The sequence below is a fragment of the Eubalaena glacialis genome, chromosome 12 (genome assembly GCF_028564815.1).
Source record: "Eubalaena glacialis isolate mEubGla1 chromosome 12, mEubGla1.1.hap2.+ XY, whole genome shotgun sequence".
Taxonomy (NCBI): domain Eukaryota; kingdom Metazoa; phylum Chordata; class Mammalia; order Artiodactyla; family Balaenidae; genus Eubalaena; species Eubalaena glacialis.
The window spans coordinates 30,825,190-30,896,114 of NC_083727.1; the positions used below are offsets into that span (position 1 = coordinate 30,825,190).

The window sequence follows — 70,925 nt, forward strand, 5'->3', positions numbered from 1 at the left end:
ACTTGACCACTGCCCTGGTCCAAACCACCATCTTCTTTCACCAGGTTATTTTAGCGGCTTCCTAATCATCTCACTTTGTCCTTGCCCTCTGTCCCTGTTCTCAACACAGCAGCCAGAGTGAATCTGTTAGAATCTGTCAGAGCATGTTGCTGGATTCAAAACCCTCCAATGTTTTCCTTTCTCACTCAAAGGCAAAGCTGAAATTCTTACTGTGGGCCCTATTCAGTGTAGCCCTGTGCAGCTTCTCGGGCCTCTCCATCGATTTTTCTCTGCTTTGCTCGCTCTGTTCCAACCACATTGACATCTGCTATTTTGCAAACATACTAGGCATGCTCCCACCTCAGGGCCTTTGCACTTGCTGACCCCTCTACCTGGATTGGTCTTCTCCCAGATAAACAGTTGTTTATTCTTAGTTTCCTTTAAGGTATCAAGTGGCCTCTGCCTTGAACTCCCCAGGAAATTAACTGCTCCACATTATCTGCTTGGGGACTACTTTTATATATCTGTTTAGCTTGTGCATTCAGGTAAGGACATACAAGTACCTATACCTGGTGGAAGGTTCTACACTATTGCAACTCCAGGCCATTCTGCTGTCATTTCCTTGAAGGGCTTCCCGTTACCTTATGGTAAGGGGCAGGAGATCTTGACCTCTCCCTAAAACCGCTTTGGAACTCAGGTGACATTCTCCTGTTAAGGGTTGGGCATGCTGCGGAATTCCTCATCTAAGCCTGTACAGCTTCTGCCTCTCCCAGGCTCTATTCCCCTGGACACCAGTGATTGCAGCTTGGTTTTTAAAAGGCTATGACTTTCCTGTCCCAACTCCATGATTGCCTTTTTCAAAGGATACTGTGGACCTCCTTTCCTTTTGCTTTATAATGAATTCTCACACCTGGTTGTAAACAGAACAATCTTCTCCTCTGTCAACATCTTCTATTGAACATACTCTCCACACCTTCCACAGAATTCATTCACGTTCTTTACGTTTTATGAAAGAGTAGTGAGGAGGGAAACAATTCACCCCTTCTTGGCTTAGAAGCTATGTGTTAAGTCAAGACACTAAAAGTAAATCAAAAAGGAAGGGGAAAAAAGGAGGAGAAGCCAGGAAACCTGTTGGGAGGCTACTAATTTGACAGTGGTTAGTGATAAGTTTATGGCTATGGTACAAGTGATGAGAAATGGTCTGATTCTGGACATACTTTCAGTGAAGAGTCAAGGTATTTACTGATGGATTGGCTATATTGTTGAGTGTGAGAGAAAGAAGTAAAGAATTACTTCAGTGTTTGGGACTGAAGATTTTCAAGAATGGAGTTGCCATTTCTAGACGTTAGGGAGGAAGAGGAGTTGAATACATATTATGGGGGAGATTAGAGACTTGGCTTTAGACATGATAAGTGGTGATATTCTCCAGGCAGCAGGAAATTTTAGTTCAGAGTTCAAGGGGGGAAGTCAAGGCTGGAGGTATTCATTTGAGACTTTTTTTTAAAGTCATGAGATTATAAGAAATAACCTAGGGAGAAGCTGTAAATAGAGAAGAGAACCAAGGACTAGCCTTAGGGCTGGTGAGTTGAGGAAGAACCAGTAATGAGACTATAAAGAGGAGCTAGTGAGTTAACAGAGCTCCAAGAAGGAGGTGAGTTGGAGCCAAGGAAGAAATTGTTTCAAGAAGTAACTGAGGGGTCATCAAGATGAAGACTGAGAGTTTACCAGTGGGTTTAGTAATATAGAACAATATGGTTAAGATTGTTTTGGTGAAGTGTTAATGACAAAAGTCTCATTAGAGTGGATTCAAAAGGTTAGGAAGAGAATAACTGAAGACAAGGAGTCTACGTGACTCTTTCAAAGAGGTTTTCTTTTTTCATAAAGGGGAGAAATAAGGCGACAATTGAAAGATGTGAGTTTAAAATAATTCTTTTTAAGATGGAATATTACTACATTTTTTGAATACTAGAGGTAATTATTTAGAAGAGAACTCCTGAAGATTCGGGGATAGAGGAGAATAGGAGGGTATATTCTTGAACAGGCATGAAAGGGTGCCTATAGGACACATATGAAGGGGCGGCTCTGATGGGAGATGGTCAGTTCATTTGTAGTAATAAGAGGGAAGGTTGAGTATATGAACAGATGTAAGCTGGTATAGGGGTAGAGGTGGGAATATGGACATTCTCTTCTGATTGCATCTATTTTCTCAGTGAAACAAGATACAATGTCATTAACTGAGAATAAGGATGAGGAAAGTATTTGAGATTGAAGGAGGGAGGTGGTATGAAATAGTCATCTCAAAGAGTGGGAGAATGAAAGTAATAGGGAACTGGGTAGGATTCTTGAGCAGTTCAAATGGTTCATACCTGTCATGAATTTAATCTGAGGCCGATTGTGTGTTTTTCTCCATCATATTCAGTTGCACGTGTGTAGGAGTACAGTAAAAGGCAAACTCGATTTAACAAGGGGTCAAGTTTAGCCAGAAAAGTGTATTAATGGGAGAGAGTTTAAAATAATGCTAAAAAATTTTAGAATCTACACTAGGTAAAGAGGTGAGTGTAAGTAAATGAGGAACAGTGAAAAGGTGATAAAATAAATGAATTATGGGCTTCAAGCAGGTTGAACAAGTGTTGGAAGTAGAGCACTAGTGGCATGGGCTGGGAAGACAGAGGGTGGAACTTGAAATTAATCATTTGGAATGGCTTCATTATCGATAATGGCAGATTCTGGGGATGGCTATGAAAGTGTGAGATGAAATGGAGTGGAGGACATGCTTGTTGGAAGACAGAGGGTTAAAGAGTTGAAAGTCCATTATTGGATCATTTATGTGGACAAGAAAATTATCAAGAATTTTGGCAGGAGTAGCCTTGGAGAAAGTGACGGTAGACTAGCAGTTAACATCTTCAAGACAGAGAGAAATGACTTGGAAGTCTGAGGTCTGCAGCAAGAAGAGGTATAGTTTGAACACAGAACTTCAGAGTTTGCAAGGGGTGGAGGTTAGGAAGGAAAGAGGGAAAATTATCCTCAATGTCAATGAGTACAAGAGGATGCTTAGTTTTCCTCCAAGTCCTGTAATATAAAGGGTAGCTAGGGATACAGGTGAGAAAACAGCTGCCTTTGACAAGTCTGTAGGGGATGAGATCTCCTCAGAGGAAAGACACTTTTAGTTAGAACAAAGAGAGGGAAGCATTTAATAAAGAGCTTGAGGAAGTAGGGTGATGACCATGAGTTCCAGAGGCACACTTGGAAGGGTTTTGGGGAGGGGCGGGTAATGGGTAGGTAGATTGGGAGATGGGTTCACATTAGGAATTGTATAGAAAAGTTTGGGATTGAGAGTCTGAACCATTAGAGATGGGTGGTTGAAGGAGCCAGAGACAAAGGGCATGGTGAAATTAGCGCTGATGGCCCCTTATTGGGAAGTTGGGGCCACTCAACCAGTGAGTTCCTGTCCTGCTAGACAGATCTACTTTAAACTATAATGCTTACCAATATATTTTTAAATCATATGTCATTTTCAAACATTAGGTGATTAGATCATTTGCACAGAACTGTTTGCTTAGCTAGGTAATTAAAGAAAGATTTATTAACTTTCCTTATTACTATTGTATGTTCAACTTGGTAATTTTTATATACAGAGAGTAATCATTTCTAGCTAGCTAAATTTTTAGAGCTGGAAGAAAAGAAACAAAAACACTATTATGTCATGTTTTTAGATAAGCACTCAACTCAATATCATCATAGGGCATTTATTTAAGCAAGTCAATCTATTTAAAAATAAATTATAACAAAAAATACTTGCACAAAAATTATGTGTAATGTTCTTAAAGCTGGTCAGACAACTTACTCTTCTGAAATGTCATTGGTATTATCAATAATTTCCCAGATACCATGCTTCAGGCTCTATTTCTCTAAAACCAGGATGTACCATTATGAGGAGGAAGCCATTTGGTTTTTATCTGGGAATGAAGAACACGGCATACAAAGTTGTCAGATGACTTTTTCATCATCTATGAAGGTAGTCTTCTAAAACTGAACAACCAGTTTTTTCCCCCCCATCTTCCCTTACTTATTTTTGGACCCTAGTTCCCGCTGAGTAAAGCTACTCAATGTGATATCAGGTAGGAATGTTTTCTTGACTGGTACTAATTATGAGCAAACACTTCTAAACACTGATTACAGGTGTGTTGTTTGGTTCTTTTAATGTCAACAGCAAAAGTAAGAGAAAGAAGAAAAGGGGGGAAATAGTGAGGAAAAAAAGTCCAAGTAGAAGATTTATAACTCTAAATGATAGTTTAGTTGAGTGAACACAAATTTCATAGTAAAAACTCCATCATTATTTTAGCAAAATTTTAATTATAATTCAAATATTACAGAGTTAAGATAATATAAATAGATTTAGTCTGCAATTTGTTTTGTCTGGGTGTGAGCCTGGGTGTTTATTGAAATAAATTTTACAGATGTACTTGATATGAATATGCTTCCTCCGGAGAAGAGAAGGCAGAAAGGGATTAGGGGGAGAGATATTTCAAATTTACTAAAATATGCATTTTAGTTCCTAAATATCTTATTCCTCCAATTCTAGTTTTGGATAAGTTTCGATTTCTATGTGGTCTTGATCTAAACTGTCAGCCCAGAGGGAATAAGAGCCAAAGAGGAGGGGAGACTCCTGGAATTCTAAGACTTGTTATTTTCCAGCATTTTCACAATATAGTGACAGGTTGTTCATTGATAGCCAGAATTTACATTCTTCCTCCAAACTCTCTCTCTCCCCCTCTTTTTATATTTATAATACATAATTATATAACATATTATATATTACACATAATATGTATTATACATGTATTGAAAAATGTATTGCAAATTCGAGAATTTAGCTGAGTATTACAGAATTACAGAATCATACATTTCAAACGAATAATTCAGCTTTGCATTTCCAGCACAGTGACCAGCATCAAGTAGATGTTAAAAATAATTGTAGAACTGAACTACTGAACTAAACTTGGAAATAAAAGCTCTTTCCAAAATAATCATTTTTCAGCAGGAAGCAATAGGTAAATGTGTTAAAAGTGAGAAGAATCAAATTGCTGATGATTTCCTTTCTTTTTTCCTCCCAGGTTTCTGGGATACATATATGGAAATAAAAGAAGGAACTCTAGCCTGATCATGAATTTCGAAGAAAGACTCCTCAACACACAAAGGAAAAGATAATAACTAGTGCATAGCCCTCAGGAATGATGTCCTTTTGCCATAATATAATTAATATCTCCTGTGTGAAAACCAGCTGGTCGAATGACACCCGTGCTTCCCTGTACAGTTTAATGGTGCTCATAATTCTGACCACAGTGGTTGGCAATCTAATAGTTATTATTTCTATATCACACTTCAAGCAACTTCATACCCCAACTAATTGGCTCATTCATTCCATGGCCACTGTGGACTTTCTGCTGGGGTGCCTGGTCATGCCTTATAGTATGGTGAGATCCGTTGAGCACTGCTGGTATTTTGGAGAAGTCTTCTGTAAAATTCACACCAGCACTGATATTATGCTGAGCTCAGCATCAATTTTTCATTTGTCCTTCATTTCCATTGACCGCTACTATGCTGTGTGTGACCCATTGAGATACAAAACTAAGATCAACATCTTGGTTATTTTTGTGATGATCTTCATTAGTTGGAGTATTCCTGCTCTTTTTGCATTTGGAATGATCTTTCTGGAGTTAAACTTCAAAGGAGCTGAAGAAATGTATTACAAACACATTCGCTGCATAGGGAGTTGCTCTGTCTTCTTCAGCAAAACATCTGGGGTTCTGGCCTTTATGACTTCTTTCTATATACCTGGCTCTATTATGATATGCATCTATTGTAGAATATATTTCATAGCGAAAGGGCAGGCAAGATCAATTAATGATGCAAATCAGAAGTTTCGAATTGGGTTGGAAGAGAAAAATGGAATTTCACGAAGCAAAGAAAGGAAAGCTACGAAGACTTTAGGGATTGTGATGGGAGTTTTCTTAACATGCTGGTGTCCTTTCTTTGTCTGCACGGTCATGGATCCTTTCCTGGACTATACTATTCCACCCATCCTGAACGATGCATTGATTTGGTTTGGCTACTTGAATTCCACTTTAAATCCAATGGTTTATGCATTTTTCTATCCCTGGTTCAGAAGAGCACTGAAGATGATTCTATTCGGTAAAATTTTCCAAAAAGATTCATCTAGATGTAAATTATTTTTAGAATTAAATCCATAGAATTATTAGACTTTACTGTTTTGCCAAACAGTTGGTGATCATATTTATGAACACAACATAATATCAACCACATGCACCAGCTACAGGGGCTTTTATCAAGTATTAGGGTCAAAGATTGTGTAGTTAGATATGATGCTTATATCTTGCTTCCTATTTGTCATTCTTATTATATATATTGAAGATTTACAAGCCCAGAATTTAGGGACTTATATTTTAAAGAACTTCTCCTGCCCTTACATGAACTGCCATGAAATTGACAGTGGTACCTTACTCGGTTGTTCAGTGGTGGAAACTAAGAGGCTACATTTGGGGATGCAAATTAGAAGAGATTTGTCATTCATTTGCTTGAATATATATGCTTTTTTGTAAAATCAACTAAAAGTATACATTAAATGTTAGTATTAAGTAATTGTTTACACATAATTTGCTATTTATCACTAATTCTTATTTATATATTCTAATTCTTAAATCTCTTGATTTTTATATTTTTAAAATATTTTTTTCTGATTTTCATACTTGTAGGAAATTTAGAAAATAAAGTAAAAAATAAAAATAATATATCACACAGAAACAAAATGAAATTAAAATATTACTCAGAGCTCACTTCCTGAAAGAACCATATCATTCAAAATCTTTAAAAACTTCATTTTTGGGTGACTGTATAATGTTACATTGTATGGATGCACAAAATTTTTTTTAACCGTTTTCCCATTGTTCACCACTCAGTTCATTTTGATTCCTTTTTTTCAAACAATAGAAATTAATTCCTGTTACCTGTTACTGAAGCTCATGAAAATGTCTGGAAGGATTTCACCATATTTCAAGGTCGTGGCTGGTGTGGTAGGACTCAAAACACAAGCCGTATGAAGTAAAACAAATTCACTTGTTGGGCTCCAGGCTACACTGAAAGAGAAGCAGCTATCCATCAAAGCAGCTAAACATGAGGGATAAGAAGAGGTATAATCGGACACAGTGTATGCCATATCTATTAAGGTGTCATATACAAAAGAAAAAAGAGGAAAAATAGTGGTTTCAAGTAAGATCTCCTTATAGAAGTGGGCCAACATTCTTAATCATAAATACCCATTTGCAGTTCAGCTGTTTCTCATCCAGACTTCATGTTGTTTTTATTACGTTGAGTAGCACCAGGGATTTGAATTTATCTATTTAATAACTGTGACTTATGCTCATGGGTAAGTTAGGGTAAGGCAGCTAATTTTAAATGAAACTAAAATGCATGTTCCTGTATATACATTTCTGTTCACAAACCCTTCCACCTTTTATAGTCTGTTTCAGGACTGTATATTTAGTTCCATTGATCTGACTAGATTTTTGTTCTAGTAGATTTTAAAAACATTTTTAAAACCTTTTCATTTAGTAAATGGTAAGACAAGTTGCCCCTAATCACTCCTAGTTTCAAAAACTACCTTGACTTTTTCTACTTGTGAAACCATTTTGTTAAATTTTTAAAAAGAACAAAAGCATTTAGACAGTTTTCTGTACCTTAGAGCAAGTTTCTGTGGTTTTCTTCATTTGCTCCCACACATTCTTAAATGTTTTGTACTTTTGTGTGTGTGTGTGTATGTGTGTGTGTGCTTTGCCTATTATGAATATATCTTTTTTAGGTCATTATATTTTCTATGTAATTATTATTGCTGGTGTACAGTAAAATTTATTTTAGTTTTTCAGTTGACCTGTTTGGGTTTTCATTATATAGTCATATTATCCTCAAATAATGCTAAATTTTATCTCCTTTCCAATAGTTATTCTTATTTACATTCTTTGCATACTTCATTAGTCAGAATTTCTAGAGCAATATTGATATTGATAGTGTTGATAAGAGTCATCCTTGTCATATCTATTTTAAATTACTATTCAGGTTTTAATATTGAGCCCACATTTTTCTCGGGACAAGTTCATGACTCAGATAATTCTACCTTTTTTACTTAGTACTAAATCCCTTATAGCCTATTTCTCTTTGTAACCTCTGTTTTTAATACTCATAATAAAAGACAACCCATAACCCATCCTCTCAGCAAAACAAGAAGAAACAACTTTGTCTTTCCCTATTCCCAGCTTTATTCTAGCTACCATTCCCTCATGCAGAAGGTATTTTGGTCTTTTGGTTGCCCAGAATCCATTTCCCAACTAGAATCCAATTAGCTTTTGAGAACTTTCCCATCCCAACTAGGGATAAATTGTTGGAACTGTAATGAAGAGACTGGTTTTCTGCCTTTCCCCTTAACTAAACAGATGGGTGGATAACCTACACTAAAACTTTCAGAAGGTCTTTCTTTGCAAATTGAATCTTAAGTGAAGGGAAAAAGACAGTGATTTTTAGCAGAAAACAAACAAATGAAAAATGTGGGTTTTCATCCTATCCATGTGGTAAGATTGTGACCTGACTGCTCTTGGTGTTGTTGGAATTCTTGCTTCCCAGACTCCAGAGATACCCAAGCATTCGTTTCCAAACTGACTTATCCATTCTCTTATAGATTCCATGAGTCCCAGATAGTCTTCTAATGAATTCTCTGTAGGAGTAGTTTTTGGTTGCATGCACGAAAAGAACTTTAACTTGACATACAATATTACGGTAAACACCAAGAAAGCAATTGCAACAACACGACATGACTGTCCTTTCCTAGTCCAGACAATGTTCATTCGAAACAGTCTCATATTCCACTGTCCTCTCAAAGAGAAGTATTCATATAAGTTTCCACTCAAGAAGAGATAAAAATAAATGTATTAGCAAGGAGTTTGTTGGAACTTATTTTTTTATAATAATAATATTGCCATCTTAAGAGATCAGTGAAATGGAAGTTCCATCCTGATTTTCAGCTTGGTTATTGAAGTCAAAAATCCAATCTTTGGAGAGTCATAAATAATTTTGGCCAAAAAAGTAAAGCAAACCGTATAAACTCCTGTAAATTGGTGGATTCTGGTGAATCAGTTTGGTTAATTGTACATTGTCAACCAGAGTGTGAACATTAACTTAAGTGTTTAAAGAATGATTTATATTTTTAAATTTAGCAGACTATAAAGTGCACCAAAGAAAGAATTATTCAGAGAGATACTTTGAATGTTGCACTCAAATAAGCTAGGTGATGTAAGAATCAGACTGAAGATTTTTTTTTAAGATAAAGTATATATGCATTTCCCAAAGTGTTTCAGCACAGGTCATTGAGCACATGGTCAACTGTAAACAGGTATTAAGAGAAAGTAAATTTGTCTTTGCCTGGTCCTGACCTTCTGTCCCACATTCCTCCTCCTCCTAAAACCTCTTTCCCAAGTCTCTAAGCTCCCAGTCAATTTATGTTGCGCCAACATTCTGATTTGGTTGGAGTGTTCCATTGAGGCTAGTTCTACTGTAAAGTTATATCAACCTCAGCATCTAATTTGTTTTTGCCTTTGATTTTTTTCAGGAGGAAGAAATCACACAAATTAAAAGTTCTCAGCATATTTATCAAATAAATGATTTAGAAGCTTAAATTCAGCCACTCACAATGGCTTATCAATGGCAAACTTTCCTCTTCATAAATATACCAGTCAGATAAGCCTTAACTGCGACGATAAGCTCTAAAATTTGTTTATTGGTCAATATTTTCACAATGCAGTGTGTTAAAGTAGTGTTTCTCAACCTTGACTGCTGAGGGGGAGCTGTAATAGAAATAGAAATAACATGGACACGAAGGCCTTATGTCAAGAAAATAAATTCTAATAAATTCTACAATTAAAATTATACAGAAGAATAGTAGAAGATTTATTCCAAGGTCTATGCAGAAAGAAGTTAATCTGGTGATACATTACCACATTAGTCTGTGATGTGCAATGTTTGGCATTTAGTATATTTGAAAGAGTGTGGGAATTTTTATTTCTTTAAAAATAATTTCTATAAAAATACATATACATTAACTACATATTCTATTCTATAATTCTACATATATACTATTGATATGTATCTGCAAAGTAACTATTTATTGTCTACCTAGCTAATGAACTTGGACGAGCACCTTGTGTAAGCCCTGAGGCATGCTGGTGTAGAGCCAAAGTTCTGAAGCTCCCTGCACAGAGGGACATCCTCAGGCTTTGGAACCAGACAAGCCTGGGTTCAAGTCCCAGCTTTCCTCGTGGTTCCTGTGCTTTCCCTCCTTGTGTCTTTGCTCCTGCAGCCGCCATGCCTGAAAAGCCCCCTTCCCCGCAACCCCACCTCCCTTAACTGGCTGACATTTACTCATTTTAAAAGACTTATCTTGAGGGTTACCTCTCCACGAAGCTATCTAAATCCTCTAAGACCAGATAGGGGTCTTCTCTGAACTCTCCAAATATGTCTTGCCCTTCCCATCAGTACACTCCCTGGCTGTGTTCACACTGGAGTGTAGATTGCGGAAGTTGAGACTGTGTCTTATTCATCATTGTACCCTGTACTCAGGGTACACCTGGCACAGAGAAGTCATTCAATGCATGTTTTTTTAGGGGAATAGATGAATCAGGGATAATAAGGTACCCAAGGGGATAGAGCTAATGACAGTTAGAGACAGATTTTAGTCCAAGTCTGTTCTGGCTACAAACTCCACTCTCTTTCTTATTTCAGGAAGTGGGGGGGGGGGAATATGGAGCAACTATGGGGACTCACAATTTTATCCCCAGCCAAGTTGAAGCAGATGTGCCTGTACAGGTTTAATTCTGGCAATAAATATGTATTCTTTATGAATAGAAAAATATTTTAACAGTTAAGTTATTTAAAAATTTGTTCTGAAACTGCTAACTAGACTTAGCTTATGGGCTACTACCCAGGCTGATGTAACTGCCTTCGAATTATTTGGGATTGATTGGACTGAGACTCAGAAATCTGCAATTTCAAACTGCAACCCAGGTTCTTTGGAGTACATTTCTTCTAAGAACCATTGCCTTAGATCTTTAAGAAAAAGGAATTTAAAAATTTAAAGTTCATATAGTACAGTGAAAATTTAGGAGAATAATGTATCTGAAATTGAGAAATGAGCTCAGAAGCCCTGGCTGTGAGCTTCTGTGGGCAGGGGCTCACTTATCTCCAGCACCTGCCATAGGACCTGGGCCAGAATAGTTGCTCTAGGAACATTTGTTCAAGGAAGGGAGAGAGGAAAGATAACTAACTGATTTGAATGCAACATTTTTAAACCAGCAAGGGAAAAACTATATCTAAAGTTATATCTTAAAATTTAAGCATTTTAATGTTATTTTCTCAAACTAATGGTGCCTTGACCATCTAACTCAGGGATTCCCAAATCCTCCCAGTCTGAGGATTAGTGTTGGCTGTGACAAACTTTTTACAGATCATTATAAAGTGAGAAAATAAACACAATGTAGTGAGTTTTTCATTATGGAATACTTATTCAATTTAATAGACTGTCTTTTGTCTAAGATCATGTCCTTACTAAATTTCCAGAATTAAGATGTTCTTTTCTTTTATGAAAATATGGTAATAATAGACAGAAGATTTTAACAAGGATCTTATTTGACAAACCTATGTTTGCCCCCATGGTTAAAAAATTTTCTTTTTATGAAATCCCCAAATCCACTATTGTACGCTTTTAGTAACACCTATAGCAAGAAAGGTGTTTTTGGCAGTAAGGTTTTATGGTGAGCCTGCAACATACCAGGGAGGCATCAGGTCAGCTCCAATCATTGAAGAAATTAAAGTCATAAGGACTGTTTATAACGTATGCTCACAATTCAGTGAAAATAGATGACAAAGGCGACAAACAAACACAAGCAAAAACTTCTTGCTGCTAAGAAAAAAGTTGGCTTCGTCCAGTATTATACCCTCTGTTGACACAGAATCTTAATTTATTCTATGTATGTAATTTACTCATAAGTCTAAAATTTGAAATTAATCATTAAGGGACAAACAAAATGACAAACAAAATTAAATAAAAATTTAATTAAGAGTTTTCTTGTATCAGCCAAACAGAGTTGAGGTGTGATGTTAGTTGAATGGTTTTTCTGAGATTTCTGAAACCTTCCAGATAAGTGATTCTTTGGTTTTTACTCATGATGCCAGCTCTGTAAACATATTTACATCAAATAAGAAGATAGACTAAGAGGTCACTCTTTTGCCTCTCTTGCATCAGCTAAAGTTTTCTTTCTCAGATTTACACTTTGCTTAATAGTCTGAGAAGTTCCCAAACATTTGCTTCCTCAAATAAAGTTCTGTGATAAATGTTTTCCTATCTCCACTAAGTACAACTACTTCCCCAGTGACTTATAGTGTGATATTATTTCCCATCACAATCAAGGCAGAACAACCGATGTGTTAATGATGCCCTCTGGTCTCTATTTACTCAAAAGTTTAGCAAATGAGAGCAAAGAGAGAAATGCTGCTTATACTGGTCTCTTTGGACTATGGGCTCGAATTGCAGCTTCGAAGTGTCAAACTATAAATGAAGTGCCAGGGACATTGGTAAATATCCAATCAACACATTTAATTACTGTTATTAGCAATTCCCACAAGACTTTACTTTTGACAAACAGAAGAGTTTGCAAACAGTGATATCATAGGCTTGAAATGTGTTGATATCTTTATTTTTAAATCATCTAACGTTTTCATTTTGTCTGTATATTCTCCCAAGCGCAGAAAATTATTAAAAGTTGGGAGAATAAGCAGAAACACACAGGTAATCCACCGATTTTTCCTCCATGGTTCACATTACAAGGAACAATAAAATAAAACATAACACAACAAAATACCATACTGACACCTGCTTTACATGTAGTAGACTAGAGGTGGGATTACCACAATACTAAATTTGAGTATGTACAGCTAGATTAATGTTAGTTCTAGTAAAGAAGCGAAGTAAAAAATGGTGGTCAATACCTGGGTAATCGAGTCATCTAAATTCTCTTCTTCATCATTTCCGTAACCCCCATCAAATAAGACTACAAATAAAAGAAAGCAGAATCATTGCTGGTGACGTACCCTGGAAGCATATTGGCTTGAGTTTATATTCAAACACAGGTTATTATTAGCTGTTTAGCCATGTTCAACAGCAAAAAGCAACTAATTAAACCTTTTTAAATTTCAGTTTTCTCATTTGTAAATGGGTAATATGTAACTTCCAGAGCTGTTGTCAAGACTTATTCATTAAATAATTTATTCATTCACATAACAGGTATTTATTGAGCACCTGTTATATGCCCATCATTGTGTTAGCTAAATGCTAAGGATACAGACCTGAGTAATACCAACGTGTTCTCAGTCTCTCCAAAATGTTCATGGAAATGAAATGAGGTTTTTGGAAATAAAATGAGATTATATTTGTCAACTATTCATATAATGTACAATACTTAGTTTATAGTACATTGTCAATAAGTTCAAATTATTATTATGTTATTATTATCATTTACAATTAACTTTGCCATCGTCGACCTGCTTCATAATTAGAGAGATAAAATTTTAAAATATATCCCTGACTGTCAACTTTGAGCTCAGATCACAGCATTTCATGTCACTGTTTCTGTTTAGCTGATACAGCAAATCAACATGCTTCTGTTTCTCCCTCCACACCTCCTCCATTTCTTTTCTTTCTCCCTCCTTCCCTCCTTTCTTTCTTTTCTTAATTCCGCTCTATTTCTGTAGTATAAAAATTATTCATTTAAAATCTACTTTATTCATGTGTGTTTGGGGTAGGGGAGGATATGAGTAAAAATAAAGTGGAAACAGGGTGTAGCATGCAGTGTAAACTGAAAATGTCAATGTGAAGCATTTGACTGACAATGACAGCTGCCAAAGTGAGCACTTTAGTGATTCAGAGGAGTAATCAGACTTATGGAAAACCAACTCTATTTTTTTTTTTTCTTACGGATTAAAATGGCTGATACACATTTAAAAGAAAAATCCTTAATGTGAATTGCATTTTCAAAAACAGTAAGAAACATTTCAAGCAAAGTCTCAGCTATTTGGTTGGGTGATAAACTGCAGTCTTTATTTGCTAGAAATGGACATAAGCTACAATAAAAAAAGATTAATTTTTGTGTCTGAATTAAAAACTGGCAGAAAGGAGCTCCAAAATGTTTTGATCTGTATCATCTTTTTTTTTTTTTTTTTTTCCCCACACACACTGTATTTTATTTTTACAAGAGATAAATAGACTGACACCAAGCATTGTACATGGATGACCACAACAAAAGCAACAATGATTGCAATTACCAAACATGAAACACACTCATACTATGTCATAATATTGACATTCAGTCCAGTAATCCTCCACTGTAACAGCTCCTTTATTTTGCAGTGAAAATTGATTTGTATATTCTTTGCCTCTGAGTTCTTGTGGGATTTTTTCTTTTTTTAAATTCAACCAGAAAGTCACAAAAATTATACTCATCCTCATCAGTTCACTCAGTCCCATGTAATTAATTTTTTTTTTTTCATCTTGATCTTTTGTTAGCACTTTTATGAGCTCATCAGTTTTTCATTAGAGTTCTGAAAATGCTTATTCATTCAGTTCAGCAGTACAGTCAGGTACCAGAAACCTGTACTTGTCAGAGTCTTTTCCATGAATTTCCTGAAGATGAAACCCTTTTATAGGAACATATTTACAAAAGCATCAGAGTACACCCAGAACTGTCTGTAAATGACAAAAGACTTAAAAATGACCACGGTTAAAGATTTGATGAAAGTTCATAATAATGCAGTTGACAAGAAAATTAGTTATTTCTGAGATATACATTTTAAAGTAATAACTAGGATTATGACTTATAACATTATACCAGAACATATAAGATTTTTAGAAATTTCATGTAATGTCTGAAACATTTATATTAACATATTTCCATACAAATAACCCAATGAAAGTTTAGTATTAGTTGTTTTGTTTGTTTGTTTATACTGCAGGTTCTTATTAGTCATCAATTTTATACACATCAGTGTATACATGTCAATCCCAATCGCCCAATTCAGCACATCACTATCCCCACCCCACCGCAGATGATCTGTATCATCTTTAAAAGACTTTTTTTGGTTGTTTTTCTTTTGGCTGCATGACATGTGGGACCTTAGTTCCACGACCAGGGATCAAACCCACACCCCCGGCAGTGGAAGCACGGAGTCTTAACCACTGGACCCCCAGGCAAGTCCCTAAAAGACTTTTTAAGTGTCAGAAGAGGCAAATGTTTTGTTTTAAAAGCGGCTTCATTATTTTATAATAATACCTCAACATTGTTCTAGAGGTCTTAGTACAGTATATTAAGAACAAGAAATTGAAGGCCTCAGGATTGGAAAGGAGGAAATAAAACCATAATTATTAACCACATAGAAAACCCAAAAGAGCCTACAGAGAGCTTTTTTAAATAATAAGAGAATTGAGCAAGTTGCCTGAATACAAAATTCAGTTGAATGTTTGCACCAGTAATAAGCAACAAAGAAAATGTAATTTAAAAAAGACACAAATGTAAAATTGAGTTACTCAGGAATAAAACTATCAAAAGGTGTGCAAGACCATTTGTAGAGTATTAAGAAAGTTTACTGAAGAGCATTAAAGAAGACCAAATAAATGTGGAACTAGCCCATGCTCATGAATGAGATTTACTATTGAAGAGATATTAATGCTATCCACTCAAAACCCTACAAATTTTTATGGAACTTGGAAAGATAATTAACATCTCTGAAGAAAAGAAGGAGAAGGAAGAGGAAGGGGAGAAGGAGGAGGAGAAAGGGGAAGAGGAGAGGGAAAGGACTTATTCTATTAAATATCAAGAGTCACTATGAGCTATGGTAACTAAGCCAATGTGGTATTTGTGCAGCGTTAAATGAGTTAGTGGATGGAATTTTATGCAGAGCTCAAAGATACATATGGACTTTGATATATGACATCTGCATTGGGGAAAGGACGGTCTACTCAATAAATGGAGCTGAAAAAAGATGGTTTATGTGCAAAAATTAAATTATGTTCTTACTTCACACCATACACAATTACAGATGAATTAAAAACTTAAATATTAAAAGCAAAATTTAAAAATTTTCAGTAGAAAATATAGGTGGCGATTTTTCTGACTTTGAAGTAAGGAAGGATTTTTTTTTAATAAACTTACAAAACTTAAATGATTGATAAATTTAGCTATATGAAAGAACTTTTGTTTATCAAAAAATTACCTGAAAGGAAAAGAAAAGGCAAGCTATCCATGGGGAGAATATATTTCCCACATATGTAATAACTGATAAAAGGTTATTATTAAGGATGTAAAAATAACTTGTATAAATCAAGAAGAAAAGGAAAATGTTAATCAAAAAGAAAAGAAATGACAGGATTTCACAGAAGGGAAAAAATTAAGAATAATAAACACACAAACAAGTGTTCTCCCTAACTGGAAATCAGGAAAATGCAAATCAAGACTACAGTAAAATACCACTTTTCATTCATTAAATTGTCAAACATTTAACCGTGTTAAAATCATGTGTTGTATGTAAGTCAATGGAATTTCTACATATTGATTGTGAGAATGTAGATCAGTACAGCCATTTTGAAATAAAATTTGTTTAGTGTTGTGAAGTTGAATATTCATGTTCTTTTACTCCTTAATTACTTTTTCATGTATATTTACAAGAAAGTCTCTTGAATATAGGTATCAGGAAACTTGCACAAGAATATTCAAACTAGCACCATTCATAATAGCAAAAGAACTAGAAATAATTCAAATATCCATTGATAGGAGAAAAGATTATTATATAGCAGTGAAAATGAAGGAACTACAGTTACATATAGTATAAAATCGAGTGGAAAAATAAGAGCAAAACAAATTCTAAAAGACAACAAATTGCATGCTACTCATTTTATAAATAATTCAAAAAACAAACCCAACAATATTTTGATTTAATCATACAAACATACACAATAAAGCTATTAAGAGAATACAAAAACTGATAAACACAAAATTCAGTACAGTAGTTACCTGAGGTGATAGGCAGAAAGCAGAATATAGGGGTATGTACACTATTGTCAGGCTATTCACAGTCATGGGTATTCATTATGTTACAAACGAATAAAGCAAGTAAGACGTATGGCATGATTAACTGTGATTAATTCAAATTCTGCATACCTGAGTTTCATTAAAAAATGTGAACAGTTATATTAGTGATATATCCATTTTCTCCAGCTTGAGGTAAAAAATAAGATCATATCTTGGGCTTCCCTGGTGGCGCAGTGGTTGAGAATCCGCCTGCCAATGCAGGGCACACGGGTTCGAGCCCTGGTCTGGGAGGATCCCACATGCCGCGGAGCAACTAGGCCCGTGAGCCACAATTACTGAGCCTGCGCGTCTGGAGCCTGTGCTCCGCAACAAGAGAGGCCGCGATAATGAGAGGCCCGCGCACCGCGATGAAGAGTGGCCCCCGCTTGCGGCAACTAGAGAAAGACCTCGCATGAAACGAAGACCCAACACAAACAAAAATAAATAAATAAATAAATAAACCTAAAGTTTAAAAAAAAAAAGGGGGGGGGTGAGAGACTTTCTACAACTTAAAAAAAAAAAAACATATCTCTTTGTTTTAATTAAGTTAATTAGCCATCTTTCCCATTTCCCTTCTGATCTCTTGATATATTCTCTAAGGACTGAATCTGAAGATTCAGTTCTCCCAAACTGCCACAAGGTGTCACTGTTGAAAGTAGGTGGCCACCCAGTCCGAAGATGCCGTTCCGTTTGCAATGATGTAGAGATATGGGGCTGTCAGGCGGCCATACGGTTTCCAAGGGCTTAGAAAGAAGAGGACTGAGCTGGCACTCACGACACTTACATTCACCAAAGAGCCCTCACTTTCACATCTTTCCATTGGGATTAAAGAGGCTGGTTCAGAAGAGTTTTCAAGGGTTAGTCGTCCATCTGCCCTCTCTCATGGTCAGTCCTGCTCAGGAAAGCCCTAGTGTTCTCTCTTGCCAGCTGGTATATTAGGCTAGTTCATTAATCTGGTATATATTAAGATGGTATATTTCAGCTTATTCGATATATTCTGATCGCAGTGAACCTCAGAAGGGAAGAGGACAAGACTCATTCCTTTTGCTCCTTAGCTCTTTAAAAACAACAATTTATGTTCTAACTGTCCTCTGCTACGTGTCTCCCATCTACATAATTAAAAGCGAATGCTTATGTAATTCTTTGCAGAACCAAGAAGGTTTATCCAAAATGACTTACTGTCTTCCTCAGAAGACAGAGATGTTGCTGGCAACCTTGGAGTAGCCATGCCTTCTGCTATTAAAATAAGTTCTACCTTCCTGGCAAGCAACTGTGCTGATATTTGTAAAGTTTTCTTTAAAAATAATTTCATACACATTTTCTCATCATATCATAATATAAATATGAATATGCTCTGAAATGAAAAGAGATCTTTTGGTTCTTCTTTCTCTTCTTCAAGAAGAGCTCCTGAGAGAGATTGAGCAGGACCAGCTATGTAATTTGGGGGACCCATAACAAAATGAAAATGCATTTTCACTTCTTAAAAAGTATTAAGCATTTCAATAGGGCAACAGCAGAGTCATTGAACCAAGCATGGGCCCTTTGAAACTCAGGACCCTGTGTGATCCCATGTGACTGCACAAGTGGCATGCCCGAGCAGCAGCCCTAAGCCAAGGTGACTGAAATCACAGGGTAGCTATAATTTTAATTCAAACAGACACTGATGGTTTTTAGTGACCAGTATTATATTCCGTCTACATCTGTGGTATGTTGCCTTCCAAGGCTGTCCCATCAGTGCAAAATGAACGTTCACATTTTAAAAGAACACAAACAAAAAGGTAGGTCCTTCATCATGTGAGTAGATTTAAGTCGGTAACATCTGAGATTTTGGCATCATTACGTGAGTTCCTTAAAGAGATAATAATTATGCCCCATTCCCCCGAGAGGGTTGATGCGACTTGTTCTTTTAGTCACATTTAAACAAAGGAAAAAAGACAAAAACGATAGGTGATAAGACCTCTTCTTAGTGACCGGAATGTGAGACAATGTGTGGGCTGTGACAATCAGATTTTCCTAGAGATGGAAGGCATATAACCATTCTTCTACTTGAACTACTGATCTCATCCATGTGTAACTGAATCAGGTTCCTTAGGGTCACCTGTAACTCAACAGTTTAGATTGACTTTTATAGCTGTTCCAGTAAATAGCGGATTTAGAGCCTTCAGCGCTGTAGGTGATGAAAACTTCAGAAAGCAGAGATTCCTGAGAGGATGGAGGAGTGGTTTAGGTGCATTTAGCTGTTAAACTTTAGAAAGGCAAGGTTTTGCTTTGGCTTTTTTTTTTTTCCAAACCCAATTCCCTTGAGACTGATTGTTAAGTTGTAAAACAACACAATGCACATAGTTCAGTTTGTCTAGTTCCATAAAAGCATTCACGCTAGTTAGAAAAGAAACAAAGAAATACAGTTCCTTGAGCAAGGAGTTTAATTAACAATGTCATCTTCTGCAGTGCAACAGGTATGTGGAGAAGGGATTAAGAAGGACAGATCTGCACTTTCTCTTCCTTGGGTTTTCTTAAGAAGCAAATTGTCACCCTAATAATGCAGTAGCATTGCTGGTGGATTGATTCTTCTTTTTTTCATCTTGGTCATGTACAAAGAATAGTGTAGGAATGCAGAAGATTATAGGTGCAGTACTTAATATAAATTTGTAACAAAAGGCAGAGCTTTTTAAAAATGCAAACAGGAAATGTGTGCCTTTGGGCGGTGCAACATGTTTCCTGGGAAGAAGATTTGAATCGTGGAAAGGGTTATTTCTTCATAAGCAGCTGAGTAAATCATTTACCACAAGTGTTCACCTATGTGAAGCAGAGGGTTAAGGCAGTTACCTGGGTTTTTACATACAATCCCATTCCTTTACTTACTTTGGGGAAATCTTTTCTGGTCAAATGTATTCTTGATGTTGAATGTGGTGTTCATCCCAACCAGGAAAGAACGAAGGAAGGAAGGAAGGGAGGGAGGGAGGGAGGAAGGACAAGAGGAAAGTCACCTTTGATGGTGTTCGTTACATATCAGGCATTGTGCTACAGTTGTTCACATGTATTATTTAATATGTTAAGATTCATTAGCATTGAATTTTTTATAGAAATTGAGCAACTGAAAGAAATCAATTGCTTGGGTAAGGGCAAAATAATTCAATGAAAGCAGAAAGAATGATTATCAGGAAGAAGACTTTTTAAAGTCCCTTAAAAGCCTTAAATAGTGGGTACTAAAGCAGTGGAATATTTAATATGGTAGCACTAAACAAGTTTAATGACAAGGTAAAAAGGAATGAGATCATATTAGAACAATCAGAAAATTCTTTATTATTATGGTCTGCTCCTGCAATTTAGTCACTTTCTTAGGGAATGTAGAAATCACTTTTAATTTGACAATTTAGTAGAAGACAGTTCAGACATAAGCTGAATGGGCGAGAAATTCATTATGTCCCAAATCTTTCATTTTTGTGCTTGAGCTTCTTGTGGAAACAAAAGACATCCTCCTTGATTCTGTTGCAATCCTTGTATCTATATGTGCTTACATTAATAGTTTTTAAAAATACAAAAAATGACACTTGAAGAATATAACCTTGAAAATATTGGGTTTTGCATTTAGCTTTCTACAAATAATTAATCTGAAAAATATGAAAGATATGACCATTGAAAAGTTTAAGCTGATGATGGATGTCACATGCCAGAAACATGCCAAATACACCATGGAGAATGATGATTCTTAAGTGGAATTTATTTAAAAGTTGTTGGTTGTTTGATGAGCTCACCAAATAGTGCCCCTTCCTGCTCTGTGGTTGGTGTATGAGGAATAAAATACAAATACAAACTCAGGCATCCTATTATGTGTTTCAAAGAACTTTATTACAGTTCTTAGAGTTGATTGGCTGATGAAAGTTCCTGAATGCTTAAAGGGAAGGGAGTCAGACTCCATACCCCATGACTTGAAGCTTAGAAGGATTGAGCATGGCTTTTCCAAAAGTGGGACAGTAGAATGATTAATAATATCAAAGCCCCTAAACCACGAACACAAAAAAGTTTGCAATTAAATCTTAAAATGTGTTGTCATGGAGTTGCCTTTAGCATAAGAATATTGTGGGTGTACGTATGCGCTGGCTTCATTTTCATTACAACGAAGTTATTTCTCTTAGCTTTACTTTTTACGAAGTAAAATGATGTAGAGTTAAATCAACAAGATTGTCTTCAGCTCTCCTGTGCTTTTTCATGTGCATAGTGAAGGTGATTAATCCTTCCTTTCTATTTCCTAGCACTACATTTTCTCCAGGACTTTCTTAACTGTGCTGATGCTTAACTGGCCAGCAGGAAGCTAACAAGGAATGGTAATTAGCTGAAAAACTTGGTACCAACGGCGGGGGGGGGGGAATTCCTTGCCTCTCGTTTTTTCCTCCGAACTTTTTCCGGTGAGGAGGTTAGGAGGAAAAGAAAGTGAATGCTATATACGTATTAGAAGCCGCATGGTAGCTGCTGAAAATGAATATAGTTTGAGAATCAGCTGTACACATTTTAGAAATTTGTGCATAAAAATGTTTTGGCGAAACTTTCAGGAATACTTCTGTCCTTTCTGTAAACAGTGTGTAGGACATTAGTGAGCAGAGACCCCAAAATATACTTTGGTAGCACACCTATCATGTGCTGTAATCACCCACGCCCCCCTCTCCATTTTCAGTTCCTTTGCTACAATGTGTCCCATCACACAGTTAGGCCATTAGTTCTCCACACGTGGGGACCCGGCCCCAGAGCAGGAAGCATAAGGAGGATAAAATTGCCCTGGACTCGACACTTAGAATCAGTTGGAGAAAGCTTTTAATTTCAAATCTGTACTCATTTTCCTGTAGCTCACTTAATTGCTTTAATTTTTTTCTTTTTAAAAATCACTGCTTAAATTTGAGGACAAAGTGGGAAATCTCCTTTGACTGTATACCGGCTGAGAACAGCAGCTTGGGGGAACAGCGAAACTAGAAACCTGCCCTTCTCCCACTCCATCCTCTCCTCCACCCCCAATTTTCTCTGCTGTGTTTCAGAGACCTTGAGAATGACTTTCAAAGGTCTCCAGACAACCTCATGTCTTTTCTTTACCCTTCCTGCTTGGAATAGAGTTTTTTCTTTTCTGTTCAAATCCTACTCACCTATTGAGAGGCAGGTCAAAAGTCCCAGCCTCACTGGGGCATTCTTGTCTACCCCAGCCTGAATGCCTCTTGTCTACTTTTGATCTTTGAATGCACATTTCGCCTAGACCTCTCTTTGTTCAGTTCACCGTCACAGCTGCTTTTTTGATCTGTGGTGCAGAATCATTTGGGTTTTAAGTGTTGATGTGTTTTGTCTCTTCAGCTGTTTTGTAGACCCTCCGCAGCCAGGGGCTAGTTCATGCTTTCTTGTTCCTTTCATTGTGTCTCAAGGTTTGAGACACAATAAATAGTTATGGCTCAGTGTGTGATGGCGCTCACAGAGGCTGAGGAGTTATTGGTTTATCTGTTAGTAACTGGTCAGGTCTGGTATGTGTGAAGTCACTGATGAATAAAGACTTTCTGCAATACCAGTAGTTCTGCTCTGTATTTAGGTAGTGCTTTTTCCCCTAATGTACATTTAAGAAAGAAAGTTATCCTAATTCATGAACATGTTCCATTCCAAGTATACATGTAAATGGTAGCATGAAGATTTTATATGTAAAATGAAGAAACTGGGCCAACACATGGAGGGTATGTGCTGCTTAGAGCTGGCTTGCTTTCCTAAAGTTCACTAACCCCTCCGCTCCCAGCTCTTCCATGTGACCCACACACTGAAACTTGTCAGGCTGTCATTATTGCCTGTCGTGATTGCTCCGGGCTTGAGGAGAGGCATCGGTGAGGTGCCCTTGCTCTTCACAAAGAAGCGAGGGTGGTCCAGCTTTGGCCTCTGATTTAGCTGCTCTGGCTGGTGAGATGCTTATCAAGGTTCCATGACTGGCTAAAGAGGACGATTTACCAGATCATTAGACATCCTTAAATGATTCTTCCTCTTTCAAACAACCTTAGCATGGAAAAAATAGAAGCACAGTGAGAATAATAGAACATATGAATGAGACTTCTTTCAAATAGTAACCTCCTGGTCCCATAAGGCAATAGACCCCAATCAAACAAAGTCTGATTATATGTTCTGGACTCATCTGGAGAAGAAGTGAATGCATTGTCTAATAAGTATCTATTCTTCCTATGTACACAGGGAGGAACAATTATATTAAGTTCAATGATAAACTTGTTTCTTCTTCCTCTTCTTTTCCTTCTCCCCCTTCCTCTTTTCTTCCTCTTTCCCTTCTTCTCCCCACCTCCCTCCTCCTCTTCCTCCCCTTCTAATGTCAGACCCTGGCATAAATTAAGCGCTTACTGAATGTTGGTGGTATAATTTGAATCAAGGCAAGAATAAAGTAAATAATGATCACTTAAACTCATTCGGTTAGAATTCTAGAAGCTGCAAATACAGGTTAAGATAAATAAGAAAGATCATAAGTAATAATTCAGCATAAATTATCTTCCTTAAGTCTTCTATGTTTTTTTTGAATTTTTCTATGAAAGTATATATAAAACACAATATTTTGTCTATTAACTGACAAAATTTCATGTGTTCTTGCTTTTTCTAAAGAAAATATTGAATTGCTCTGAAATGGAAGTGGATCTTGTCCAGAAAATGAAAGGCTGCTGGGTGTCCGAGCTGCCCTCTATTCACTTATGGCCGGAGCCATATTCATCACGGTGTTTGGCAATCTTGCCATGATCCTTTCCATTTCCTACTTCAAGCAGCTTCACACACCAACTAACTTCCTCATCCTCTCCATGGCAGCCGCTGACTTCCTCCTGGGATTCACCATCATGCCATATAGTATGATCAGATCAGTGGAGAATTGTTGGTATTTTGGGCTTATGTTTTTCAAGATTCATTATAGTTTTGACCTGATGCTTAGCATAACGTCCATTTTCCATCTTTGTTTGGTGGCCGTTGATAGATTTTACGCTATCTGTTACCCTTTACGGTATTCCACCAAAATGACAATTCCAGTCATTAACCAGTTGCTAGTTCTCTGCTGGTCAGTCCCCGGGGCATTTGCCTTCGGGGTGGTCTTCTTGGAGGCCTTTGCTGATGGAATAGAAGGCTATGATATCTTGGTCACTTGCTCTAGTTCCTGCCCAGTCATGTTCAACAAGCTATGGGCACCACCTTGTTTATGGCAGGTTTCTTTGCTCCTGGGTCTGTGATGGTTGGGATTTATGGGAAAATTTTTGCAGTATCCAGAAAACATGCTTGAGCAATCAATAACTTGCCAGAAAATCAAAATAATCAAATGAGGAAAGAGAAGAAAGCAGCCCAAACTTCAGGGATAGTGATGGGTTTTTTTTTTATTATGTTGGTTTCCCTCTTTCTTCACAATTTTATTGGATCCCGTTCTGAACTTCTCTACTCCTGTAGTTTTGTTTGATGCTTTGACGTGGTTTGGCTATTTTAACTCCACATGTAATCCCTTAATATATGGTTTCTTCTATCCCTGGTTTCGCAGAGCACTGAAGTACATTTTGCTAGGTAAAATTTTCAGCTCACATTTCCATGATACTAATTTGTTTATTGAAAAAGAAATTGAATAGACTTATTCTGTATGTGTGGAGAGAAGCAAAAGACTGGAATTTAGAAGAATGAAGTCACTTAAAGTGTGTGTGTGTGTGTGTGTGTGTGTGTGTGTGTGTTTGGCTACAATGCAAAGCGTTTAGTTTTTAAGACTTGAGGGAAAAAATAGTTTTTTCTTTCCACCCCAAATCCCTTTTTTTCAGAATACTTCCTACACCCAATACTTCTAGGTAGAGAAAAAAAAAGAAAGTGATAAAAGTAAAGAGAAGGTGAGGAAAAGCCAGGAATGGGATGAAGGGGACACACAAAAAGTTTTATACTATTTGGAAGGGAACAAAACACAAGCTGAGCTTGAGGATTGCTCCCCCTCTCACCACCACACGCACTTTGTGTGATATTTCCATTTACTTTTTCTTCCTCAGAGTCTGATCAGATGTATTCTGAAACATCGACCACTAAAAATTATAGGTGAGTAAATATGGAAATAACAATTTCAAAAAGCTATATTCTGTCAGGGATTAGTCATTGGTAGCTGAAAGTTAAGCCTTTACTAGATTTTATAGTTGTGAGATAAAATGTTTTTTAAATAAAAGAAGAAATGGAAACTGTGTAACTAAGGCCCCAGATTCCACCCATGTTTTCATCCATGTATCATCTTAATCATCCCAGTTGGCAATTTTCTATATTTTTAGCAGGAGAATTCCAGTCAGAGCCTTCCTTTCTTTCTCAGGCTCATTCACACCTTGTATTGTTAATTGGTGTTCTGATTTTTTAATAAATGTGAAGTATATACCAAAAAAAGGTTGTGTTTTGAATGTATCACTCCATTTTGCTTAATGTGTATACATATACTTTGAATACTAGACTAGTAAGAGGAGGAAGGAAAGAAGAAAACTTATATTTATGGGGGTGCCTCTGGGCACAAGGAACTTTATATTTGTTATTCAATGACTTTTTAACTGTAAGTTGAGACCCATTAGTAACTTGTGAAATCCACTTAGAGGTCTGCAACCAGTGGTGTGCTAGAAAATGTTCAACATCTGGCTCTGAAAAGAAAGGAAAAAGAGCCCTGATTTGTAGAATTTGATGTTTTTTTTTTCATTGAGCTGATTTCAAGCTATGAATGTAATGTCAACTGGCTGTGAAAATTCTTTAAAAGTTATCCTATTCTTGCAAGAGGACACGAGTGGTTCTATTTTACCGTAAACTGGCTGCAAATAACATTTTTAATGAAAGGAAAACTAGAAGAGAAGAAAATAGATAATCTCAGAATACATGACTTACATTGAGGGTAAATATTGCCTTATGAAGTTTTAATTTTAGTTCTATACATGGATATGTTTGTATATGTGTTTTTGTACATGTAAGTACACTGTGTTTCATTGAAGTGTTTTTTGTTTAATTTATCCATTACTTTATATGAATGAACAAATTTTTTTTCCTAAGGATTCTGTCAAACTGGAACAAATCACTGAAGCAGAAATTAATACTTTTCTCCCATCCCAATATCTTCTCATTTCATCCAGGAATCAAAGTGTAAACAGAAACCTTTTATGATTCAGACAATTATTCTTCCTTTGGATATCAGCCAACATTTAATTTAACCACGTATGTCTATATATTTTTAAGATACAGAAGTTTTAATACCTTATCTTACCAGAATGAAGCCCCAATGACCATGAAATTGATATGAAATTGTCATCCTTTATTTGAAAAAAAAAGAACCGAAAACTATCTGGGACATTAAAAATAGACAGAATCGTTCAATATCCTCCAGGAAAGAGAGTTAAAAGAGCAATTACACTGGGGCTGTGTACTTAGTGTCTCTCTTGGAGCTCCTGGATCTGAGTTCTTCACTCCAGTTCTCTTGAGAGCAGAGGTAAGCTCATATGAGTCAGATATCTCAGTCCTTGACACTACACTTTCTACAGTCCTGACCTCATGCCTGCAAAGCCACCAGAAGAGACGCAATGATTTACAACTAACTTTTCAAGAGAGGGAAAGTACTGAGTCAATAAAAAGGACTAGAAATGTACTATCCTCTTTTAAATAAAATCTGATTTATTCTCTTCTCCAAAGTAATGGAATAGTGGTAATTAAATTTTATAAAGAACCAGAAATTGTTACAAATAGGATGCAAGAGAGAAGGTAGCGTTTTTTTCTAACTGGAACATGATTGCTATGGAAAAAAGGTTTTAAATTTTCCATCAAAATTTGTTTGGCAAGGTTTGTAAATCTGTATGTATTGGCATATTAAAAATGTTTTTGCAGAGTACAGGAACTATGCAAGACATGATTTAGTAAGCGTAAGTTACATATGTATGTCAATAATGCTAAAGCGTACTCTCCTCTTTGATAGTATATCTAAATAAAAAACTCTTGGTTTATACTACTTAATTCATTGCCAGACACCACATATTTCACTTTTGATATTTTTTGCTCTTGCAAGCAGCATTTACTGAAGATGCTCTGTTGCTCTTTGCACCTCAAAATTATTCACTTATTTCAGGTGCAAAGAGTGCCCAAGTTAAAAACGCAGTTTCTTTATTGTCTAGAACTGTTCTCCTGGAATTCAATGGTCATGCAAATAACACAGGTATCTTTCCAAGATGTGCATTTGGGGATGAGTCTGAGATTTTTCACTTCCAAAAATGTTTCCAGGAGATGATGATGTAGCTGGTCTACGGACCATACTTTAATTAGCAAGGACTGTATGGGAGAAACTATGAACAGAGGAAGCCATAGACTTTCTTACTGTTATTATTATTTTTATTTCCCATTATTAGATGGTAAGTGATGGTGGGAGGTTTATTGCAACAGGAACCCAAAGGCCTGGATTGTAATGTTAGTTACAATATTTAGTAGCAATGGCTCCCTCAAGACCTTAGTTATTTTCTATATATGGAAGAGTTGGGAGAATGCAGTAGAAATATGCCTTTCAAGTAATTTAGAAACTTTAAAACATTCAGAATTTTTGTTGAGTGGGTTTCATTTGGAATACTGTATGTTTAGGGAGTGGGTATTAGCTACTTTCCAAACAGGATTTACTGTTTCCCTAATATTTTAATCTTTCCCAAACTAAATGTCTCTAATACCATGAGACAAGATGGCTATTAAGTAGGTTCCTTACTGTGTTGGAATTAATTTCTTTCTACTTAATTCAGCAAGCCTTTACTACTTGCCTGCTATGTACACAGCTCTGCATTAAGTGTTGCCAGACTTAGACGGTTAATGGCATTTTATCTGATTAACTGTAAATTTCTCAAGGGATTGAACTGTAAATTAACATTAAGTATTTTTTTAAAGTGGTGTGCTAGAAGGAAGCAAAGGCATTGGAAATGAAAGTCAGCTGTAAAATGAGGAAGTGGACAACTTATCTCTAAGATCTTCGGCACCTCAATAGTCTATAATTTTATGAGATTAACTCCAAGGAGAGTGAAAAAAGGTTTCTGGAGGGAAATGATATTTGAGCTGAGCCTTCAGGTTGTCAGAGATAAAGGGTCAGGTGGAGGAAAGGGGGTTGGCCGAGCCAGGATGTTTGTGGGGAGACTGTGTGGCCAAAGGTTGCTGGAGCATTATAGACTGAAGGGAGGAAAGATTACAACCATGCCAACAGATGCTGAAAAGATACATTTATCAGGGGCAAGCCGGTGCTCCAATGTTCAAGCCAAGGCATGTTTTCTCAGACCCTTTCCCTGTATCCACCAAAAAAAGCATATGTGGTCTTGATAAAAGATTTATTTAGATCAGTTCCCCTTGGGCCTGCTACTTCTCTGATAGCTTTAGTAAAGATTTTTCTCTTCTGTTTGTTTTCAAATAATGCTATAGTTTATAGATTATTATAACAAAGATGCTTTGCTGTGGTTATAATTTTCACTCTCCTTTCTGCCCCTGCTCTCTGACATGGAGGTCACTCTGCCTGTTCTGTGTGTGTATTTATTGTTACTTAAATTGTTTTTCCTGCTCCCAGCTGTTTTCAAAAAGACAATGTTTTCAAGATGTTATTTCTGCCCAATGCCAACTGCCATGTGGTTTAATGAAGCTTACTTATGCACTGTGATTCCATTTATTTGGAACAAATAAGTCATTTGTCATAGAAACCAGTCATAGAAAAAAATCTTTTTCTTCAATTTATCTTAGTTTTCAGTGCAGCATTTGAATGCAATCTATTTATTGTCATCCCTGGCATGGTTTCCAAGTAGTTTCTGTTATTTTAGTCTTTAAATATTCATTATGGTCTATGATGGACATTAGAGAATTAACCAGAAAAGATCCAACATCATGGGTTTTCATAAATCTCAACCTTTGCTTATCTTTCCTATTATACTACGTACACCATTTACACTTTGGCAATATGATACTAGTTCAAATTTTGAAATTACTCATAAAATTGTACTGTAATCTTTATTTAACAAGTTTAATTGAAAATTAACACAAATCTGCTCTTTGAATGGCATCTGCTTTTAGGCTAAGAATGATTTTGGAGCTTTAAAAATAGAATTTATATTTGAGACTTGGAAGTTTAAGGTCATTTTTTTAACAGGTTATGTAAAAATTGACATTACTTTCTGACCTGTGGCAAGAGAAATGATGAAACAGTTATTGTTGGTGTTGGTTCCAGGTCTTTATGTTGGTGCTGGTTTCAGTGAAAGTCTCTTTCTCCTAACTGAAACACCTTGAGCAGAGACATTCAGAAGAGCCTATGTTCTGACAGGCTGGTTGGAAAATTTATGAGGTTCTCTTAAGCAGTTTTCTAACAGCTGAAATACTTTAGACTTCAGCCTTAAGTTCCAGGAAGCATGGAGCAATCAAAATTTAAAGGAGAAAAAGAAAGCATATTATTTATCAACATTATTTAAGTTCAAATAAAAAAATTTAAAACTTGCTTTTTATTACATTTAATTTGAGTCAGTATATTAAAGAACTAACAACACTAATTTATCTTTTCCTTTGCTAATCCTTCTGATATGATTTTTTTTCCACAAATAAAAAGGAGAAAAATCACAATTTGGATAAATTTATATGTCTGTACACACATACACTTATACACACAGACATACGTGGCAATGGCAATTTTAAGTTCCTTACCTGAGAAGTTAGGTTCTAGAAGAAGGGAACATATTTATAGCAAGCTGACACTTGCATTAGTTGGTGCCTCATAGATAGCATGGGCAAATATTTGCCTCTTTCTGTTAGAACCATGGATTATAAGTTTCCATTTTCTACCACTATCTTTTATGACATTCATACTTTAAGGCTGTGAATGTTAGATTCTGAACCGAACTTTTTCCTCCTACTGAAATGAATGTGTCCAGCCCATTGAAGATTCTCTTCAATAAGCTTTAGTTCCATGATAGAGTCTAGCACTGATAATCTGACTCCTTGTAAATGTACATGACTGGAGATGTGCCAACCTTATTATCTGTCAGTGCTTGAAACTAAAACTTGAGGGGAAAAAGGAAAAGATCCCCATGGAAAATTATTCATATTTGGACATTTTTAACATACAAAAATGGCAATTTCATCAAGGTTACGGGGTTTAATAAAATAGTTTACATGGAAGACTCAAAAAAAAAAGTATAAAATTGAAAGAAATGTCATAATCCTCATGAGGAAAAGCAGGAAGGAAGGTAGGAATAATGCTAATGGCCTTAAATATCTTCATAGACAACTTTTAAACTTATAAGCAAGTTAGGAAACAAAAGTTTCTTTGAAAATCAGCGATTTAGAAATCAGAATACAGTTTTCCAAAAGGTCATTATTTGTTAAAACTGGTTAACATGGGCTTCATTAAGTGTTTACTAGATAGATGTCATGCTTCTAACGATGTTTAAAACAAAATGTTCAATAGGGTCTATTCTCCCTCTTCTATAAAGGAGGAGACTGCGGTTCAGGAGCCCTGAGAAAGTTGTCCAAAATAATATGGTTAATAAGTGGTGCAACCAAAAATCAACCACAGGGCTGCCTGATTTCAAAGCCATACTGTGGAATGTAAGGGAGAAAGGAGGCTGGAAACTGCATCACATAATAAATCTTTGTAAACATTCCATTTGAGGGCTTCTCCAGTTCTGAAAGTATTTGAATTTTCCCTTTTATAAGTAGTAAGTGGGCATAGTGGAAGATTTGGTCTCACATCGAAACACCTTCTAGAATCCTCTCAATCTTTAAAACATGGAGCAGTTACTTGTATGAAACAACCAAGTGAGGTTGGTTCAATGTCATGGCTGTGATCATTGAAATCATATGGGCAATTGAGGTGTGACACATAGTTTCCTGGGTAATAATGTACTTTAACTGCCTACATATTCATGGACTTAAATATGTACAAGTTTAATTAAGTATGTGCTCTCCAACACAGTATTTTCTTTAATTATTGAGAGTATGTGAGTTTCAGCGGGAAGAACACTCCCAACTCCGCAAAGTGGTAGGTAAGGCTCCAAGTATTGCATAAGGGGCATTAATGAGCCAGTAAAACCCCATCCTAACATGACCATGGACCACTGGGTGGGCTCTTATACCACTACTGCCACCATCTCCCAAGTGCATTTAGCTGAAACACTCAGCAGCTTTCTTTTTCTCTCTCTTATACTAATACCTTCGTATCTATCTGGACTCAAGATCCTGAGTTCTTGTCTCACTAGCCTAAGGGATCAGTAAAATACGTTCATAGAGAATCTCTCAGCTCTGCCTGTCTAAATGCTACCCTGGGAGGGATTCTTTTATAGCAGCAACAGAAGCAATTTAATACAGGAGGATACTGTCATGAATTGAGCTCCTGAATCTAGTCCATTCATTTTCAGCAAAGTTTCAAACATATTGAATCAATTGCTTTTACTGGAACAATGCAGGTATTTAAAAAAACAACTGTAACTTACCATTTATGTATAAACTTATTCATTCAGAAATATGTATCTAGTGCCTGCTACAAACATTAACCTAAGTACTGAGAATCCAGAGGTGAACAAGATAGACTAGTTCTTTGCCTCCTGGTCGTATATCAGAAGGGCATGCCTGTGACCAATAGGAGTCACATGAGATTTGACTGGTCTGAGTCTGTGAGTGGGAAATTTGTGACTGTAATGAGTCAGTCGGCAATGGAGTATGTGACATGGTTCCACTAGTTAGAATCTCAGATGAGGAAGAAGACTCAAGAAATACAGGGAAGAGAAATGAAGAGTAGAAGACAGGAGAGGAGGAAAGGGGAGAGGAGAGGAAGGGAATAGACAGTACAGAAGCTATGGTTTAACCGGTAGGTACATGGCTTTCTGTGTATTTCAATAGCCGCATGCCATTTATAACTCTAAAAAGTCTACAGACTTTTTACAAACGAAGATTTCAAATTATTGAAAGAATGCAGAAGGAAAACATTGTGATTTCACTTAGCTTTTGTGGATTAAGTATTTTTATGTTGTAGTTCAAAGGAGTTTCTAGGGAAGTGTCAGTTTAAGGTGAAAATTGACCCTCTTTTTCTGGAAAACAGCTTTATTGAGGTATAATTGATATACTGAGAGCTGCAGAATTTGATGAGTTTGGAAATATGCAAACACCTGTGATACCATCACCAAAATCAAGGTACTAGGCATATCCAACACCTCCCAAGTTTTCCTTATGTTCCTTTGTTTTGTTTGTTTCTTTGTGGTACAAACACTTAACATGAGGTCTACCATCTTAATGAATTTTGAAGTGCACAATACCATTTTATTAATCATAGGCATTATGTTGTACAGCAGAGTTCTAGAACTTATTCATCTAGCATAACTGAAACTTTATACACACTGAACAACTACCCAATTCCCCCAATAACCACTATAGTATTCTCTGCTTCATAAGTTTGACTATTTTAGATGCCTCATGTAAGTGGAGTAAACCGTTGAAAAGCTTCCAATACATTACGGGGAATAGAACAGCCAATAGATAAACCCATTTTGAATGAATAAATAGATGGATGAAATATAATAAAATAGACTAAAACAGGAAAGAGTGAACAGTTGAGATTTTCCATTTTCAAATGCAGAAAATAACTCAGAAAGTAAACACCAGTGATATAATTTAAAATATTTAAATATAATTGAAATGAATTAATAACAGGGGACTTTATTGTACTCTCAGGGGCTGAAATTTCCTAGAATCATTTTAAGAAGAGACGAAACACCAACTTATCCTCCTAGAAAGTAATTTGAAGTGATAAAGCACCATGGATCTAACTTATATTCCTGAAGACTTACCCAGTTGTCCAAAATTTGGAAATAAATCCTGTCCTCCCACCAACTGCCATTTTCATGTCCGAGGAATAATGTACTCAATTATGATTGGGACCATGTTTATCACTATCTTTGGAAACTTGGTTATAATCATTTCCATATTGCATTTCAAGCAACTTCACTCTCCCACAAATACTCTGATCCTCTCCATGGCAACCACTGACTTTCTGCTGGGTTTGGTCATTATGCCATACAGCATGGTGTGTGATCAGTGAAGAGTTGCTGGTATTTTGGGGCCACACAAGCTTTGACATGATGCTAAGTCTGGCTTCCATTTTCCTCCTCTGTTCCATGGCAATTGATCGATTTTATGCTGTGTGTTACCTTCTACACTACACTACCAAAATGACCACCTCCATGATAAAGCGGCTGTTGACATTTTGTTGGTCAGCCCCTACTCTTTTTTCTTTTGGTTTAGTTCTATCTAAGCCCAATGTTTCTGGTATGCAGAGCTATGAGATTCTCGTTGCTTGCTTCAATTTCTGTGCACTTACTTTCAACAAATTTGGGGGGACAATACTGTTCACTACATGTTTTTTTACTCCTGGCTCTATTATGGTTGGTATTTATGGCAAAATCTTTATTGTTTCCAAATGACATGCTCGAGTTATCAGCAACATGCTTGAAAACACAAAGGGGGAAGTGAAAAAAAACTTATCTAAGAAAAAGGATCGGATAGCAGCTAAGACCCTGGGCATAGTAATGGGCGTGTTTCTAGCTTGCTGGTTGCCTTGTTTTTTTGCTGTTTTGATCGACCCATATCCAGACTATTCTACTCCCATAATAGTACTTGATTTTTAGTGTGGCTTGGGTACTTCAACTCTACTTGCAATCCCCTCATTCCTGGCTTTTTTTAATCCATGGTTTCTGAAAGCTCTTAAATACATATTGTCAGGAAAAATATTTAGCTCCCATTCAGAAATTGCAAATCTGTTTCCTGAAACACATTCATAAAAAAGCCATTACAAAAGTGAATAAAGCATTGAAAATGACACTGTTATTATTTTGACCTGAAGCATGTACCTCACATCCCCAGATCACTGCAAATATTATTCTATTAAATTTCAGTAATCCTAGATCCAGCTATAATTTAATAATATCATTTAAATATATAGGGTCAACTTGTGTCTTGAAGCATAATATTCAATAAGGACTACTCCCCTCATTATAGTTTTTATTCCCTGTACTTGTTGGTAGAAAAGCAAATGTGCATAATAAACGTATGATTGGTAGCCCATGAGTTTTTATGTTTACCAGAGAATATTTACTAACCCCATGTGACTGGTAGTCTTGAAGTGAACCTTTTAGTCTGTGTCCAGGAAGAGACATCAGGCTGTGAGAAGCACTGCTGGGGCCCTTCTTCCTGAGAGTCTCACAAGCCCATGAACATAACCCTATCATGCCTCTCCCTTCACAGATGAAGACATTAAACTTGAATTGCCCCCTTTCAGTGGTGACAGATACTTCATGTCCAGTGATTCTTCTGCTATGTTTGGCTTTCTCTCCGTTCCTGCTTTTAAAAGTCTTATTTGTTGCTCTACTTCTGAACTATTCTTTACTCTAAAAACTTCATGGTGGATGTGTGTGTTAGAGAGAAAAAAAAAATTATTCATGATGCATGTTAAAGCCTGTAAGGCAGTCTTTATTCAAGGGAAACTTCTGCAATAGGGTTTTTGTAGTAAGGGAGAGAGATTGCACTCAACTCCAACAAGGTCAAGTGGGGATTTATACCCAATGAACTGGGTTGTGGGTAGTGGATAGAAAATGACTAAGAGGGCTTCCCTGGTGACGCAGTGGTTGAGAGTCTGCCTGCCAGTGCAGGGGACACGGGTTCGAACCCTGGTCTGGGAAGATCCCACATGCCGCGGAGCAAATGGGCCCATGAGCCACAACTACTGAGCCTGCGCTCCGCAACAGGAGAGGCCACGATAGTGAGAGGCCCGCACACCGCGATGAAGAGTGGCCCCCGCTTGCCGCAACTAGAGAAAGCCCTCGCACAGAAACGAAGAACCAACACAGCCAAAAATAAATAAATAAATAAATAAAAATTTTAAAAAAATTTTAAAAAAAATAAAATGACTAAGAGTAAATATCAGGGTTAAGGAGGATTCTTGCTAGGCTAACCCATCTGAATTCTTGCTGAAGGCAGGCCAGATAAGATAGTGATAAGATAGTGAGGCTGGTCAGATACCAAGGGTGGGGGATTTTTGCTAAACTGACTTAGCAGGATTCTTGCTCAATCTAGAGTCTACCAGAGCAAAGAGGGAAGGTCAGGTTTGGTCTAGTCAAGCAGAGGAATCATAGGAGCTTGATTAAAGTTTGGTCAAAGGAGAAAGTCTTTGTGTGTCTGAGTGTATGTGTGTTTGTGTCCATAAGCTTCTCATGGAAGCAGCATTAGGGATTTTCAAGGTGGGGAGGGAACGGTATAAGGATGGCCAGCTCTAGTATGTGGAACATTAGCATGTGATTATTAGACTGTAGATATAAATGTGTCTAAATATAAATGGGATAATCTATTAGAATAGACTTAGCTAGCTAGCCGCATGAAATATATAGCTATGAAGCTATAGGAAAGCTGTCTATATTCACTGAGATAGATATTAAGTACTCAATAAAGGATATAAATATTTATTCAGAATTAATCCTTAACGTATGCCTCCCCTCCCACCGTGTTAGCTAGCGTTCTTGCCTCCTGTTTCACAGCTTTCCAGTCTGCTCTGCACAGTTATCCGAAGTTGACACTTTCCTCTTAAATATCTTACATGGTTTCTATGCTAGATCCCTTCTGTTTGCCCTAACCTTCTCCACGCACTCTGCGTAGGAAGCACAGATTAAGATTAGGATTTAGACGCTCTCTTGCCCTGGGGTGTCTGATGGATGGCATTTTACCAATGGGAAACATCTGCAGGAGATCGGAGGGTGGAAAGGGGGGAAATCAGGGCCACTTAACCCAGGCTACCTCCCTGCCAAATTGACCTGGGGCTGGCTGTGTCCTCCAGGAAAGGCCATGCAGAGTCCGTCTCCATACAGCCATACTCTGGAACTCCTGTAACCACCCTCTTCCCCTGTCAATTTGGGCCCAGCCACGGTGGTGGTTCCCCACTCCTGCGGCTCCTGGGTACCAGAATTTTCTTGCTGGTTTCCTTAAACGCTGCCCACATCTTTGTAAATAGTTCTTTTATTAAACTCTCCTCAGTCATCAAGGCTGACTGTGCCATCTGTTTCCTGCTGGACACAGGATGAATGTAGCTATTCATTGCTCTGAGATAAAGTTTTGAAACTCTCCCCAAAGGCATCAAGTCTGTACAAGCCCCGACTTGGCCTTTCTTTGTATTTCTACATTTAGTCACTCCTGGAGTCTACCTTCTTCTGAAGAAATCATTGGCACCCCCAATAAGTCATTCCCCCCGTTTGCCCTACCTGGGGGCTACTCACCCTTCTCCTCCACTCAGCAAACTTCTTTTTCTTTTGAAGATCAGTCGTCAGTTTGAGATTTCTGGTGTCCTTTTTGTGTATAAAAAAGATTATTTGAGGTAATTTTGGCTTTTAGAATTAATATTTCATTTAGAAAATAATACTGAAGAAACTACCTCTTCTTTTAAAAATTATTTAACTTATAAATTTTATTGAACTTTATTTAACTTACAAACAGAATATAAGTTATTCTACACTTAGTAAATTTTAACAACATTTTTTAAGGGGCAGTTAGAGCCTAGGTAATTGAATCCCCTTAATATTTTATTTGCATTTATCAAATTAAAACTTCAAACTCCCCTTTTGATAATTTAATTGTCAGACATACATAAAACATTCCCCAGTACTTAAATAACTCTTATAAATTTAATGACTTACTTACAAATATGGTAAATTTTAACTTCTTAACAATTATAATACCATTTACAAACTTAGCAAACTTGTTCCTCTCAACTTAAAAATCATGGCTAAATCAATAATTTAATAACATTTTAAGTAGGAATCACAAAGCTATTGTGGTAAATGCTAAATTCTCTTAAACATTACAAAATAATGAAAATGGCAAATATTCAAAGATTACTTTTAAACTGAACACAAACTATATTAATACTATGTGTTTGATTTGCTTCATCTATCTGGGAAGATGTTTCTAAAGAGAAGTTTTGTACACCCAGATGAGAGTGTAAAGAAAACAATATTTTCCAACCATTCCCATTCATTTTATGAAGAAAATCCTCAGAGTCTGTAAAGGTAATTTTTACTAGTTAGCTTAAACATAGATAATTTGGTTCTATTTTTTATAAATACTTAAGCTTTGATGCCCTCTAAGCTTTGGGTATTTAAATATAACAATTTTGTGGTCTTGATGGATGATAAAACTATCATCCTGAACTACTTGAAGCTTAGTGTTTTAAACTATGGAGCACTAAGGGATACACCTTCCCCCAGTGATTATGAAAATACCCACATGATGATGGAAGTTTTCCCTTTTCACTTGGTTGTTTTGAAACATGGTTCTTATTGCCTTTTGTTTGGGCTCAGAAAATTATAGACTTAAAGCACTGCAGTGTGAATGCATATCACTCACCTGTACATGGCAGCAAAAGGAAAAGATATAAATTAGTCAGATTTTCACAGGAATTAAAGAACTCACTGTTTGAAAACATCTAGCATTTGGTAATAAGTATAGTGAGCCTTTGTTGGATTTTAACGAAATTTCCTCCTTCCCTCTTTCCTTCCTCCCTCCCTCCTTTCCCCTCCCCCTTTCATTCTTCTCCACTTTGGCCTTGTGTGAGTTTAGTCCATGTTGTTCCTTTGAAGTCATGGGTACGATTGCACAAAACTGATTCATTCTCCCAGAGCCAATTCTCTGGTGATTTGATGTAACGTTGCTGCTGCCAGCACACTGAAGTTGTTAAAGAACACACCTGTCAAAAGCAGGACATAGGTAAAGCAGCCCCAGGAGGTATATTCTGTGTGTAAATACTGATGACAACACAGCCTGCCATGAGCCTACCAATAAGATCTCAGGCCTAAGTGCCTTTCCTTGGGGGAAAATCAGCAGGGAAGAGAGTGGTGAAGCCTAATGCTCATTTGCGTGGTAAGAAACCTTAGCACAACAAATAAATCACCTTTCAGTGATTTTAGCTCCAAATTACCAAATTAGCCAAACAAATTCTGATAAACTAAAGGAGACTATCTTAAGAGAGGGAAAAAATCAGATGTATGTATGTGTGTATGTATTTATTTATTTATTTCATGTTGAAAGGAACCAAACTTAAAATACTGATCTGTAAAAACAAATCTGGATCATTTTTAAAAATCACTAAAATTCTAAAGAGGCAATGATAGAAAGACCCACATCAGATCTTTCTTACATCTAATTCACATGTAATCTCTCTTACCTAGGAAATTATTGTTTGAGTGAGATATAGCAAAGCAAGATAAAATCACTGTTTTCAGAGAAATGGTCTCAGAGGTGGAGTGTTTGAGCTATGTAACCAGTAAGAGGAGAAAAATCATTCGTGATAAAGCGAGTATAATGAGTTCTCTTCTAATTTTTTCCACTTTGTTTGCAATATATTATTGAGCTTGTTGGATATTTTCCTTCTTATTTGAGTAAAATACATATGCATTCATAGAATTTTAGGTATTTAATACTTGAGGAAAAATTATTATGTAATTTCTTTTTCATTTTTTCCTTGAAATTCTGAGAAACTTTTATACTTCCAAAGTCATTATTTCAGAGTCTTTGTGTCTGTTACCTGTCTGTAATTTTCTTCTCTGAAATAATGAAATTTGAACTAAAAAATAATGCAATTTTTGCTCCTCTCCAGAATTGCTAGCAAATATTTCTTTTTGCCTCCTGGTAAATAAACAATTTTCTACGCTTTCATTAGGTCATTGTTTGCAGTGTTGTCATTAATTTGATCCTTTGTTGAAATGTTATTGATAAAAAGAAAAAAAAAGGCATAACAACAATGTCCCATGATAAAAGAGAGATGTCATAGAGGGCTTAACTTTATATTATTAAAAAATTACTGTGTCTTTTCTGGAGGTGAATCTTCAAAGGAAAAGAATCTCTATTTTGCTAAGTTTTTAAATAACAAACAAAATCCCAAGTGCATTTAATGTCATGACAATTTCTTTTTTTAACAAAGCAGTAGACCAGCAGTCATATTTGCATTTGCTTACTTACTTTGTAATTTTTGGCTAAAAGCTTAAGATAAAAGCTCATTATCTTCCGCATTACCTTAAAAACTCTTCCATGTAATAACTGTTTAAATAAATGTGTGTCTTATTCTATCCTTTTGTCTTTATCTAATACTTAAATGTTAAACATTTCTTTAATATACATAACCATTCATCAGAAACATGAAATAATACTATGAATTTCTAGCAGCTGTTTCATCACATGCCTTCCAAAAAAATAAAATAAAATAAATAAAGTTCACTTTACAAACCTAAGAGGTTAAATTATATCCTTTCAGGGATTAAGTTTTCAAAAAGGAAACTTAAAACTCCAAAAATTATACCATGAATTATTGAAGAGTATCCTATATTGTATTAGGAATGCTATGTCTACAGATATACAGTAACAAATGCATAAGTTATTTTGTGGTAATTTTTAGCTATCTTTCAAGATAATTTTTTAAAGAATTAAAAATTTTAATTCATGAAAGTAAAGAAGATAAAAAGCAGAATAAAGTTAATTAATTAAAGAAGGTGATTAGGTGTTTAAGATTTCATTATATTCAGTATCTGAGAGCTTAGGAACCAAAGTGATAAGTAATCAAATAATTTGTGTTGTGTGTTCCAAAATGGGTACTCTGCGGTTCATAAAGCAGTTGAATAGGTCTTTGTCCCTCTTACATTTTACTCTCTATGTTTTGGTTTCTCAAGTTCAACTCAATTGCATAATATTTGATTGGTCCAATTAAAATATATCTTAAGAAAAATACTAATCTAAGAAATTAAATCACTATACCCAGAGCAAATAAAATGTGCCATAATGTTAAGATTTCAAATAATACACATTGGAAAAAATTGTTGAGCTATGGTAGCAAATACTGTAAATATAATTTTCAAAGGTACATGCATTCTCATTAATATCTTGTCCAAGTAAATCTGGCAAGGATGTACTTGTGGGTTCATTTTCCCAATGGACCAGTGAGATTTAATCTCTTCTCGAGCCAAAGTCCATTCTCCGACCTGGCCTTAGATCTCACTAATGCTTCTCATTGGTCATCAGAGTTACACATCCAGTCCCAACACTGCAAAAACAAACCAAACCTATGTCATACTCTGGATGAGTCAGTCCCATTATTTTCACATTTTAAGGACAATAGCATACATTATATACGGTGACTGCTTAAGCAATGAGCACCCTATACGTCAAATTTGTTGCCAACGTGAGACTTAAAATCTGTGAACAAGATGACCTCAACCTGAATTTGAGTTCATGAATGAATGCGGCTGCCAAAGGAAAGGAGATAACCCACGAGAATTACACAATCTATCATCTGAGACATTTCCCCTTTTGTGAGGTGATTCCTGTATAATCTTGTAGGCTTTAACATATTTTTAGTTTATGTATATTGCTCTAAATTCTAAAATCTATATTGTTCACATTGGAGAGAAAAATGTTTCCTTAATTGAAGAGTATGTATTAAGTGGCAGGATCCAAACATTTCCAAATATCTACATGAAAAATTAAAAAAAAAAACACACACACACAATCTTTATATCACAATTATTGGTTAGGCCCAACATTAAATAATAGTTCCCCAGGAGGGGATATATCCAGCTAATTGATTCACACAAGTGGGACAGGGAAAATTCTTGATCTGCCTACAGATTCGGAATCCTGAGTAAGGGCTACACATTAGTACAATAAGAACATGCATTTACCTGGATTACTTAGGTGGTTTTAATTGGGTTATTTAGAGGTTGGGTGACAATATTCATTCAGTTGTCTTTAGTCCCTCCTTAGTCAAGCGATGCTCCTTAGACTAAAAGCATTGGCATCTCTCAAGAGCCGCTGAGAAATGCAAATTCTCAGCCCCCACCCCAGAATTAGGATCTGTGCTTTGAGAAGACATCTAGGTGATTCATATGCACATTAAAGTTGGGAAGCAGTGCTCCTGGTCAGTAGGGAGTTCATCCTTAGATGGAAAATGCGCTAGCTGGGCCTCTGAAAATTTGCACAGCCAACGATTTTTACTGCTTTTTCCTCTTTCTTTCACGGGAAAGAGAGGAACACAGTATTTCTGCAAAAGACTCATAATACCCTCAAGACAAAGTCAATGAATTCACCAGACCTTTGGAACCCCCCAGAAATACAATTTGGCTTTGCTTTGGTGAACAATTCATGCCCTAGAAATGTGAAGTCTGAGCTGAGTGCCTGTGCCATGTACATTGTCATGATCGGTGCCACAGTGATGACCATGCTGGGCAACCTTCCATTGCCCACTTCAAGCAGCTCCACTCCCTAGCCAACCTCCTGATCCTCTCCGTGGCCACCACTGAGAGGTTTTTTGTTTTTTTTTTAATAATTATACTTTAAATTTTTTTTATTTATTTACTTATTTTTGGCTGCGTTGGGTCTTCGTTGCTGCGCATGGGCTTTCTCTAGTTGCGGCGAGCGGGGGCTACTCTACGTTGCCGTGTGCGGGCTTCTCATTGCAGTGGCTTCTCTTGTTGCGGAGCACGGGCTCTAGGCACGCGGGCTTCAGTAGTTGCGACTGAACTACGGGCTTAGTTGCTCCGTGGCATGTGGGATCTCCCCAGACCAGGGATCTAACCAGTGTCCCCTGCATTGGCAGGCGGATTCTTAACCACTGCGCCACCAGGGAATTCCTGTCCTCAGCACTTTCTGATTCAAACCCCCGTGCAAAGATTCTCTAGGGACGCTGCCTTCCTATATTAGAAGATGGCATCTCCTTACATCTTATACCCAACACATCTACCATTGCTGTTTATCACTTTTCAAGAAATGACATAAAGAGCAGAAATAAAGCACAAATAGAAGAATGACCCTTGGTAGCGTCCATAGCTCCTGAACACAGCTCCTGACTAACATTAGAGAGGAAGAGTTGGAGGATCTTAAAGTACTGCTACAAAAAATATTTTTAAGCACTTTAACAACACTAAGATGTAATTCCTAAGATATTTAAATCTCTTTAAGATGTAGTCTCTGAACTCTTCCCATGCAGCTATTATTTAGCTTCATTCAGTAAGAAAAAAATATACCAGAGACACATACTGAAAAGATAGTTTCCTGAAATAAAAGAAATAAACACATAAACCTAACCTCAATGTACAGATGAGAAGAGAGAAGTATATTGGTAATATCAAATTTAATATACTTATTTCTTCACAAACATTAAAATTATAGAGCAGAATTACAAATTAAATCCCCCCCTCCTGCTGTATACACATACTGGCCATTCTACATAAAGTTAGACTTTGTAAAAGCACATAGAAGTATATACATATATGGGGGCCATATTACATATGCTGTTTTATAATCTGGGTCAGAGTTTTCTGGTTTTGTTTTGATTTTAGTCAAAAAATACATTGTGGGGCTTCCCTGGTGGCGCAGTGGTTGAGAATCCGCCTGCCAATGCAGGGGACACGGGTTCGAGCCCTGGTCTGGGAAGATCCCACATGCCGCGGAGCAACTAGGCCCGTGAGCCACAACTACTGAGCCTGCGCGTCTGGAGCCTGTGCTCCGCAACAAGAGAGGCCGCAATAGTGAGAGGCCCGCGCACCGCGATGAAGAGTGGCCCCCGCTTGCCGCAACTGGAGAGGGCCGTCGTGCAGAAACGAAGACCCAACACAGCCATAAATAATAAATAAAAAAAAATAAAAAAAAATACATTGTGGTTGTCTTTTCATGTCAATTGATACAGAACTTCTTAGCTTTTTTTATTGGCTTTGTAACATTCTATTGCACAGGTGGACCATATTTACTTAATTTATCCCATATTGGTCTAGGTTTTTTCCAGTTAATAATTAAGAGATATTAAATGAATGTCCTTGTCATGCTTGCTTCCTTGCCTGACTCTTTTCTTAGGATTAATTGCCAGAAATAGAATTAGAGTGTCAAATGACATGCACGATTTAAAATTTTACATAAATATCTTAATCCCCCCCAGAAAGAAGATACTAAATTATATTTCCCTAGATGTATATGAGCGTGCTCAACTCTCACGAGAGTGCTCAATTTCCCACACTCTAATTAATATCAGATATTATTGATCCCTCTAAAGTTTGCCAATTTGAGATATGAAGCTCTATTACACTTTTATTAGTATTTTTGATTATTTGAACATTTGACATTTTCATGTATTTATTAGCCATACTTCTGTAAAATTGCATATTTATTTGTTTAGCAGGATGTTTGTCTCTATCTTACTGTTTTGTAAAATGCTTTTACATTTTTAAATCTACTAATCCTTTCTTCATCATGTATGCTGCCAATAGTTTCCAAGTTTGTCTTTTCTTCCTTCACATGGGTTTGTTTTCTTTTGAAGTTTAAAATTTTAAATTTAGTGCATGAATCTATATGGATTTTCTGTTATGATTCCACCAATAAAAACTATGAAAGCTATGTTATCTTTTAGCTTTTTAACATCTGGAAGAAATCAGTTTTGATTTTGTGAGCTACATGAAGCAAGATGCTTAAGAATTTTTCAGAAAGTTTTATACAACATCAACATTTCTACATTATCCACTTTTTTCTAATAACTTAAATAACAGTGTCATTTTTATCACAGGCAATGTATAAACTCACAATAGTTTATAGGAAAAAAATAACAGAAAATTGCCCACTATCAAGACTGGAAGGTAAAACAAGAAACCTCATGGACTGAGAGGACTATTACATAAAAGGCTAATTACTATTGGAGGAATTGTACTATTTGCTCATGACTTTTCCCACATTTACAAAATATCCCTCAAAATGTAAAGTATGAGTCTTGCATTGAGTCTGAAATGGCTGACGTGTAGGGCTAGAGACCTTTAGGAGTTCCAGAAATACCAGAACCCAAGAAACAACGTGCAGAAAATGTAAGTAAATCGAGTCCAGAGAAAGACAAGGAATACATGACATTAACAGGGAACATGGAACAAAGAAACTTTTGAAAGTGAAAAAAAAAAGGTTAAGTTTGGTAGAAAAGGTAAGACAGGTATGGGAGGCCTGAAAGAGAGAAATAACTGACAGAGCAGGAAGTGCACAGATTTGAGGAAACTAGAAAATATTACCATTGTGTCAACCATTAGTTAGTAAATATATTTCTATCAAATGCTCGAGGATGTTCACATCACCAAGAAGGTAAAGTATAAAGGTGATGTTACTGAAATTGAGGTACCATTTCACCTCCCCAATTTAGTGGGTCATTTTCAAGCACTGTATTTCATGTCATAATTATTGGGAAATTATAAAAATATCACCAGGTCAATTTCAAAATTTTCAAATCATCAATATGAAATTTAGCCTTATTTAGAAATTAATTTTTATGGTCGATGAACTCTCCTTTAATATTGGCCAGTTTGATAAGTTTCATTACAAAAAAAAAAGCAACAGCCCGGTGAAAGCTAATCACAGAAATTTTTGACAACTTGGAAGTGAGTAGAACAATTTGTAAGGAAAAGAGGAATGGAAATCAAAGACAGCAAAGATGTTTTCAGGTTACAATGGGAAGAGTCAGTGGAATAAAAAAGAAAAGGACGGGGAGTGTAAGGACGGGGAGTGTCTGCAGGGAGTGGGGTATGCTAAGCTCTGCAACAGTTTAACAAGTATTTAACATTTATTACTCAAATATTTTTAGAGAAGTAACAAGACTGAAAATCATTGACTTACTTGATTAAATTTGAAAAGCAATTTGTTTACTCTTCATTAACAATCTTACTTGCTTTTTAAAAAACTCATTTCATTTGGAAAATGTAAAGATATCTTCAACTTCCTCAATCCAATGGCTTACATTTGTTCAGAGAACAAATTCATGCTTGCAGAACTGTTCTTGAAAACCCTACCACTCACAATAACTTTGATGGCTAAAGCGTAAAGCAAGGGGTTCATGGCTGAATTATAATAAGCCCACCTACACCAAATCTCATAAATATAGGCAGGGGTTAGGAAGCCCATAAAGGCATCAATTAATGAGCCAGTACTATAAGTAACCATGAAATCATAAATGTTATGACCGTGATACCCAGGGCTTTAGCTGCTTTCTTGGCTACTCTGGATTTATAACTGTCTGATGCTGATTCTGTTTTGCCACCAGTATTTTCAATCATTTTAGCCTGTTGTCTAGCCACAAGAAAAATATTGCCATAGAGAATCAGTGCAACAAGGGTGGTTTTAAAGAAGAATAGAAAATCTATCAACACCCAGTTTTGATTTACAACTGTCTGACAACCTCCTATACAGTTGAGGGCACTAGATAATGCTTCTAGCCCATCATCATAGGCACCTGTGTAGAACCCGGCACCACTGTAAGTAAGGGGCAGGATCCAGGAGATGCTGATGTATATCCCTGACACAGACACCTTGAACTTGGTGGGATAGACCAGAGGGTCAGTAACAGCAATGTGCCTGTCAGTGGAGATGAAGCTCAAGTGGAAGAGGGAGGAGTAACAAAATGCCACATCACAGCAGCTGTGAAGGGCACGAAATCTGGCTCCAAAGTACCAGCAGCTCTCCACGGACCTGACCATGCTGAAGGGCATCACAGTCACGCCCACCAGAAAGTCAGCCCAGGCCAAAGAGGCGATCAAGAAATTGGCTGGAGGATGCACCTGCTTGAAATAAAGAACTGAAGTCATCACCAAGAAGTTTCCGAATACAGCCAATAAAGACCCAAAGCCAAACACTGCGTACAGAATCACCCGAGATCCAGACAAGTAGGGGGTTTTAATGCAAGGTCTATTCACATTCTCGTAGCAGAGCTGCACAGTATCAGTTGGGAAAGATTGCTGGTCATGGTTCTGCAGTTTGATGCCTGCTGTGTTGCTGCCCTTCAGAAAAATGGTTTTCAATTCTGAAAATTAAAAATATAAAATAAAACTGCATACTTGAGTACTACTTTTTTTTTCCTTTTTATTTATTTATTTATTTATGGCTGTGTTGGGTCTTCATTTCTGTGCGAGGGCTTTCTTCTAGTTGTGGCAAGCGGGGGCCACTCTTCATCGCGGTGCGCGGGCCTCTCAGTATCGCGGCCTCTCTTGTTGCGGAGCACAGGCTCCAGACGCGCAGGCTCAGTAGCTGTGGCTCACGGGCCCAGTTGCTCCATGGCATGTGGGATCTTCCCAGACTAGGGCTCGAACCCGTGTGCCCTGCATTGGCAGGCAGATGCTCAACCACTGCGCCACCAGGGAAGCCCCGAGTACTACTTTTAAAAGTTACCTCATGTTACATCCATTTCCCATTTTGTTATGAAGAGTAATTAAAAGAATTCTTAAAACGTAGAAATTTATTCTTTCTGTGTTTACAAGATTATTTCTGTAACTATGTCTAAATCTCACAGATAGGTAACTCTAAGCAAATCTTCTATGATTTTTCATCAGTCCAGAAATCATATTATCTGAATAATTGAAGAAATTTAAATACCTGGTCATTTACACCTGTGAATTTCTTCCTTGCAAAGGATAATCACATGTAATAATTCCAAATTTAAGAAGTCACCTCTTAATAGACTTCCACCTTCACATTGTCTGAGAAGTTAACACCTAGGATGCTTTAGGAAGCCAGCCATTAAACTTTGCCCATTATAAATTCCTCACAAGCAATCCCTATAGTGTAAGGTGTGATTCATGGAAGGAAACTTACTTTTGATAATTATAATTAAAAAGTTCTACAAAACATATTTCTCTGTGCTCTGTTATTTTATAGAAACACTTATGATTTTCACAACCAAGAGATTTCTTTAAATTCAACTGTTCTGAAATAGTTTCATTCAGTATTTGCCAGTAATATTACCTATTCTCTATTTACAAGACTGGCTGCAAAATTTGCAGGGGCCTGGAAAAAATTAAAATGTAGAGATCTTTGTTCAAAAATATGGAAAAAGATGCTCTCAAGTATCAAACTTTTTCTTTTCTCTGCAGTCTCTCTCTATTTGCCATGGTGTTTGATTTTTGCTATGGAATGTCTCACTCCCTCGGGCATGGAGATATTAGCAGGGCAAGTGAAGATCCTCACAGGTGCCTGGAGACCCTGCCCTGTGACTCAGTGGCCCACCCACTGCCAGGCTCCCCCTCCCACCAAGCGCTGAAACAATATTCCATGCTCAGGTCAGGGCGAGAAAGCTGACCCAGGCATCTGCCCTTCTCCTGGGCCTGCCACCTCAACCAAAGGCAGGCAGGAACCCCCGTGCAACTGCAGAATCCATATCGGGACCCACTCAGTACCTGAACTGGGGGTGGATGAGGGGCTTGGAGTCGCTGAACCCTAATGGAACATGTTGTAGCCCTACCAGCCTGAGATGGGATGACAGCTGCCATGCCTGCCAAGTACACACCTGACGGCAACCCTCCTCGCATCATATCCAGTCCTCGGACAGGGTGGGGAGGGAATGGCAGTGCTAGTAAGTCACGGTGAGAAAGGGGAGGCTGGAGTGGGCCCAAGGAGCCAGGGGGTGAGCAGCAGGTAGATGAGAACCCATCCCAGGGAGAAGGTGGTTTAATGGGAGACAATCACAGGTAATTTCAGGTTCCAAGCCCCCAAGCATGCTCCATGGTCTCTTCAGAATTCACATACAAAACACTAATTCAAAGATAAAACTATTAAGAATTCCAAAACTACAATTACAGGCATCAAAGCGCAAGAACAGTGTTCAGTGCCACTGGACTAGTCGCAAGCCCATGGAAGGGCCCTGCCTAGTTCACTTCGAGACTAAATTATCTCTTTGCAACAGCAACTAAATGATGAAACAAAGAAAGTCAAACGGAGGCAACTGCCAAACTGCCAGATGGGTGAGCATGGGAGCTGAGGGCCAGACCCTTCTGACAGTACCGGCCTTTCTGGACACAGAGTTTTGCCTTTGCAGTATTAACAGGAATTCAGAGAATTAGAGAGTCAGATTAAAGACTGAAAGCCCCATTCAAATATTTCAAATCTGAGGAAAATAGCTACCTTTGATCCTATAAAGAAAATAGGAAGTGTTCCTACAAAACAAATAAGAAGTTATGAAGAATTTTTTCCTTTAAATATATTCAGTACTTGAAAATAGAAGTATGGTCTGCCATTTAAGATATAGATATTGAAAATACATTGCAATAAAAGAACAGATTTTAAAGGTGTGCCCTGAAAACAATTATTCAGTTAATCATATACCAAATTCTTCTTGGTAGTGCTATCTTTTCTTCTCTTTCAATTCTCAAACCTAACTTGATTTCACCCCACTCTTATTCAGTAACCTTGCCTCCTTATTTTCTGAAAATACGACATACATAATTCAAAGACTGAAAGGATGTAGAGGTTTGGGCTTGCATAATGGGAGCAGGAATCAAGGATGATTACAGGTTTTTAGCTTGCCAATGAGAAAGATACAGTATGTAGGAGAAAGAGTATACTTGGTGGGGGAAAGATGATGGATTAAGTTGGGTTTGGTCAGAGGGACGTAAAACTGGAGTTCTTCAGTGGGTAGTTTAGGTTGTAAATTTTTAGCTCAGGAAAGAAATTGTTACAGATATAATCATTTGGGATTCCTCAGCATACTGGTGTTTTTGAGGCCATAGGAGTAAATATGACTGCGTGCTATACACCTGCCATAATGCCTAGGATATATCTGATACTCAGTAAGTATTTGTTGACCAGTTGAGAATGTATACAGTGAAAATGGAAGGAACTGGATGCGTACAAACTTCAAAGAAATACAGATGGGAAAACATGAAAAAGTGGTCCCACAGACCCCTGTGGGATGGAAGAGGTTCATGAAGGAGGGCATGCCAAGAATGTCAAAGGTTGATGATGTGTCAAGTTAAATAAAAACTGAGAATTGTTTGTTGGCATTAACAACTAGACCACCAATGAACATGATTCCACCTCTTCTGGTGGAATGTTGGAGATAGAATCCAAATTACAGTGGATTGAGAATGAATGGGAATGAGTAGGGAAGGCAAGGAAACTATGAGCAATGACTGATATTTTAATGTCAGCTGTAAAGAGGAGAAGAGACATCTAGTGGATATGAGGAAGCATAGATTCAGGGAATGTCCATGTTGTTATTTTTGTTTTGTTTTGATTTGATTTGTTTATTATCTTGGGGTGCTAAAGAAAGGCTAATCAAGAATACAAGACCAAAGACTGAGCTCTGATTGGAAAACTTTTACTGCCAACAGGGAAGCAAACAAGCACAGATATAGACTCTGGGAGATTTGAGTAAAGAGAGTAGAAATAGGGATGGTTTCTTAAAGCCAAAGGGCCATGAACTACCCTATATTAGGAAAGCAAGGTCTCTGAGTGCTGCTGATTGGGTAATGGAACCTGGGTTTGCTTGCTAGGTAAGTACCAGGCTGACTAGGGGTGTCTGCAGGCATACAAGGATTGCCTAACTCAGGATTTTGACATAGTATTAGTCAGAATTTCCTACTGCTGCTATAAAAAATTACAACAAATTTAGTGGCTTAAAGCAACACAAATTTATTATCTTTTAGTTTTGGCTACTAGAAATTTGATGGGTCTTATTGAACTAAAATCCAGACATTGGCAGTGCTGCCATCCTTCTGGAGGCTCTAGGGGAGAATGTTTCCTGTCTTTTCCACTTCTAGAGGCCACCTGCTTTCCTTAGTTTGTAGTCCCTTCCTTCCCTGGTAAAACCAACAGCAGAGCATCCTCAAATCTCTCTCTGACACTGAATCTCCCTCCCTCCTTCACTTTTAATGATGCTTGTGATTACATTGGGCTCACATGAATAATCCAGGATAATTTCCCCATTGAAAAATCCTTAATTTAACCACATCTACAAAGTTCACTTTGTCATATCCATGGGTTCTGGGGATAGTATGTGGATATCATGGGGGCGGGCATTATTCTACCCACCACAGACATCTACCTACTTCTGCTGAAGTGTGATCCATGGACGATGGTGTCCCATTACTCCTGCTGCCGCTATGAGGTGTCTGTCTCTGAACATTTGCACCTGGACAGATCTGTAAAGTTAGAAGGAAGAGCACCCCTCACCAGGAGAGAAGCTAGAAAACAAAACTTCAAATTCCTTACCTTTTAAGACCAAAAACCTTGTGTAAGTAAAAAATTAAAGATTAGAAAATGTATTCAGTCAGATAAAACAGGTTTTTTTTCTCTTCCACCTTTACTTTCCTGAGGAGATAAAGATTTCATGAGGATTTTCAGTCAAGATGGCTCAATTAGTTCATTCATCAACCTCTGTGCTCCAAATACATGGAAAGGGAGGCATATAAAAGGGGGGATAAGATACAGCAAAATTCATAAATGAGATTATCTTCTCTGTGCAAAAAACAAACAAAACAAACAATAAAACACGAACACCAAATGTAAGACTAACAATGAAGATCTAGTGGTTTCCAGGTCCAGAAGCAGTAGTGGAATCCAGGATTTTGACTCCTGTAAAGGGGTCTAAGTGTGCTCCATCCCACACAGGAAAGAGTGCACAGCTCACCGCTTGAAACCAGGGGCTGAGATGAGGCTCCTCACCTTGCAGCACACATGAGAATATGCTGAAACAAAATGACTTTGCCCCAATTCCACCTAGAACTTTGGCTTTTGGAAAGCTGCTAGCCTAGGGAGAAATAAAGACTCAGATATAATTCATAACCAGGAACTGAGCTGAGCTGTCTGGTGGCTGATTGCCTGGATCAGTGACATTTCCAGTATGACCACAGAGTATGAACCCCAAAGCACTAATGTAGAGCATAATTGTATTTGGGGATCTTCAGGGCTGGATGGAGACAACTTCAAAACTAATAAGACTTAATGTGTGTTTTGGGGTTGGGGGAGGATGAAAGAGAAATAAATAAAAACTAAACAAACCTGTCCATCCAAAATAAGAAAGCAGAACAAAAATCCAAATCCCATGACAAAATACAATGCTAAAATACAGCCAATAATGTCAACAACTGAAACATGAAATACTCTGGAAGGAATTAATTTTATAGTACAGTTTGACAAAGACAAGTACAACTTTTGGTGATGTTTCTATTTAAATCTTTTGCTCAAATGCATTCCTTGACAGATGGTGATTGGGAGGTCTTGGGTGGAAGCTTCAATTTTACATTTCTAATAAACACCTGCAGGTGATTCAGATGTTAATAACAGTAGATGCTATTATGAGTAGTATTATGTTACTTCTTTCCTGTTTCCTATTAGAATATCCAATTCAATGCAAAATGCATAGTAGTCTATAAATAAACATTTATTGAGTTGGGATCTAGTAGATGATCTTTCTCTTTGCCTTCCTTATATTGTGTACAATCGTCCTTCTAAATCACCGTCAGCTCTATTTCCTGCTACAAATTATGACCAGAAGTAAGTCAGTACATAAGCAAAGAAGTTTGCTCTGGTGAAAAGTTCAGTGAGAAAACATCGCTGTTGATGGCTGACATATACAGAAACTCTACTTGCAGTCTCATAATATGATGAAGAGGGTAAGCCTTTAAATCACTATGGAATGTGTAGACACCTCCATAGAGGCTGTTGTTTCCTTCTGGGAAATAATTTATTTGCACCTAAGTTTGAGTCTCTGCTCCCCAATCTTTTTCACTTTCATTATTCGTGGTAACATATTGCTATAAATTGAATGTTTGTGTCCCCTCAAAATTCATATGTTGAAACCTAATCTCCAATGTGATGGTGTTGTAGGTAGGGCCTTTAGGTTATAAGGGTAGAGCCCCCATGAATGAGATTGGTGCCCTTATTAAAGAGGACCCAGAGAGATCCCATTTATGAACCAAGAAGTCAGTCCTCACCAGACCTGAATCTGTCAGCATCTTGATCTTGGACTTCCCAGCCTCCAGAACTATGAGAAATAAATTTCTGTTGTTTATAAGCCACCCAGTCAATTGTAGTTTTTTTATAGTGGCCTGAGCTGACTAAGACACACATATACTTAGCAATGGGGTAAACTGGAGGTGATTTGGGATGTCAATATAGAAGCTCAGTGAGAATGATACCTTTCCTTTATATTACATAATTATTACAACTGACCAAGATGGCCTTAATGGTCTCCTCAGCTTGATTAAATTATAGGTAGCCTTCTTCTATTCTTAGAGCATTTACCTCAGAAAGCTTGTAATTGTAAGTTCTTTCTCTGCCCCTTTGAGATATAAATCTTTTAAAAGGCCTCTTGCCAATTTTATAACCCAGGAATGTCTCCCTCAAGTACCTGAGAGCCATCCCTCTGAAATGTTATCATCACTGAAGACGGTGCCCCATCTCCCATTTAGTACTTAGGGAAGTCAGACCAGGCCCAGGGTGGGCAACAACATTTAACCAGCGGACTCAGGCCAGTATGTGGGTACAAAAAAAAAATGGACAGTAGTTTCATTATGAAACTTGCCCAGCATTGGCCTTGGATGAGAGTGGAGAGGGAACTGTTCTCTATAAGGTCTTTAATTTTGATTAATTGAGGGACACCAGGAAGTTGTCCTAACTGAATAAATCTTCCCTTCTTGAAATTTCACTCTTAGCATTTTATTCTTTTTACAAAGTACTTCTCTCTGAATGCCCCTTAAAATTTCTCTTGTGCCTTCATCTACTACCAACTCAAAGAGGAAACCCTCTGAGAATGCTATGTTTTATTGTTAATGCTTCCATTCAGCCAATAGTTATTGTTTAGCATCTCATATGAAGGAGATGGGGTCCCTAGGAGATGGTAGAAAGTAGAGACAAGGCAGGTGAGAAACTCTAGAGTGACTTTTAACTGCTTCATATATTTAGCAAAGATAAGTCATAACAGAAACATCTATTCTTATCTTTAATATTGTCTATACTGCTTAGCTTTGTATTGTCCTTAGAAACTGATGAAATACTGCCCTTCAGCATTAGACACAATTGAGTACTTATCTTTATAACTGGTGTGTGTGTGTGTGTGTGTGTGTGAGAGAGAGAGAGAGAGATCAGAATAAAAGATGAATGTCAGCTTCTAGCTAATACCTGGGAATATAGTCTATCCCTTTCATTTCTGAGAAATGCTGTTGTTTTTCTGAACTAATTACAAAATAATATGTTTTTTTCCATCACTGTGTACAAGAGCCAAGTGGCCCTTTTGGTTAAAAGGCTTGATTGTATGACTTCAGAGAATCAATCTTATAAAGAAGTGTTCTGAAAATGTATCACATAAAACATCCTAATGAAATTCTTTCACTGAGAAGATTTATAAAATATGAAACAAACAATACTTATGTGATAGTGGTTTGTTTATTGGCTCTTTGATCTCCAAAATCTACAGACTTGTTTTAAATCATGCTAATTTTTACACAAGACCTCAGTGAGAATACTAGATTATCAATTTCGTTTTATAGGTAAGAAACTAAGATATACAAAGTGTACGTGACTTAACCAAAGTTGAAGATAGAAAATGGTAGAGATGGGATTCAAACCCAGGTAGCCTGTCTTTAAAAGCTCACTCTGGACTCTGATATTATATGTAAGTTTTACAGATAAAAGAAGGTGCATGTTTCCAAAAACAACTATAGATATTTGTAATTCAGACAGTTAATCTCTGAGGTATCACCTTATGTATTCCCACTTCAGGTAAGGAGACTCAGTATTATGGAAGTTTATGTGTTCTAGCACTTATTCTCAGTAAATATAAATTTTTTTAGTGATTGGGTTAGACAAGCCCTATCAATAGCTTAAAGCTGGATATTTCCTAAACATTGATTACTAAAAATTTTCTCCTTTAGGAAACCAAATTAAAAAGTAGGAGGCAGATTTTTAATGTAAAAGAATAACAGATAATTATTTGATGGGTGAAAATAAAAAGTTACTCATTCATTTGCTTAAAAAATATCCTTAGGGGCTTACTAAGTGCAAGGCACTGTACTAGGTATTGAAAAAATGTGGAAAAATAGTTATCAGCAAATAAAAGTACACAGCAATTTAGTATTCTTAGTAAACATCAAATTACTTGATATGTAAAATATAAGAAGATATCTGTCTAAAAGCAGAAAATATCTAAAAATTATTGCTAAAGTACTGTAATAAACTTAGTTTTAAGATATAGTAATCAAAATAAAATTCCTGCGTGTCAAAGGAGTGTTGCCTTTAATGCTCACTTTTAATTAATTTGACTTTTTAATTAATATGGTAATTTACCAGAGTGTTTCTGCTTTTTTCAAGTGCAAATGTAATACTGAAGAATCATTCTTCAAGACTGATATTTAAATAGGTTGTCATGTGTCAAAAATGAAGAGTGAAATCATAAGTCAAGAGCATTATAGCTGAAGAAAGATAAACATAGCACCTTCAAAGGTTGTAAACACATGGGGAATCTGTGAAATTCAGGTGAGCATCAATTGTGACATCAGTAACAAATGAAGAAATGCTGTAACAGCAATGCCCAGTGACACTTGTAGTTCTCCAAGAGGACCTAGGTGTTAATGATGGTCTATTCTGTCGTTGTAGTTTGTTATTGAAGGATTATTCACAGCCTTGCTGCTAATTCATAATTTTGCTCTAATCCCAACCAACACTGAGGCAAATGACAGCAACTGTTCTGTAATTTTCTATGTCTGAACACTCCATTTCAATATTTTTTAAAAATATACAATATGTTTTTAAATTAGCAGCTGTACTTTTAGTATCAACCAGTTGAGAAAAATACATGTTGGACAAGAGCAATTATGCATTCAGTAATGTTTTTAAATAAATGTGTATTTTATTAATAAAAATAAACACATTTTTAATAATAGTACATATATGTGAGAGACATAGTATTTATGAAGTCTACAACCCGGGGCATAAGTGGATTAATTATATCTTTGCAGTAATTGCCTACTTCCATCTTCAGTGTGTCTTGTTCCAAATATATTCATGGCTCTGCAGCAATTTGGTATGCAGCTAGCCAAGAAGTTAATATATTTGTATAAATAAATGAGATGTAGAAGAAAGGAGTGGTGCTGTAGTAATCATCTAGATAGTCTGGGGGAAAAATAACCAAGTGTGTTTTATTAATCAAAAGACCTCATTTATGAAGAACTTCTAGGAGAGTAGAAAAATAAAAAAGAAAGAGTACATTTGAAGTGTATTCTTCACTTACGGGTGTGAATAAGAGCTCACAAACATCACTGGACAGTATTTATTTCTGCAATCAGTTCATCTAAAGATTACACTCTACATAGTGCAAGTGAACAGAAGAGTGTATATATATTTAAGTCCCCCGAATGGTTTTCCTTATTATTTATGTGTGTCAGTGTCAGTTTACACTTGCAATTACGGAAGGAACACACATTTCTATGAAGACAACAATCCTAACTCACCATCAAAGGGACACTTCTTGGGGAGTGAGTGTGGGAGACCTTAACTGTGCTCTTTTGAAAGGTGACCAGTAGACCTGTTCCATGACGTCATGGTCTGAACCACACAGGTATTCTGCTGCAAATACCTTTCATCCTCTTTTACCTTTACCTTTTCTTCTCCTAAATACTGTCAGCTCTATTTGAAAGGTATTAATGCACAAATGTGAAAAAGCTTAATCTTGTGTAAAGTATTTCCAAACTGGTTCATTAATAAAACATGTAACACATAATGTTTATGTAACTCTATTTACTTAGTTATCTCTTCTTCTCATTTCATAAGACAAGTTTGTTACAGGGAATTCCCTGGCGGTCCAGTGGTTAGGACTTGGCACTTTCACTGCCATGGGCTGGGTTTGATCCCTGGTCAGGGAACTAAGATCCCACAAGCCATGCAGCGTGGCCAAAAAAAACCCAAGTTTGCTCCAGAATAGTCTGTGAAAATCAGCTAGCTACATAAACAAAGATTTAAGGCTGTGATTCGAAGACTTGAAAAGGCAAATCACCCTATTATTAGTTTTTTTCAAATTTTTACTCTATCTTAAACACTCAATGTATATGTTTAATTAAAATGAATTAAAATTCATGTGACTAAGAAATTATCAGATGAGAAAACTGAAGCTCTTCCTAGAGTCTACAATACCAGTTTGGGTACTTGCTAATTTGAAATAATTCTTGGTTATATTTGGGTCATTCGGCTTTATATTTCCAATGCCAAATACAGTGTCTAGTACAAAGAACGAACTCAAAAGTGAAAAAAATGTTAATTTGAATTAGCTTTTTTATAAAGTTCTTATTTTACTTCAAATTGCTAAAGAAAAGCAGTACAGAAACCATCTCTTTGTCCACATGCTCATTTGACCGTAATTAATTATGTCCTCCAAAAGTAAAATGCAGTGTAATCATATAATCACTGTACGTGTTCTTTGAACACAGTGTCTGTAAAATGGAGAGGAGGCATCACCAGGGTTTGGAAAACACAAGAGCTTTAGTGCTTTTCAATCTTTAAGTCACTGGGAAGTTTCCATTGCAGCTTTTTCTAAAGTCCTTGTAGATTAACAAAAGTTTCAGGAATTTATAATCTTGTATTTACTTCTCAAACAAAGTATACTTTGGAAGAAGATTTTTGTCCCCCCAAAATCTACCTTCAAGTTAGGCAAGAGTTTTTTTTCCCCTGTATATATTTTGGACAAATAAACATTGGTAACAAGGAATTCAAAATTCAAATTATTTGAAGAAACAATGAGAAATTTCAGGCGCAAAGGTAGAGAATCAGAAAAGCATAAAAGAATACGAAATGGAAAATAATCAGCAAATCCTATTCATTTATTTCTAAATGCTAAAAAAATGTCAAAATGTATGAAGAAAACAAATGTTTTAGAACAACTAACCATTGAATGTTAATATCCTCCTAGTTGGCAAATGATTACACTTGCCTCTCTAGATCCAAGTGTTTAATTTTGCACTTGACCTTAATCCACATTAGTTTTAAAGTCCCTGCAGTAATCTTATCAATATACATCTGCTTCCTCAGAGAATAAATTAATTGTTGATGAATCACTTCCTAAGACTTTGACACTTGCAATAAGTTTTATTGCCTTCTGAAACCATGGATAAAAGAAAGCCTATATCAAGGGGTTCATAGCTGAATTACAATAAACACACCACACTAAAATCTCATAAACATAAGGAGGAGTGATAAAATTCACATAAGCGTCAATTATAGCATCAATAATGTATGGAAGTCAAGAGACCAGAAAAGCTGCCATAGCAATACCCAATGTTTTAGCAGCTTTTCTCTCTCTCTTTGTCACTCTTTCCTTATAACTCTCTGAGGAGGACTGAACTTGGCTGGCTGTACTTTCTATCTTCCTGGCCTGATAGTTAGCCACCAAAAATACCTTACCGTATATAAACAAACACCATGGCAACAGTGGGTATAAAGAATAGAAGAAAACAAAGTAGATACCCAATTTTGATGCAGTGAAGCCGGACAGCCTCCTACACAGGTGAGAGCAACTACTAGGTCCTCAACCCCTTCCTCATTGACCCCTGTGTGAAAGATAGAAAAACTATATGTGACAGAAAAGAACCAAGAGAGAACAATGCATATTCCTGAAACCGAGTCAGTAAACTTGGTTGGGTAGGTCAGAGGATCAGTAACAGCAATATATCTGTCAATAGAGTTACAGCATAAATGAAATAAAGAAGCAAAACAGAAGGAATTATCGAAACATGTATGAAATTTACAGTAACTCTCCCCAAAGTACAAGCAGCTCTCCAGAGACCTCACTGTGCTAAAGGGCATCACAGTCACTCCCACCAAGAAGTCCGCACAGGCCAAGGATGCGATCAGAAACTTTGTAGATGTGTGCAGCTGTCTGAAGTGAAGAATAGCAGTAATGACCAGTAAGTTTCCAAACACAGCCAGCATGGCCCCAAAACTGAGGACTGCATACAGAATTGCCCGAGGACCTGGTGACTAAGGAGTCTTAAGAAAGGACCCGTTCACGTTCTTGTAGCAGAGTTCCACAGCTTCAGCTTGGGAGAAATTTTTCACCATTGCCTTCTTGTTTGAATGATTTCAAGGTTCTCAAATTCCCTATTTCAGCAATTTAAAGCAAGAAGGAGATGGCAATTTCAAAAGCTTCTGTAAGAGGAAAAAAAATTCTAGTTAAAATGAAAGCTAGTAACTTTTCTCCCATTTGGGGGGGCATATTAACTATAACCTCTTGGTCTTTCTAAAAAGTATTCCCAAGTTTTTAATATATTTAGAGTGAAAACTTGTTGCAGAAAGTCATTAAAATTATAGTCAACATACTTAGTCCAATGATATGTTTTATAAAATGTAATTAGCTAATCACTAGAAGATCCCTTTTTTGTGTTACTTTACCTTTTGAAATCTTGCCTGTAACCACCTGAGTTGAGAACTAATTAAGTTACCAAAGGCTGTTTTATTTACTAAGCTATCTCCCCTAAGTAGTCATTTCAGCAGTAATGATAAACTGTACTTCATTTTTTCAAGAAGGAAGAAACAAATTACATCTTCAAATTATAGCCTCAAAAATCCCTATAGTATAGACTGTAAAGACTGAGGAAGCATTTACTCATAATAGCTTGTTAAACTTATTTGGGGAATAGATTTCTTCTATTGCTTATATTTTCAGAGTTTATGGGGTTTTCTTTTCTTTTTGTATTCCTTCATGGTCTGGATAGCTTGAGATGATTTGGAGAACTATTCTTACCAGATTGATACTAATATATAACCAGTGTGTAAGTATTTTCCCTGCTGCTAGCCAGTTTTAGATGTCTAAAATCAGTAAGATTGATTAAAATAAGCAATAACTCACCTAGCCCCTTACCTTCCCATCCTTAAAAAACAGCATATTTTTAAACCTACCACAGAGGGGTAGGCAACACCTGGGATGGTCTTGGGGACGGGGTGGGGAGGGAGGTTCTAGATTAGCCGTGTCTCTGGTGGGAATGGATTCATGCTAAGTGCTCCAAAATTCAAGTAGAGACCAAGTTGGTTTCTCCCGGTGTTTGTTTTCGTTTGTTTGTTTTTATACTGAGGAATACAGTCTTCAAACACTTTACAGAGCTCACCAAACAATAGTGACTAATTATTTTTTTACTTCATTTAACCATGAAAATGTACAACCTTGCATCTATATCTTAACTGAACTAGAGACTAGACTACTTGTATTGCCATTATCACGTACCAGAGCTCTGTCCTCTGTTGAAAGTTCAGGTTCTTAAAAAAAGGCTATGTGAACACACCTGTGTATCTTTTATCTATATATCTATACTCTCTAGTTAATAGGCTTTGTTAATCTGTGAATTTTAAATGTTTGTGTATGTGTGGTATGTGGTATGTGTGTATATATGCCTGTGGTACTTTCAGGATTTACTAGTCCATGAATTTTAAATCAACTCATTTTTACTTTTTTTTTTTTAATTAATTAATTTATTTATTTATTTATTTATTTTTGGCTGTGTTGGGTCTTCGTTTCTGTGCGAGGGCTTTCTCTAGTTGCGGCAAGCGAGTGCCACTCTTCATCGCGGTGCGCAGGCCTCTCACTGTCGCGGCCTCTCTTGTTGCGGAGCACAGGCTCCAGACGCGCAGGCTCAGTAGTTGTGGCTCACGGGCCTAGTTGCTCCGCGGCATGTGGGATCTTCCCAGACCAGGGCTCGAACCCGTGTCCCTGGCGTTGGCAGGCGGATTCTCAACCACTGCACCACCAGGGAAGCCCCTCATTTTTATTTTTATTCCTCAAGTTTATACTTCTTTAAGCCCTCACTGGTTTAATGGCATAAATCTAAGTCTCCTCCTTAGAGAGCATCTCGCAGTTACTCCTGGGATTCCCAAGGTGGGTGCATCCATGTGCCCACAAGTCCGTTTACCCAATAAAAAGACCATTTGACACCCGCATACTTTCTTCTTCTGCCCCAGCTCTCCGGATAAAGTCCACCACATCTCTTGTTTTATTCTAGAGCTGGCTAAAGAAATTTCACCACTGCCACCATAGATGGTATCCTGCCTTAGAGTCTGAGTGTCTGTGTAAAGGCTGCTTATCTCCCCAAGCTTCAGGCTCCCCACTTCACTGGTAATGCTGCTGTTGTGCAAAAGGAGAGAGACCCCTTCCTCAGGTCTTTACACTTGGGCCCTAACATAGCAGCCTTCAGTCTTATAGAGTGTCTTAAATCTTGCCCTTCCCTAGAAGCAGACACTTGAGGAGTGATGAGCACTCCTAAGACCCACATCTTGGTACTTAATATTTTACACCCGTAAAAGGAACTAGAGCTTCTCAAAGAAATGATTCATCCAAGCCATGGGACGGGGAAAGTACAGGAAGAAACTGGAACATATTTTTATATCAGACACTTTTTTTTTAAATGTTGGAGCACTTTCATAAGGATGCTTTTACAGCATGAATGGGCTCCCACTGGCCAAATATGGAACAATTTGAGTGCTAAAATAATTAGGGAGAGTAAAAACAAATTATAAACCATTAGAAAAAAATGAGAAACTGTGTGGCCATATTAATTAAAGAGAAAAAGAAAGAGAGAGAGATGATTGTAGATAGATAGATAGATCAGTAGGTAGATAAAGAAGGGCTCTTTATTACAGTAGAATACCAAGTGCAACTGATACATATGGAGAGGGTGCTGGAGTTGGAGCATCATGATTTTGGAATCATCACAATAATATTGACTCAGAGAGAATCATCAATGGATGCTAAACCTGGTGGGAGGGGAGGGGAATTTTGATGAGAGTCTAGAAAAAGGATTTTGAAATAGAGTTTAACCAATGCAACAGAACTATTTTCTACAGATATAAATGATTAATTAGGAAGAGCACAGACACAGTAATACCACCAGTCCTCCTTTGCAAGATGTGATAAGTAGCTCCTTTAAACTCTTTTTGTCTTTCCATGATGCTGGAAATTCTTAGCAAAGCATCATCTTTAAGAGCTCTCTGGAAAGTGTATTTTACTGTGAGGAGCAATGTAGTAGAATATTTTTCATATCTAGTATCACATTATATCCATAGACAATCCATTCTTGCCTAGCATAGAGACTGAGAAACTGGACATGTTCATTGTACAACAGGAGGTTCAGAACAGAAGTGTTTGTTGGGTGGCCCTGAAACATAAAGCAGTCAGAGGACAACACAGGAACACAGTGTGTCCCTAAGAGGAGGGATGCCAAAGAAAATATATGCCAAGTATCAGGTCCATATTGTTACACTACATTTTTAACATTTGCTTAAGAGTCTTAATGATTCCCTAAAGTATTCTTGGACAAGTTTTGAAGCTTTAGATCAGAGGAAACAAGGTTTCATGTCCTTGTTGATTCAATGCTCTTGTTAGTTAATTGAGTTGAATCACATAGAGTCTAGTCCAGAGCTAGCTATCCAATAAAACTTTCTGTGATGAAAGAAACATTCTATATCTGCACTGTCCAATATGACAGCCACTATTCACATGTGGTTACTGAACACTTGAAATGTGGTTTCTCAATTGAGAAACTGATTTTTTAATTCAATTTAATTTTAATAAATTTAAGTTAAAATAGCCACATGTGGCTAGTTGCAACTGTATTGGGCAGATTAGGTCTATGCTAAAGGGACAAAGCAAAAAAGACCTATCACAGCACTTACTTAATTTCGAGAGCTGTTTCACCATACAAGCTTTATTTAGGTCATTTTGTCTAGCAAAACTGGACTTCTTGCCCTGAAAATAGTATTGATTATTTTGTTTCGCTTTTCAAAGTTTGTTTTTTAATTTAGTGAGCACCTATGATGAAGGCAGAATAGTGGGGTAATTAAGGACACAGGCCTCGGTGGGGCTGCGGGGGAAGAACACAGACCTCAGGTTTAGAAAAACTCATACTCAAGTAGCAGTAATTATTCACAACCTCAATTTTTAGAAATTTAGAAATCCTAAATGTGGCATGGGGAGAAATATTTGGCTGTTATTTTTTCACATACTTTCTTCTGCTCCTGTCTGACAGCAATCTTACTCCTGTCTTTCTAGGGCTGCAGTTACACTATGTTAAACCACTGGATATTATCTAACAATTCTCTGAGGCTACATTCTTTTTTCCAATTTTTTTTTCCCTCTCTCTTTTTTTTTTTTTAAATTAATTTATTTAATTAATTAATTTATTTTTGGCTGTGTTGGGTCTTCGTTGCCGTGCGTGGGCTTTCTCTAGTTGCGGGGAGCAGGGGCTACTCTTCACTGCGGTGCATGGACTTCTCATTGCAGTGGTTTCCCTTGCTGTGGAGCACAGGCTCTAGGTGTGCGGGCTTCAGTAGCTGTGGCACACAGGCTCAGTAGTTGTGGCTTGCGGACTCTAGAGAGCGGGCTCAGCAGTTGTGGCGCACAGGCTTAGTTGCTCCGCGGAATGCGGATCTTCCTGGACCAGGGATCAAACCCGTGTTCCCTGCATTGGCAGGCGGATTCTTAACCACTGCGCCACTAGGGGAGCCCCCTCCCTCTTCTTAATATTGGATAATATCTCATGAACTATCTTCAACTTCACTACTATTTTCTCTGTAACTTCCCTTTGGCTAAAGCCCTCTAGCAATCTTTTATTTCAAATACTATATTTTTGTCAGTTCTAGAATTTTCATTTGGTGTTTTATTGCTTTCAGTTCTCTGCTGAGATTTCCCATGTTTCATTCATGGGTAGCATATTTTGTTTTACTTCATTGAGGGTAGTTATAACAACTGCCTTGACCTCCTTATCTCCTAGTTCATGTTTGTCATCTCAGGGTTGGTCTCAACTGATTTTCTTCTTTCTTAAGAGTGTGTCCCATTTTCCTAGTTTTTTGTATATTGGATAATTTTGGGTTGTATTCCAGACATTGTGAATATTAAATTTTGGAGCCTCTCCTCAAACGTTCAGAAATTGCAGGAGTATCAATAAAAGCAACAACAAATCACGAAAGTAGTGATTAATAAAAGTTTATTGTGCCCACATCAAAAGACAGTTTGTGAGCCAGGAGCACTCAACCCAAAACTTGGAATAAGGCTCAGGAGTATATTGTTTCAAAACAGCTTATCTATCCAGAAGGCAGTGACTTCATTCTTCACAGTGATTGGTTATAGTATTAGAATTTTCTTAAATGATGGGGAATTGGTTAGTGGTTACCTCATATGAATTTTGGAAATAGTTCAAGTTTTGCTTGCTTATGATTTCCTAGAGGCATAAGGAAGAAAGACCCAGGTCAAGTTAGTGCTGCAAATTAAGCTAAATTGAGCTTTGTTTGTATGATTAAACTGGTTTTCTCTGCTCGGGGAATTTTCAAGGCTGGTCTCCATTTATTTTTGGTTTTAACCCTCTGAGTTATTTTCTCTGGTGAGTATTACCTCTTTTGTTTTAGTAGACTCTATTTCCTGGTGGGTAGCTCCTCTTATTTCAGACCCATTGTCTTTATCTAACCTGTTTTAATCTGCTTGGCACATGTGTCATTCAGGCGTCAACCAGAGCTGTAGGTGGACAGAATTTAGGGATCCTCCAATCTGGCTCTTTTCATTCCGAGAGTCCCACACCCTTCCCAGTCACCACAGTTACCCTGGATCTCCAGGCCAGAAAGACTGTGTTTTCCCACAAGTTCCCTGCCAACCCATGTCCTTCAAGCATGTCCAAATTATGGTTCTCCTGCCTTTCTGTAGGTTTGGGGATCTACCCTAAATCTTTCTAGTGAGTTAAATTTCGGCACAAAACAACCTACAAATGGATTCAATGTTGTGAATGAGGAACAATGAGGATTCCAGGATGATTCCTGGCTTTCAGGTTGAGATACCAGGTGGAGGAGGAAGTGTGGGTAGGGCGTGGAGAAGGGAGAGGATTTCCAGCTGGGGCATGATGAAGCTGAGATGTTTAAGGACAATTAAGTTGGTAACTGTCCAGTGGACTAATGGATAAATCTGTGTAGAACTCAAAAGACTAGAGGGAGTTATTTGGGGCCATCATCATATATCATAATCAATCACCCAGGGAACTAACAATGTTAAGGGAATGATTCTTCATTACAAATCCACTGTGTGTCAGGCATCTAGTAAGTCCCACTATAACATGATAAAATTGCTTTTCTCAGATCACGTGCGAGTTATTAATGACTTTACAATTCCAGACTATGAATAAAATTGTCCAAGATGCTAGATTTGTTTTATAATGCATGGAACAAGTTAGGTATAATAATGGTTCTGAAATTTCCATTATTCTTTCTTGATCAAAATCTTAGGATACAATATGCTCCATCACATAGTTCAAATGATATAATACGTTTTTTACAACTATTTAAAAACTTTCCACTTCTTATCAGTGTTAGAACATATCTTCATTTGGGATAGTCTCTTTGGTTTTAAGAAAAACTGTGTTTCTAAACACTATTTTCTTGGTTTTGAGGGAATTTTATCCATAATCGAGTAATCATTTACTTAACAAAATATAAATTATGATGCTTGAAAATTAAATCCCTAAAATAGTAAGTAAAAGTATGAAGGGGATTGGGGCATCTTAACTCATTATTTCTAGGCAGGTCTTTCTTACTGATCTATTTCAAAGGTCTCCATTCTGTTTTAATGACCCTCTCATTTTTCCCCTGTACTTTGCTGCCCCTTAGCGGTCACTCTGAGCAATATTGGGCTGACCAAACAAAAGATAATTAAGTAAAAGCCCAGAAGGGAAGTGTCTGTTCAAAAATGAGTCACCACCCTACCACCTCCCCAAAATGAGGCCCAGGCCGAACAATTTGAAAGCATGCCAGTTAGGGACTATCCACTTTCTCCCATCCAAGCTACCCCTCCATACAAACAAGTCAAAGAAAGGTTTTTGAACTTGTCTTCATTAGAATCACATGAGGTGCTTAAGATTTCCAGGCCCTGCGCCCAGAAGTTCCGATCTCTAGGACTGAGGTGAAATGTGCTTTTTTAAATCAAGCACCCCAAATGATTCTGCCATTCCACAGAACACATTTTGAGAAACACTGCCGCAGGGGAAGTAGCACTGTTAGAAAGGAAAATGCTCTAAACTCAGTCAGAAAAATCAAGTCCATTCATTCCGGTCATACTTGCTAAGATCCTTCTAGAGCCAGGCATCCATGCCAGGTGCTAAGAGTGCAGATAAAAGCCACAACCCCTAGCCTGTTCATAGTCTAGTTTGGGAGAGGCCAAGTAAACAATTACAGCACTCTGAGATAAGAACTCTGGAAAGAGAGAGGAGGAGTATTCAGGGGGACAAGGAGGGCGTGCGGGAAGGACCCTGGGAGAGCCAGGTTGATGGTATTTATTGTAGAAAGTTCTCCAGTCAAAGAGACTCTGAAGTGAGTTAGTAAGGACAGATTGCATTCAAGTTTCTAACTTCTCTGACCCTGAACACATCTTCAAACTCTCTGGGTTTCAATTTGTTATTTGTATGAGAAAAAGACAGGGTATATATAATGTGGATTTATACCTGTGGTTACATACATGTTTGGCTCTTTCTGGGGTTTTTTTTCACTTTTACTTGACAGTGTGCTTACACTTTACACTCGTGACAGTGTTTGTAATAGGTAGAATGACTGACCACAAGATGTCATTCCCTGACTCCAAATAGCTCCCACCCAGTGTTTTACAGTGCTATTTATATATGTGATCCAGATGTCTTAGGAAGAACAGTTGGCTATTCTTTCACCCCAAACAGGTAAGGTTCTAACCGCTCATTGTATTTCATTAATAATTCACAATAAACTATCAGACAGAGATCTATAATGCATTTTTGTTTAATCTTATCATTGATCATGGCACTTTAGTGAAAACCAAGAAAGGTCCAAACGGAAAAATAGGATGAGATAACATGAGATGAGGGGAGATGGGATCAACAGACAGATAGAGTGAAAGGCAAAGGATAGAAAGACAAAGGAAAAGATGGAGGGAGACTGAGAAAGACAAGTGATTCCCTAATCCCACCACCACATTTCAGTAACTCTTCCTCTTTTACAGCCCAGCATCACAAAAACCACCTCCTTCCAAGATCCTTCCTGAATATCTTGGCCATGACTCCTACAACAGTGAGAACTAACACTTGCTGAGCACTTACCCTGTGCTAGGTACTCTCACAAATGTTTTACATTGTTAATTCATTTAATCATTGCAACTGTATGAGGTAATATTATAATTTCTACTTGACATGTGAAAACTGAGGTACACAGACTTTGAGTAATTTATGCAAATTCACAGAAAAATAAGTGGCAGAACTAGGATTCAAACAAACCTGTGTCTTTGTCTTCTACTCTTTCTGTAAGCTACCTGAACACAGATTTCTAGTCCCTCCTTTTCTCTCCCTCCTTAATTCACTGGCTTGAGAAAAGTGAGGCACCAAAATTATATTGATGACTTCAAGAAGGAAGAAAGAACGTGGAGGGGGAGTGGTTTAGCAAGTTTTGAGGAGAATACCAATTGAAGGTCATAACTAGGAATATTTGAAGCCAAGGCTCAGCTGATTATTTCCTAAACTGTACATTAGCTGATTAACTGTTGTAAGAATTTCTTCAATATTTTTAACATGTACACTTTTTCTTTAAAAATCTTCAATAATCTTTCATTCTAATTAACACCAGATTTTTAAACTTGAGATATAATTGACATATACTATTTTATTAGTTTTAAGTGTACAACATAATGATTTGATGTATGCATATATTGCGAAGTAATTACCAGAATAAGTTTAGTTAACATCCATCACCACACAAAGTTACAATTTTTTTTCCTGTGATGAGAACTTTTAAGATCTACTCTCTTAGGAACTTTCAAATATGCATTACAGTATTGTTAACTATAGTCACCATACTGTACATTACATTTCCAGGACTTTATTTTATAACTGGAAGTTTGTACCTTTTGACACCTTCACCCATTTTGCCCAACTGCCATGCCCCCCATGCCCCCGCCTCTGGCAACCACCAATCTGTTCTCTGTACTGTGAGCTTGGTGGTTGTTGTTGTTTTTGAATTCCACATATAAGTGAGATCACAGTGTATTTGTCTTTCTCTGTCTGATTTATGTTACCTAGCATAATGTTCTCAAGGTCCATGGATGTTGTCGCAAATGGCAGGGTTTCCTTCTTTTTCACAGCTGAATAATATCCCATCTTCTACATATACCACAGTTTCCTTATCTATTCATCTGTGGGTAGAAACTTAGGTTATTGTAAAGAATGCTGCAATGAACATGTGGGTGCAGATATCATTTTCAGAAACCTCTCTATGGTTTTCCACAGTGGCTGCACCCATTTACATTCCCTCCAACCGTGCACACGAGTTCCCTTTTCTCCACCTCCTCCCCAACACTTGTTATTTTTTTGTCTTTTTGATAATAGTCATTCTGACAGGTATGAGGTGATATCTCATTGTGATTTTAATTTTCATTTCCCTGATGAGTAGTGAACACCTTTTCATGTACCTGCATCATTACCTTTATGTCTTCATCAAAAAAATGTGTATTCAGGTTTTCTGCCCATATTTTAATTGGATTATTTTTTTGCTATTGAGCTGTATGAGTTCTTTATATGTTTTGGATATTAACCCCTTATCAGATATGTGATTTGCAAATATTTTCTCCCATTCCATAAGTCGCCTTTCATTTTATTTATTGACGGTTTCCTTTGCTGTATGGAAGCTTTTTTTGTTTGATGTGGTCCCACTTGTTTGTTTTTGCTTTTGGTGCCTTTGTTTTGTGTGTCAAGACCAAAAAGTCATTGCCAAGGCTAATGTCAAGGAACTTACCTCCCTATGTTTTCTTCTAGATGTTTTATGGTTTCAAGTCTTGCATTAAATCTTTTGCATGTGGCTGTGCAGTTTTCCCAGCACTATTTATTAAAGAGACTAACCTTCCCTCATTGTATATTCTTGATTCCTTTGTTGTAAATTAATTGACCATATATGGATGAGTTTATTTCTGGGCTCTATTCTGTTATGTGTCTGTTTTTATGAAGATGAATTCTGTTTTGATTATTATAAACTTGTAATACAGTTTGACATTTAAACTTAAAAAGACTGCATTCTAGAGAAATGGACTTTTTTAAAAGAAAAAACTGGACAGCTCAGAAGTATATGAAGTAAAAAGTTAAAATCTGCATGTATATTCTTCCAGATATTATTGTTTCTTTCTCTCCTTTTCTCTCTATATCTGTATTTCAAAAATGTTATCATAACACATATTTCGTTTTGTAGATGGATTTTTATATTTAATAAATGGCAGACACCTTTTGATGTCACTAATATAAACCTAGTAATACTAACTATACTATTATATTTATATTACAATATGAGCACTACATGCTATCGTGTATTAATTCATTTAATCCTCCCAACAATCCTTTGAGGTGGATACATCTTTATTTTCCAGGTGAGAAAATGGAGGCATAGAGAGGGTAAATGAGTTGCCCAAGATTACACATCTATAAGTGCAAGATCTGGGGTTTGAACCCAGGCGGCCTCACTCCAAAGAGCATACTCTTAATCACCACACTACGTTCTGCCTCTCCGTTATCTTTATTAAAGCCACACTGTTGTGTGTGTGCAAATATCCTTAGTGAATCCCACTGACAGATATTTATGTTGTTCCCAAGTGCTTGATATATGTTTTTTTAAATTTATTTAGGCCACGCCAGGTCTTAGTTGCAGCATGCAGACTTCTTAGTTGCGGCATGCATGCAGGATCTAGTTCCCCGACCAGGGATTGAACCCGGACCCCCTGCATTGGGAGCACAGAGTCTCACCCACTGGACCAGCAGGGAAGTCCCCCAAATGCTTGATATTTAAAATCATATTGTGATATAAGTCATTTCAGCACACTTTTTCAAGCATTTCCTCAGTGTAGATTTCTAAGGGTGAAGTTGATGGGCTGAAGAGTTAGTGCATTGCATTTAAAAGTTTGCAGAAAGGCTGTGTCAATTTATAGAGCTGCCACACTGTAAGAGAGTATCCATTTCCCCATATACCTACCTGGTCAGCACTGTGTAGTATCATTCTTTCTCGTATTCCCAGTCTCTTATGTCTGACAATGTTGAATTTTACCTGAGCCCTTTTTTACACAGATAAGACTCATAGATGCCCCCCTTGTTTACCTATGACAAGGCCATTCTTAGCCTCATAAATGATTAACTGAACTTCCAGTCTCTACGAATCAATCAGAACAAAATGCTTGTTTTGTTCAAATGTTGGTTAAGATTCTGTCTTTCCCCCAGGTGCCTGAACTTTGGTCTATCCTCAGCCTTAACCAAGAAATGGCCAGCCCCTCCTTAACAGCTTCTCCTGAGAATAGACTGGCCTCAGGATAAAACACTCTGATCTTGTTGCTCCCTTTCATTCCAAGTCTGCACACCCAATTCTTCCTAGCCTAGTTCCCCCCTCCCCCCCACCCTCTATTAAAGGAAAAGCCTATTGCCTAACTCCTGAGACCTTTGCAGACCTTATGATCCAAGATCTCTCCTCATTGCAACTGTCCCTTTCCCTCCATTGCAATAACTTCCAAAGAAAGTCTCTTACTAAGTCCAGATTTGGTTTTTATTTGACAGGTCAAAACAGCAACAACAAAACAGCTTGTTTGATTTTGCTTTTCCTCCTGTACTTTTGTTCTCTTTTCGAGTACGATTATTGGCGATTTTGTTTTCTTTTCATGCAGTTTAAGAACCTCCCCAGACCTGCTCAGTCCCAGGTGATTTCCACCATCTGCCCCAGACACCCCGCCACCGGGACAGTCCAGCACCGCCGCGCCTCTCTGCCTTCCTGCCATGACTCTGGGCTTCTGCAGAGCCTCCACGATGCGACCCAAATGAGCCATGGCAACGTTAGCACACAATTCCAGCCCAATCCAATCCACAAAAGCTGAGGCTCCTACCCCCACCCTCCCCCTCAAACAATGTGCACTTCTAGGTTCCGGATCTGACTTTCTAGAAAACCTAGCTAACACAACCTGAAAATGTAGGGGAACTTGATGCCCCACGGGGTGATCTTTGAATCCCAAGAATCGACAGAAGGATTGGAAGTAAAAGTAAATACCTCTCCCTTCTCCCCTTTCCAACACACTCCTCCAAACTTTGTTCCAAGGCACAGTGGTTCTACAAGGCCTATCTGGAAGATACCCCAAGTCCCCTGTCCTATGGGACTAAGCCATGTTTACTTGGTGATGTGCCACTTTGTATCTGTTCTCCCTCCTTTCCTGCCTCGCTTCCCCTGTAATCTCATTCTTGCTGCCCTAGGATTACTGTAAAGTTTTAGTATGGGGTAGGGAAGGTGGGGAGTAAGGGCAATAGGAGAAATGTTTAAGGGTACAAACTTGCAACTAGTAGATAAATAAGTCCTAGAGATCAAATGCACAGTATATTGATTTTAGACAACAATCCTGTATTATAAACATCAAACTTGCTGCTAAATGATTAAAGACAATTTAGGCCATACAAACAAACTTTATTTAACACTTCACAATGTTCTCCTTTCAGAAAACTGCAAAATGGGATGGAAGACAGAAAACGTTACAGGTTAAACAGTAAAGAATAAGGAAGAGAAAAATATAAAATATCTGATTGGCTGGGGCCACATAGTTAATCTTGTTTGGAGTGAGAAGACCCAGAGTTGGTGGCTTGGCGTTTGGGGATTGGCTGACTGGATATACTGCTTTTCTGGTCAAGAGGAGCATTTACAGGGACGCGAAAGTTATCTAAGTTTTGGTTTGATGATGTGGCCCCCTGGGCTGTAGTGTCTCCATCTGGAGCCTAGAAATTTATCTCAGTACTGCTAAGAGACTAGATCTTAATTATTCCCACTGTAAAAAAGAAAGGGTGATCACATGACGTGATGGAGGTCTTAGCTAATGCTACGATGGCAATCATA

General features: G+C 37.2%; 4 protein-coding genes and 1 pseudogene across 4 annotated transcripts; 3 read left to right on the forward strand and 2 right to left on the reverse strand.

Moving 5' to 3' along the window:
• The first annotated feature begins 5,210 nt into the window (after nucleotides 1–5,210).
• On the forward strand, nucleotides 5,211–6,230 carry LOC133102553 (trace amine-associated receptor 1). Its single transcript, XM_061207547.1, has one exon. It carries the CDS (start codon nucleotides 5,211–5,213, stop codon nucleotides 6,228–6,230), a length of 1,020 nt encoding a protein of 339 aa, XP_061063530.1.
• A 16,422-nt stretch (nucleotides 6,231–22,652) lies between these two features.
• Nucleotides 22,653–24,829, forward strand: LOC133102200 (trace amine-associated receptor 2-like). Its single transcript, XM_061207199.1, is given in 4 exon segments — nucleotides 22,653–22,711; nucleotides 23,863–24,398; nucleotides 24,401–24,579; nucleotides 24,581–24,829. Coding segments are annotated over 4 exon segments (1,023 nt in total).
• An 8,174-nt stretch (nucleotides 24,830–33,003) lies between these two features.
• On the forward strand, nucleotides 33,004–34,024 carry LOC133102201 (trace amine-associated receptor 3-like; annotated as a pseudogene).
• An 11,002-nt stretch (nucleotides 34,025–45,026) lies between these two features.
• On the reverse strand, nucleotides 45,027–47,590 carry LOC133102202 (trace amine-associated receptor 6-like). The gene is given in 3 exon segments (XM_061207200.1): nucleotides 45,027–45,226; nucleotides 45,229–46,089; nucleotides 47,524–47,590. Coding segments are annotated over 3 exon segments (1,128 nt in total).
• Nucleotides 47,591–57,054: 9,464 nt separating this feature from the next.
• TAAR9 (trace amine associated receptor 9) lies at nucleotides 57,055–58,106 on the reverse strand. Its single transcript, XM_061207201.1, is given in 3 exon segments — nucleotides 57,055–57,459; nucleotides 57,461–57,508; nucleotides 57,510–58,106. Coding segments are annotated over 3 exon segments (1,050 nt in total).
• Between the last annotated feature and the right edge of the window lie 12,819 nt (nucleotides 58,107–70,925).

Excerpts from the sequence above, each read along its gene's own strand:
- LOC133102553 (XM_061207547.1), top strand. The coding sequence starts at position 5,211 with ATGATGTCCTTTTGCCATAATATAATTAATATCTCCTGTGTGAAAACC.